The 72089-nt window shown below is 41.1% G+C and overlaps 2 protein-coding genes across 2 annotated transcripts; both read left to right on the forward strand.

Annotated features, from left to right (window-relative positions):
• The first annotated feature begins 9839 nt into the window (after window positions 1-9839).
• Window positions 9840-20543, forward strand: SRD5A3 (steroid 5 alpha-reductase 3). Its single transcript, XM_063459978.1, has 5 exons — window positions 9840-10145; window positions 12780-12928; window positions 15672-15863; window positions 19058-19186; window positions 20159-20543. The coding sequence occupies exons 1-5, from the start codon at window positions 9928-9930 to the stop codon at window positions 20416-20418; spliced, it is 948 nt and encodes a 315-aa protein (XP_063316048.1). The 5' UTR covers window positions 9840-9927; the 3' UTR covers window positions 20419-20543.
• A 19791-nt stretch (window positions 20544-40334) lies between these two features.
• TMEM165 (transmembrane protein 165) lies at window positions 40335-57645 on the forward strand. The gene is made up of 6 exons (XM_063458018.1): window positions 40335-40664; window positions 51287-51506; window positions 52251-52426; window positions 53596-53778; window positions 55933-56038; window positions 56455-57645. Exons 1-6 carry the CDS (start codon window positions 40533-40535, stop codon window positions 56529-56531), a joined length of 894 nt encoding a protein of 297 aa, XP_063314088.1. The 5' UTR covers window positions 40335-40532; the 3' UTR covers window positions 56532-57645.
• Window positions 57646-72089: the final 14444 nt, after the last annotated feature.

Here is a 72089-nt window from a genome sequence, read left to right on the forward strand (position 1 = left end):
CTCTGATCTTGAAATCCATGTGTTTTTAGATGTTCAACAATCCTATCCTTTAACATGGTTTCCATCACTTTCCCCACTACTGAAGTAAGGCTTACCGGCCTATAGTTGCCCGACTCCTCCCTATTACCTTTCTTGTGAATGGACACAACATTCGCCAATCTTCTGGGACTACTCCTGTTATCAATGATTGGTTAAATAAATCTGTTAATGGTTTTGCTAGTACACCACTAAGCTATTTTAATAGCTTTGGGTGTATTCCATCAGGTCCCATTGACTTATTTGTCTTTACTTTTGATAGCTGAAATAGAACCTCTTCCTCTGTAAACTCACGTGTAATAAATTACTCATTTATCCTTTTTCTTAACTGAGGTCCCTTTCCTTCATTTTCATCTGTAAATACCGAACAAAAATATTCATTGAGGCGGTCAGCTAGACCTTTATCCTCTTCTACATACCTTCCTTCTTTTGTTTTTAATCTAACTAATCCTTGTTTTACTTTTCTTTTCTCATTTATGGGCCATTTGCGTGGCTAGTTTGGTTTTAGGATTAGAACCAAAAGTTGAGACTGGCAATATTCAAACCCTACCTAGATGATGCCAACAGAAACTAGTAACTATAGGAATTATATATCTTTGTGGTCCATTTTCAGGTCTTATACTATGTTAGCTATTTCTAGTTAGTTATATTAAGCACCCAGTCACAATGTAGCTTTTATTTTAATATGCTACACCCTCATCTCTTTCAGTAGGTCTGATTATTTTTTTTCTCTAAAAAGCAGAGCTACTTGCAGCTGTATAATATATTTACCAGTTTAGTCCCATAAAACATCCATGTAGCATACTTTGCAAAGCTATGTCTAGGTGTGCTTTTTAATATTTTATAATATAAAACAAATCAAAATGTAAAATTCTCTATTTCTAATTAGCATCTGATAAATATTTATTCATGGACCAATGTATCACAAATTTGTGGCTGTCAATACAATGAAATGCTAATGCTCTGAAAGACAGCTCTTGTAGAGATACTCTAAGCACAATAATCACTACAGTCTGCTGCAGTGGTTATGGTGGCATGAGTCCACTGGCACCGTCCCACCATTAACCCCTTAGTGACCGGACTGTTTTTCAATCTTCTTACCGTTAAGGACCAGGGCTGTTTTTACATTTCTGCAGTGTTTGTGTTTAGCTTTAACTTTCCTTTTACTTATTTACTGTATCCACACATATTATATACAGTTTTTCTCGCCATTAAATTGTCTTTATTAAGATACCATTATTTTCATCATATCATATAAAACCACACCTTTTCTAACTTTGACCCCCAAAATCTGTTACGCATCTACAGCTGCCAAAAAACACCCGTGCTAAATAGTTTCTAAGTTTTGTCCTGAGTTTAGAAATACCCAATGTTAACATGTTCTTTGTCTCTTTTATAGGGCAATAAGTACAAGTAGGACATTGCTGTTTCAAAATATATATTTTATATATATATATATATATATATATATATATATATATATATATATATATATATATATTTAAACAACTTTAGCTTAATGAAGCAATTTTGGTGTAAAGATCATGCTCCTGAAGTCTACCTGCTCAAATCTCAGCCATTCTGGCATTAAATCACTTTGTTTATGCAGCCCTGCAGGTGACCTACACAGTCTTCCTACACACTTCACATACAGTGAAATCTAATGTTTAAACCTCATTTATTACACAGTTTGTTTAATTTAGAATGTTGTATCTCCTGTTCTGTTAAAAGCCAACTAGAGCTTACAGGAGCTTCCTATGTGTGCTCAAAATCACAGGCAGGGGAAGTAAAACTAGGGTTTCAAAAACAGAAACAAACATCATTTAACTCCTAAATGGTAGAGAATTGAGCAGTGAGACTGCAGGGGCATGATGTATACACCAAAACTGCTTCATTGAGCTAAAGTTGTTTTGGTGCTTTGAGTATCCCTTTGATGTAGAATTATTAAAAACCTGTATTGAACCTGTGTTGAATTTTTGCACTAACTCCATTTTAACCCACATTACCTGACAGATCCTCCATTTTAAACTACATTACATGACAGAATTTCCCAACAGCATTTAGTGTAATGAATAGAGACTGTATTTCCTATAAAGACATAGCTGACTCCGGAATTATTGAATCTCCTGTAACATGCAACAAAGTATAACCAAGGCCAGAGCCAAGGCCATGTGAAGCAGGCCTAATGAAATGTTCTATTCATAAAAGAACCCTGCACCTGACCACGAGTCTGACATCACTAACTGCCCAAAATGACGCTCAAGCCCCCCTTCCCACCGAGTAAGCCTCATGCTGGGAGAGATGGCGCTTGAGCCATCTGTCCACACCCGTGTCCAGAACAATACCACCTCCCGGTGGGAGGACACCTAGCTAACCACTTAGTTCTTGATCCAATTAATAATATTGATGGGTGGACACTGACATAGCCACTTAACATTTAATCCAATTAATGATGTTTATTCACTGATATCTCAATAATCAATGATGATGTAATTTTGCTCTTATAAGGGTCTGCGAGCCCACTTTTGCTCAGATGCCATTAAATTTTCTCGAAGTTATTTTAACCTGAACTCCGTGTGTCAGTGTGAATTTACTTCTGCGTATACGCAATTTAATCATCTCAGATTTGGACAGGAACAGATAGATTTTTAAACATATTTGTTTATTTCTAAATTAATCTACATCACCTTTAAGAGTCACACTGTGATCCAGACCCTTTTCAGAGTTTTAGCTAATACCAATATCTCTCTAGCAATGTCAATTCCTTCCATGTTTAGCTGAGGAACAGCCAAAATGAATGTTGCTAGGAACTTTTTCAATATTCAGTCCCCGGATTTCCAGTTAGGCAGGGCGTGCATCTGTCCACTATGGGGTTTCAGTACTGTTTTCAGTACTTTTACAATGCACCCTTTTGTAGCTTCAAGAACCACTCTATCTCCATAAAGCACATCAGTATCCAATTTTTACTGCACTTTATGAAAGTGCCTATTTCTTTCCTTCTCTTATGAGCAAGTGCACCCATGCGTCCATATGGCTTATAGTACCTCCATGCTCCCCTGGCACCTTCCTCTGCACCCTGGCTTTTGCATACTTGCATTCCACCTTGTAACGCGTGATGTGAGGAAGTAAGTGCTTGCGGCTGTAAATCAGACTTTTCAATGAGAAGCCTCTGATCATTTCCCCTTCAGAGTGCCAGGGAAAAAGGGGAGGGCTGTAGTAGTTATAGTACTTGGAGTGTTCTGTTGAAGAGAACCTGTCTTGACTGATTCACTTGAATTATTCTTAAAAGGAACCACTCTAAACCTTAATGCTTAGTGCTATTTTACAAAATGGTTTACAGTGCCATCTATTGGCAAAAATTATATATACATTCCTGCTAATTCCATGCAGCAATAAAAGAGGACTAAAATTCAGCATGGGGCTTATTCATTAATCAATGCATTATGGTGAATTAAAAAACAAATTTCAAAATGTAGATCCCGATGGCTCCTGCTACTTCTCCATTCTGAGTTTGTTCTGGTACTTAGAGTTCCCCTATAATGTCGTACGTGAAATTGAATATTTACATTGGCATTGTTTTGAACTACAAGATAAAAACTACCATCGTGAAAGGTCTACAGGAAAACTGTGAAAGGAGAGGATCTGGTTCTTTGTGCTTCAATCAAGCGAAAATCAAGTATGTGTTTTCAGATATGTCCCACAAAGGCTTGAGTGACAGAGATGTAACAACTGAAACTATGTGTCCCGGTAGATTGACACCTTCAGAAACAATGTCAGTAAATAATAAAAGAAGGCATGTACGGATCAATTGTACATTTACTCAGATTGCATCAGTAAACAGCTTACTGACAGATATCTGACTAATCCGTCCTCACTGGGATGAACAATTCTGAGACAGGAGCACAGACACAGAAAGCAAGATGAACAAAAGGTGTACTTGTTGTGATGCAATTATTACTCATTTATATATTTATTTTCTCTGCTATTAACGGTGATACGCAGTGTCTCTGCACCATCACTCTTATAGTTTTTTGGCAATTGTACACCACAGTGTTTCTCAGTGAGTATACCTGCGTACACAAGACAATAGCGATTAATTTTATACCATATTGTAAACTTGTTGTGTAGAAACATATTGATATATTTAAGGCTGGGCCTGTAGTTGTGGGAGCGGCTTGGGTCCCCTTTATAAGGGCATCCAATCCTCTCCCACTTTACCGTGGTTGGTCTGGCGAGTTGAACTTACCTGCATCCTCGTGGTCCGGTCTCCTGGCTTGCTGCCCGTTTTTTTTTCACGTTTGCCGACTGCTGAACTTCACCTCTCACGTGGTTTACCTGTACCATCACTTCACGGAGGTCTGATCGCTACACAGTGAGTTTGCCTAATGGGTACTTCTCTGCTTGCCATCTGGACCAGCGGCTCGGGTCCCTTCCGGCTCACCGGGTCCCTCCAGCACCCCGGCTGCGCCTGTCGCCAGCTGCTGAGACTTCCACACACTGGCGGTAAGTACCCACCGAGCCCGGGGCCGAGCATGGGAAGGTTGTGAGATCTGTATTTTATCAAAGAGTTCAAATCTTTTTGCTCGACTTCTAACTCAAAAAGCCTGCATAAGTTCAGTTCTTCCTAAGAGTGTTATCAAAATTAGCATCCTTTTCAGTCAGGTTGTGAGATCTGTATTTTTCAGTGTTTTTTTTTTTTTTTTTTTTTTAAACCAATAAAGAATTACGAATTTATAAAGCTGGTTAAAGCAGGGAACTCTTCAGAGAAAAATGATTACTACTTCTACCTGTTTGGCACTTATAGAAACTGAGAAAAAAGATACAACTAAAAATCCAGAAAACATACCCGAAATAGTTATATCTACTGTTCTTCAAATAACAGAGACAAGTGAAAAAAAAGAGAAAAGCACACAATGCTAATCAAATCTTCTTCTCAAACAAAGAAAACTAAAATATGATGATAGCTACTTGTCATTTGGATTAGGCATGTGCATGGGGAAAATTTTCGGTTCGGTTCGGCATTCCGAAATTTGGAATTTTCGCAATTCGGGAACTTCAGCAACTTCGGAACTTCGGCACTTCAGCAGTTCGACACTTCAGAAATTCGGCATCTTCGGAACTTCGGCACTTCAGCACTTTGGGACTTTGGCACTTCGGAACTTCAGCAACTTCGGCACTTCGACACTTCGGCATTTCGGAACTTTGGAATTTCGTGACTTCGGCACTTCTATTGCAGCCGCTTAGTAGATAACTCCCTAATTCCCACGGTATTAGGGAGTTATCTACCAAAAGGCTGAAAGACCTAAATTGGTCTTTCAGACAAATTTACTAATACTAAGTAAAAATGACTTAGTATTAGTAAATTTTGCCCCTACTCGCTATACCGCGAGTAAAAAATAGGCCCTAAAGTAAAACGATGGGGGGGGGGACCTATTGTCCTCCCCCCGGCTCCCACCCCTGAGCGGTGGGTGGGGGCCCTAAATACTAATAAGGGGGGGACCTAATGTCCTCCCCCTGGCCCCCACCCCTGTGCAGTGGGTGTGGGCCCTAAATACTAATAAGGGGGGGACCTAATGTCCTCCCCCCTGGCCCCCACCCCTGAGCGATGGGTGGGGGCCCTAAATACTAATAAGGGGGGGACCTAATGTCCTCCCCCCTGGCCCCCACCCCTGAGTGGTGGGTGGGGGCCCTAAATAGTAATAGGGGGGGGACCTAATGTCCTCCCCCCTGGCCTCCACCCCTGTGCAGTGGGTGGGGGCCCTACAGTAAAATAAGGGGGGGACCTAATGTCCTCCCCCTGGCCCCCACCCCTGAGCGGCGGGTGGGGGCCCTAAATACTAATAAGGGGGGACCTAATTATTATTATTTTATTATTTATATAGCGCCAACAAATTCCGTAGCGCTGTACAATGTCCTCCCCCCTGGCTCCCACCCCTGAGCGGCAGGTGGGGGCCCTAAATACCAATGGGGGGCCTATTGTCCTCCCCCCGCCCCTTAGAGGCAGGTGGGGGCCCTAAATACTAATAAAGGGGGTGGACCTAATGTCCTCCCCCCGGCCCCCACCCCTGAGCGGTGGGTGGGGGCCCTAAATACTAATAAAGGGGGGGACCTAATGTCCTCCCTTCTGGCCCCCACCCCTGAGCGGCGGGTGGGGGCCCTAAATACCAATAGGGGGGGACCTATTGTCCTCCCCCCAGCCCCCACCCCTGAGAGGCAGGTGGGGGCCCTTAAAAAATGAAGATTTTAGAAGAAAGAAAACATCAAATGGTAAGTTAATAATTTTTTTTTTTTTACAGGTTCTTAGTTAAATGTCCCCCCCTCATTATTTTTAGGGTGAGGGGGGTAGGTAGGGGGATATTTTTTTTTGGGGGGGTGGGGGTGACTAAGGGTTTGCGGACCCCTAGTCACCTGGGGGGGGGCATTTTTTTTTTTAGGGCCCCCACCCTCCGCTCAGGGGTGGGGGCCGGAGGGAGGACATTAGGCCCCCCCCCTTTATTGGTATATAGGGCCCCCACCCACCGCTCAGGGGTGGGGGCCAGGGGGGAGGACATTAGGTCCCCCCCCTTTATTAGTATTTAGGGCCCCCACCCGCCGCTCAGGGGTGGGGGCCAGGGGGGAGGACCTTAGGTCCCCCCACCCCTTTTTAGGATTTAGGGCTCCCACCCGCTGCTCAGGGATGGGGGCCAGGGGGGAGGACATTAGGTCCCCCCTTATTTTAATGTAGGGCCCACACCCACTGCTCAGGGTGGGGGCCAGGGGGGAGGACATTAGGTCCCCCCCTATTACTATTTAGGGCCCCCACCCGCCGCTCAGGGTTGGGGGCCAGGGGGGAGGACCTTAGGTCCCCCCCTTTTTAGTATTTAGGACATTAGGTCCCCCCCTTATTATAATTTAGGGCCCCCACCCACCGCTCAGGGGTGGGGACCAGGGGGGAGGACATTAGGTCCACCCCCTTTATTAGTATTTGGGCCCCCACTCGCCGCTCAGGTGAGGGGGCTCGGGAAGGGGACCTTTTTTTTTTTTTTACAATGAGCAGCCACAGGCTGCTCACTGTTTAATAGACATGCCCCTACTCGCGGTATAGCGAGTAGGGGCATAATTTACTAATACTAAGTAATGTTTACTTAGTATTAGTAAATTTGGCTGAAAGACCAATTTAGGTCTTTGAGCCTTTTAGTAGATAGCTCCCTAATACCATGGGAATTAGGGAGTTATCTACTTATTCATTCCTGTCATTACATGACTGGCCAAGTAACTTACATTTTATATGAATGTATGTTACTTGATTGTTGTAAGTGTTGCAAATGCTTACAGCTGAATCCTGGCTATGTTTGTATACTTTTTATTTAAAATTGTATACAATGTAACATTTTTCTTCTTTCACTGGGTAAGTATATTAGTACTTAGGCAAAACTGTGCTTCGGAACTTAGGCACTTCGGAACTTCAGCAATTCAGACATTCGGAAGTACCCGAATGTCCGAATTGCCCTAAATTCGTCCAAATTCATATTCGGACCGCTACGAATTGCACATGTCTAATTTGGATTCACAAGTGCCAGAAATAAAAAAAAATATACCTAAAGCACAATGCTTCGTTTGCAAGAAAATATTGCCAAACAGTTCATTAGCACCTGCTAAATTACGTTGTCATTTTAAACAAAACCACCCAGAGCACAAAGATAAAGACATTGCCTTTTTTAAGTGAAAGCTTCAGAAGTATCATAAGACTAAACAGTTTATGAGCAAAATATTTGAAAATAGTAATAAAAGAGCCACTTATTAAAAGGTTTGTGCTACGGCACAAATAGTTTTTCAGGGGGTTCCACGATGTTGGTATACTATGTCAAAGGGTTCCACGGGAAAAATTAATTGGGAACCCCTGCTCTAAGGCGTTTGATAAGTCATGCAGCCAAAGAAATTGTGAACACTTTAGTTCTGTGTGTGTGATATATTCCCATATGGTGTGTAATTGTTAATTCCCCCCATAGTTTGTTTTCTATTTTAATACATGGAGTGTGTATAAAACATTTAAAAAAAAAAAAAAACTTGTATTTTGCTCTTTCTAGTGACTCTCCATATGGTGTAATTGACTGTTCTAATTCTGCGTTGAGTTTTACTGTCTGGTGCGCACCTGCTTGCTCGTCTGGTGTATGCCTATCCCATTGGTATTTTTCAGCATTGAGGTTCGCTCTATTACGCCTCTAACGTACGTGCTGATATACTCTTGTTACTGGGTCTCTGTCCCTTGACCTGGATCGCTTCATGGTTCTGAACCTTTTTGTCTTTTTTGGGTTGGTCACGGTTTTGTACTTATTTTTGCCATGATCCTATACCCTCCTCGGTTTCCCTCCTCTATGGTTTAGGCCCAGGTTTTGCTTATCTGGGTGGCACGCTTCGTCCAACCGTTGTCCTGCAGGGGAGCTTGTCCTTCCTGGCAGCGTTTGCCTTTCTTGCCTCATGTCCTCGTAGGTCACTTTCACTTATTCCGGCCCGCGATCCGGTCCGAGCTGTAGCATATGTTCTCAGTCACCATTCCAAATGGATCCACTATCTGGCCACACAGAGGCATACGTTCTCAGACTCCATTCTACATGGGTCCACAATCTGGCTGGGTCCACGATCTGACCCACGCTTAGGTCCCCTATTAGCAGATAGTACTGGTTAAGGATCTAGGTGCCCACTATGGTAGGTTTCTGGCCCACAACAGGGTAATCCCTAAATCCTGGACTGTTAGGGGTACTTAAGGACTGGGTGGGGAACCCCTGATTTAGGCGATCAGCCATTCAAACATGGTAGAAGGGCACAACCCTAAACTAAAATGTAAAGCGCTGCGGAATTTGACGGCGCTCTATAAATATCATAATAATAATAATAATAATAACAGGGCAGTGGACTCAACCAGTTCTTATGCCCCACAATTTACAATTACTAGGCTGGCTAAACAAATAGAATGAGCACTCTGCTGGTCTTTAGATATATCAGGTTTGTAACAAGATCTCAACAGCAAACAAGCAATATTCTTAAATGTGTATCATGTGACATACAGTCAAAATTCATGGTTGGCCCATGTCCTCTTAGCAAGACTTGGTTTCAGCAAGTTCTGCTCTCTTCCTTTTGTTGTCTATCAGATTCTAAGAAACCTGCTGTAAAGCATGGTGTAATATAAAGTGATGAATGTGTGGGAATTTGGAAGCTCACTATGCAGTGTGCTAACTCTCACAGGACAAAATATATTGGCCCAATAAACAATATTATGTCTGAAATATTACCATCATTTATATAGTTATATCTACTTGGCCCTGAAACAGTTTTTATTTTAATGTATTTTGGCACAATTTTAATACCATATTTATATAAATCATTATTAAACTGGCAGTCATCTCCAATCTGCAATGTCCATTTTCTTGTTATTTTCCTAGTACAGGTCCCCCAGGCAAGATACCTTCGTTATTCCATCACACCCTGAATATATTCCAGTGTTGGTAGTTAAGGTTTCATTAATGTGCTCTGATTAATGTAACCACTAGCCATAGCAAACATGACCTGAAATATGATTAACGCATGTCATCAGCAATGCATTCAAACGCACGGGCAAACTATTTTGATTTAAAAAAAAAAAAAAAATTATAATAATTTACACAAACCCAGCGATCACAATGTTTCACGTGAGAACGTCTATGTAGCAGGCAAGGTTCTAGCGTTCTAAACACTAGAGGTACACACGGAGCTCTGCCTGGGAATTGTGTTCTCCAGTAAAATGTCCGCTGCCATTGTCTTGCATGCTTCCTATGGGTACACTAAGTCTGTTTGATCGTTAAATCGGTCCACCTGGCAGCCGTAATATCTGTCAGTGCTGGGGGTTATGTAACTTATTATTGTGTCATTGTAGCCATGTACTGGCTGGCTGATGGCAGTTGGCATTGGATTGCCGTGGTGTGGATAACTCTAGCTCTGATGTTTTTCCTGGCTTTGCTCCTACACAAGCTGGGCAGCCAGAGTACCACCAGGACTCTACTTTGTAACGTTTTCCAAGATGCTATCAGATACGGAAAGACAAAAACTGGCTTGCAGCGACCTGCCTGGCTACACTGGTTAGATGTTCCTAAAAGGTAAGTTGTGAGTTAACTCGTTGTTACTGTTTTTATGCACAATGTTATTCCACAACACTAAGGCTGTATGTATGTATGAATGTATGTGTATATATATATATATATATATATATATATATATATATATATATGCGCGCGCACACACACACACACACAGTGAGAGTGTGCGTGTGTGTCTTTGAGCTAGTGTGTGTGTGTGTGTGTTTAGGTGACTGGTTCCTCTCCAGTCAAATGGGTAAGGCGTTTTTACTCGCCTTTTTTTCCCCCACGCTTAGCTGGTGTCGCCGCAGCTGGCACTGCCTCCATGACTGCGATCTTCAATCTTGATGATCTCAGCCAATCCAATGCTTTCCTATAGGAAAGCTTTGGGAGGCTATTGCGTATGTGTGGCAAAACGCCATACTGCGCCAATCAGCATCTCCTCATAGAGCTGCATTGAATCGCGTGGAGACGCTAAACGTAGGTGTGCGTACAGTGCAGCACTGACTCAGGATGCACTCTAGAGGCCTTCTGAGTGACTTTCACTAGAAGTGTTAGTAGGCAACAATGTAAATACTGCCTTTTCTCAAAAAAGGCAGGGTTTACATTGAAAAGTGTGGAGGGACAGATTAAAGACACAAGAACAACTACATTAAGCTGTAGTGGTTTTGGTGACTTTAGTGTCCCTTTAAGAATTTTTTTTTTTTTACGTTGCAAAAACTGGCGTTTTTGTTTTTTGTGCATTTTATTATTTGACGTTTCGTTGAGGCTTATCCTCTATTGTAAACGGCTAGTCCCATAATGCTGAGCCACACATCTGTGCCTTAGACTTGCTGTGATGTTCAGTCAGACATGTTACAGGACCGATAGATAATGCAGTCCATCCATGAAACATGTCTAGTGCCACAACGTTGGCCTCCATGGTATATATGTACAGCTCATCCCTTTTCCAGGTGGGGATTTATACATCTGGACGCCTGTTTACTTTTACACTCATAACGTGAAGTCAGTAGGTTTATCCCCTTAAGGACCAAACTTCTGGAATAAAAGGGAATCATGACATGTCACACATGTCATGTGTCCTTAATGGGTTAAAGTTGTGATGCTTTTAAAGTTGTGATCTAGTTAAAGGGACACTCCAGCCATTGGGGTGGACTGGCTGCTAACTCCCACCACCCTTAACCATGCAAGTGTAATTATTGCAGTTTTTATAAACTGCAATAATGACCTTGCAGGGATAAGTCCTCCTCTAGTGGCTGTCTATCAGACAGCCACTGGTATAATGGGTGCATGCGGCCACTGTTGCGCATGCGCATTTGGTTTCCAGGAGGAGCGTGCACGGAGCCTGACCCCGCACCGAGGGAAATCGGCGCTGGATTCAAGTAAGTCACTTAAGGGTTTCAACCCCTTTAGCAACATGGGATTTGGGATGGGAGGGAGAGGGGCACTGGAGGGTCCTGCAGTGCCAGGAAAACAGATGTTTTCCTGGCACTGGAGAGTCCCTTTAATTCTTGGGGAAGTGGGGGCAGCCTAAAATTAAACAAGTTAAGGTAAAGGTGTATTTTAATAATGACTGTTAATAATAGAAGACTCTAAAGTACACTTTTACCAACCAGATAGTTGGCGATGAACAGTTAGCAGATGCTGCTATTACTGGGACTGACTTTGTTATACTCTCTGGCTTGGATGCCAGTGGTAAGCTGATCCTTATTTACCTGCCATAACATTATATACACTGCTTTATACAGACAAACCACCCAGCATTTGTATTGGTTTTATATCGTGTATCTATACTATATACTATTCTAAGTCATGTGAGTGTGACTTCACCCCTCACCCTCCACCTTTACATTTGTCAAATAATTATGCTGTTGGGAATATACAGTAGGACAGGGATATGTTGTAAGCCCACTCTGCTAATGGCTGAAACTGTGGAAAGCAGCAGACACTGTGTATTTCTAGTGAACACTGTGGATGCAAGTTTATAATTGAAACGTTATGCACTGTACACGATAAAGTTAATTTATCAATTTTACACAAAAATACACGTGATTTCATAAGTAGACAGGGCGTGTGGTGTTGAAATCTTGTGCGGTTCCATTACGAAATGCAACTGCGGTTAAGTAAAATAGCGGATTCGGATGTATTACTGTAATGATCTAATCGAGGCAGTTCCTTTGGCATTCCATCTTGATTGGTGAATTGAATTTATTCCTGGAGATCATGAATTGCTCTTGTCATGTCCTGCCCATCAAAATGAAGACATGTTTTGGTTGTAGATAGACTGGGTTTTGGGTGTCGGGAAAAGTCCTTGTTTCTTTTACATTTTCAACTTGCGCCAAAGTAAATTGATAGAATACGGATATCACCAAAAGCATTGTGTCTGAACAGTATATAGTCTTCAGCATAAAAGGAGTTTATTAGGATCATCATGGACTATTCAGCATACAATGTTTTGGCCAACAGACCGTAATCCTGTATAAAAGTGGTATGTCTGGGGAAAACATGCTGGATGGATCTGCAAAGTACTGTAATTTTTTTCTTTTTTTTTTTTTCTCCCCCAGCTGTAGTAACATCCTAGCAATCTAAACTATACCTCCATTTCTAATTCTTTGAACCGTTAACCTAATCATGGTGGTATTCTTTGTTCAATAGATGGTTTTATCATTTCTACATCGTTTCTATCTTCTGGAATGGTGTTCTGCTCTGGCTTCTCGTTCGGACTTGGCTGTTAGGCTTTGAAACTCCAGAATGGATTAAGTCCATACATTATTTAATCAGGGAAGATTCTCAACAGACATCCGGTGAGTAATTAATGTGTTGATAATAGCTCAAGTGTAAAAGTACCCCTCTCTGCTGCAGCACTAAAATAGAAACACATAATTATGCTAAAAAACTTTGCTGGGGGTCCACAGGACCTAATATTGTTAAAGGGGACTCACGGTAGGTCTTATTGTGATCAAAACAAGCCAGTGGGATTCTCAAGGAAAAGCTTAAAGCTATAGCTCTGCTCAAAGGAGTAGTTTTAGAGAATACAAAAAATTTCTATAATTGTCTGAAAGATAGATACTTCAAAATGGATTTTTCTAATGCATTTAAAGGGTTACTCCAACCAAAGAACAGTGTTTCCATAACATTGTGTTTGATTAGAGTAAACTTTGCTATCCTGCTCCTTCCCCTCAAAAAAAGAATATAAAATAATAAGGTTAAAACTTACCTCAGTTTCAGTGCCTGCAGCTAAATAATTATCCGCTAACCTAATTCACTGGAGGTTGATAGATGTCAAGGACTTAAGGCTGGCATTGGACATCCGTTTCAATCATTCAGATGTCCAATATGCACAGAATTCACATTAGACTGTCATAACTCTTGTTCTAGGATGACTGATGGCACTGACGGAGGTGGAGTTACATCCCGGCTGCAGAAGGGTAAAACTGTATGTGGTCTTGGTGCAGGGGACTATTTGCTCCATAACTGCCACAGTGAGCTGGTTATGGTACTTAGAGTGTCCTTCAAAATTTTGATACACCATGTTTAAAACACATATATAAAATCACATACCTTTTTTAGACTAGGCTGCTACATGTGGAACCCTCTCATACTCCAGTGGTTCTTATGGTTGATGGTACTATCATATATTGGTCCTAACCATCCACAAGTACAACATATTTAATCAACTCAAGATGTCTTTATTAAAATATTTACAGATATCTGGAAAAAAATATATAAAATACTATTTTGAAAATAAAGAGCTCTGTCACATGTTCTAGATATGTCTTTGTTTTAAATGCACATCTACTTATCGAGATCTGCATTGCTTTCAAGTATTGTTAGTGTAATGGCCTAAAAAGGACACTAGAGGGTGCAATCTCCTTTACAGCTTTCTGAACTTAATAACCTAACAGGCCTGGTTTGCTTTTTGGAAATCGCTTTTAAAATGATCGATTTCATATTTTTTAAAGTACGGTATTTTAATATTTTGAAACTTATTTTATATATCATATATTTTGATATTTTAATTTGAAAAAAATCATTTGATTAGGTATGTTTACACTTTCATGTATCTTACCTAGTTTTTTTTGTTTTGTTTTGTTTTTTTAAATAAAAATAGCATGCACACTTAATGATTAACCAATATAATCAATAAAAAGGACCAAAGAACCTCTAAATGTGTGGTTATATAGATATGTAGTCAGTGCACTGTGGCCTCGATTTTAAGATTTTTGGATAACATTTTCAAATGATTTAAGATTTTTGAATGAGCTTTTTAAATGTTTTTTTTTCCCCCCGAAATATTAAAATATCAAAAAATATATAATATCTAAAAAAAAAAGTATTAAAATATTTTTCATAAAATTAAATGATTTTAAAAGTTTATCCAAAAATATTAAACCACTTGAAAAGCTTACACAAAAGTATTATGTCAATAGGCCTGTTTGTTCATACTGTTTAAGTTTGCTTTGCAATAATTTGTATGTTTGTGTCATGATGTGCACATGTTTTGGTAAGGACTAGTGATTCTGTGGCAAAGAGATTTTCCCTGTCCGTTGAGACTTAGCAGTGTGAACACTGTCTTTGAGAAAAGGCAATGCTTACATGCTGTCTAACAATACCTGTAGTGACTGTCACTGTCACTGTGACAATTATGCATCTTTACACTAGGGGTATATCTAAAAACAGCTTGCAAAAGCTGCAAATCTCTTGTCTGAAGCCTTTGTTTCCAAGCCAGTTTTTTGTGAATAGTAAGTCACTGATTGGCTGAGAGCTTCAGCTGACCGCTCTCAACCATTCAGCAGCGCCTCTGCCTTACGGCACTACGCACTTCCATTACAGAAGCTGGATGCCACCTGGAGATTGCCACTGGAGGCAGCTTTGGGGTTAAACTGTTCGGGAATGGTTTAACCCTTTGAGGTAAGCGTGCAACTGGGGCCTCCTTGTGCCACAACATCTTCATTTAGATGAAGTTGTTATGGTGTCTTAAGGTGACTAAACTATCGCTTTAAGGGTATCCAGATACAGAATCATCTCCTCAGCTACTCCTCCAGCACATCATAAACAGGAGGAGGACAGAATTAATGGTAGTAGATGTTCCCATGGGTGTAACACCCACTAATCTGGGGTAGGCCATAGATATATGTGTCCTGTATTGCCTGTAAAGGAAGGGTTCGCACTGTCAGTCAGAACATGCTTTATGGTTTAATGTGCCCACCACAAGTTTTTTGGAAACCTGATATGACCACTAAATAACAGGCGGATAATTTAATAGATAATCTAATGCAAAAATAGTAAAAAATAAACTTTGAAATTACTGCATTAATTGCTCAGCCGTGTATACTGCAAAATTACTACTGCCTGTAGTCAAATTGAAACCTGTATCTGTTGGGTGACTACATGTCTAATAACATAGTATAACAGACAGGGGTTGACACAGATTTATGATCCAATAATCGCTGGTTCTATATTTCATTAACTTTGCTCTTGGGTGGAAACCTACAAGTAATCTCATGTGCAGGATTATGTGATTGTTTTTTCCTCTCTCAAGAACAGGTGAAGAACTATCAACGATGCTGGCTCTTTCTCTCATATGGCTTCACAGCGTTCAAAGATTAGTAGAGTGTCTCTTTGTGAGTGTGTTCTCCAGTGGCGTCATCCATTTGGCTCAGTATTGTTTTGGCCTGATCTATTACTTGCTAGTTGGAATAACTATACTTTCTTATTCACGGCTGGACACCAAAGCATGTAAGTGGTTTAATAATAATGATAAACTGTAACTCCATTGTTCCTTGTGCACTGTGTGTTTATGTTGAGTCAGGGCATTCCCACGCACACTATTTGAGGGAAAATAAGGCTTATAGATGCTGCTTATATGGGCCAAGAGATAAAGATTTGTCTAGCCCATTTTGAGCCAACTGTTACACATGGGAAGTAGTGGGAGTCCCGGGACGTCATGCTTATCATAAATGTCCCCTTCAAAAGCATTCAGGTGTGCTCCCCTTGTTAGATGGTCCTGAGAACACATGCTAGATATTGATTTCTCTTGGCATCCCTGCTGCATTTTTTGAGGACATAGGAAGGGATAGTGACCGCTTCCTGTATTTAAAGGTACATGGATACCATAGCTTATCTTTAATCCTTTAAGGAGTTTTAAAAGAGAACAGGGTGCTTCCTCTTCATTATTATCCCCGTACTACATCATTGGATAGGATGAATAGCAAGTGGGCCACTTTTTTTTTTTTAATTTTTACATTTTATCAGCATTTGTTTATATAGTATACAGCTTTTCCATTGTCTGGGAGATGCAAAAGGATAAAGAAACATTATGCTGGGTATGGGTAGGTACACCAAGCAACGCAGCCTGATTTGTAACATATCAGGTTGAGACATGTGGCAAAAGTACCGAACAGCCGCACGAACTGGAGACCACCCTGGAGCTTGTTAAGCTTAATTGATACATTGTTGCAATTTCTAAGTGTTCGTCTGGGTGGCCGCAATTTCTATGGACGACCACGAGGTGGCGGCCATCTTGTTCGCGTTGACCAAAACCGCGAATAGACTTTAGGGGGACTTAGCCATGAATGCCCTGGAACTATTTTTGGCATGAAAACTTTGCGGTTCCTGGTCGGTCCTCCAGCGGCATTTAGCCGTGATTCTATGGAACTAATTTCGGCTATGGGACCATGCCTGCGGTCGGTCAAATAAATGACTTCCAGGAAATTCGTGAACCCCATAACTGATCTGTGTGATTTGTGGGGTTCTATGTATTTTTAGGGTACGTTTGGGGTGTTTTAAAAAATAATGTTTTTTCTGTGCTTGGAGATAATTGGATTAGAATTAGTACAGTTACTGATCCAATTATCTCCCAGGCAGAGGGGAGGGATTGTGTGCTGTGTGTGGGAGTGTTGTGCCTTGTAACCTTATTGTTATTGGTCTGTGGAGTTGCAAATCAGTCCACCACATGCATTGGGGATTGTCATATAAGGCCAAGTGTGGCTCCCATTAAACTGAGATTCGTTTACCCCTTCATGAAGTCTTGGCTCATGTTTGAGGGATTGGAGAGCTACAATCACTCTGGGATTGCTATAATCACTATATTCCCCTGAGCATAATCACAAGCTCTTATAAGGGCTGTTCCTGCTATGCTCTCTGGACTAGGAGAGGTCTACCCACTGGAAGCTGGATTCTGTTCTTGGGTTCAGGGTGGGTGGAGGACAGCGAGACCCCCAACCAAGCTGCGGCGGTTCGTGTGGTTTACGGTGGTTATGGTGTTTCAGTACAGTGCTTATGGTGCTCGCAAGTATTAGGAAGCAGCGTTTCCGTCACAAGGTACCCGGTACCCGTCACAAGGTACCCCATTTGCAGGCGGTCCGTCACAAGACAAATGATCGATCAAACATGACTTTCACTGTTATGCACATTGAAAGCTCCTAACACTAGGAACAGCTACAGAAATACTTAGGTAAGCCTATACTGACTGAGAGACAGATTTGGGCTACGGTAAAAACTCTGGTTGCTTGGGAGAGTTCGGCCTACGGAGGCCTAGATGATATTCTGCGGATTGAGCTTTCACTTGGTCCCTTGCTGTATTTCGATCTGCTCCTTCCGTATCCGATAGCCTCTGGTTGCGCTGTAGCGTGTTTTGTTGGAGCCGCCTGTGGTCCCTCTGGGAGACTGAGATTGCGAAGGAGTGACTCTGCATCTTCAGCAGAAGTGAGTGTGTGCGATTTGTCACCGCTTGAGACCAGCAGAGATCCCTCTGCTCCCCACCGATATTTAACGAGTGTTCTCGCAGTCTCTTGGCGATCAGAGCCAGCTGCCTTTTTTCCGTTAAGACAGAGAATGGGAGGTCGTTATATAGAATGATCCAGTGCCCCTCCAGGATCACTGTGCCCATTTCTCAATGGCCGTTTTTGCCATTATGTCTCTTGTCACACCTATAACGTCTCTTGGTGCTGCCGCTGGGGCAGTAGCTGATTTCCACACACGGAACACCGAGGTTATGCAGGACGGTTCAGAACTCCCTATGAGGCCCATGGAGGCTACAACCTTTAGCACAAATTGGAGGACGTCCCCGTCGCCCACGGTTTCAGGTACCCCTCTCTAAATCTTATGTTTTGGAGGCGGTGCCGTGTTTCCAGAGTCACCACTGACCTTTTTAGCAGATTAGAGACCAACAACGCATTGAGACAAAAGTCAAATGGCAAGCCTTACACACCAGGTTAGAGGCCCCCCTCTCTTCCATTGCCTGCACCTTCTTATGGACAGTGCTGATTTCAGCTTGGGTCTTGAGGAGCTCCGTTTTCCAGACCTGCCACAGTTCAACTAGTAGTCTCTTGATATCTCCCTTCGTGGAAGGCGAGAAGTCATCCTCCGACTCTGAAGATTGTCACTCTGCGCCTGGGCAAGGAGAGGTAAGATATTCCCCCTCCTCATAGTCTTCTGAAGTCTCCAGGGTGTGCTGGGCCTCGGGCACCATTTTGGCTTGGGGTAGTGGTGCAAGCCTCTCGAAAAAGAGCCCGATGTCGGGGAGTCTGACTGGCTTTGGGTGTGGTGTCGCCTGTGTTTGTGTCCTATTTTGTCATCTGGGGAGTGCGTCAAGAGGGTTGTGTAGGGATTGCCGTAATTTGATTTAATTGACTCCTATTTGCGGGGTCGTATTGTAGCCCCACAAAATGCGTCTTGTCTGCTTCTTGGTCGGCCATGCCCCCTCGGCCACTCTCTTTTTGAATCTCATGACACATGCCCACTCTGTAAACAAAAACAGGGGGGGGGGAGGTGACATTTGTTTTGTATCACCTAGTTATAATCAGGTCCTGTGAATACATCACACAATTTTAATGCCTCTCTAACTAGGTACAAAGATTAAGGTCACGTAGCATCATTCACTGTAACCAGTAATTTTTGGTATAAACATGTACCTTTTCTGTTATTGACAGTCTCTGTGGGAGATCTTCTCATGCAAGGTCACTGGGGCCATGCCATTGGACTAATGCTTTATATCTGGGCCTCCATCCATCAGACCAGGTGTCATGTTATCCTTGCCAAACTCAGGAAAAATAAATCCGGTAAGACATTTTATTTTTGTTTTAACAACTATACCAAACAATAAGTTTCAAATGCTGCCCAATAAATGAAAATATTATGATGGTGCTATCACTGCAGTTGAACGTCTAAGCAAGTATTGATAAACTCTTAAACTGTCAACAAACCCCTAATATCCTGGCAGCATGTGGTACAGACTTGGTTCCTGATATTGTTGTCCAAGGTGATAATCTGTGCTGCAGACTGAGATACAGGTATCCAGTGGAACTGCACACCAGATGCTTACATGCATGTAAAACATTGTGTCTAGAAGGAAGGAAAGACCCTTTTAGAGGTTTGTTCCTGACAGTCTGTGCTCAAATGATATCCACAAAGAAACAACATTGTGATTTGATGAGACTAAATATTCAATTTTAAACTTTTAGCTTTTTTTTTTTCTTGTTACTTTTGGTTCCCTATCATTTTCTGGTTGCCTGTGTTAATTTTATCCAATTTTTGTCCATATGCCCACAAGCACAACCTGTCCTGAGTGCTCTCTACTCCTTGCAGGGTATTGTGTATGTGTGGACCTTAGCGCTGTTAATACCTGTGCATTGCACTGTGTGGTATATACTTAACAGGTCTGCTTGTAAATTGGTAGCAATTTATAGTTCTCGTCAATTTACAGCGCAGTTCCATTTATCCTACGACATGTAGAACTGCAGTTTGAGAAAAAGAAACATATGCCATAAACTCCTGCTGGACAGTTCTCTATGGGATAAGAAAAATTCTTGACTGGAACTAGTGTATCTATCTAGTGTAGGAGGGATCAGGTTGCAGAGAGATCCACTAACATAGGGAGTCAATTTTTCCAGGTTCATTTTCTAATTTAACTCCTCTATTTGTAATTCTTGAGTTCATGCTAATTATCTATGAGAAGTCCACCACTGTGCATAATAGATGGATACATTGTAATGGTCTGTGCTTATTTTTCTTCTTTGAAATCTGTATTTCAGGAAAAGTTATAAATATGAACCATGTGATACCCCACGGAGACTGGTTTGAGAACGTGTCCTGCCCACATTATTTTGCAGAGCTGTTGATATACGTGTCTATTAGCATTGTTTTTGGACTTGTGAACACTACGTGGTGGTTGGTGGTTCTATATGTTCTGTGTTGCCAAGCATTGACTGCTGCCCTATGTCATGAGTTTTACCATGAGAAGTTCAAATCCTATCCTGCTCACCGAAAAGCATTTATACCATTTCTATTTTAAATAAATGCTATTTATTTACTGTGTTCTTAGATATGGTTCCTAGTTATATGGGGGCATTATCTGTTTGTTTATGTACATGTATAAGTCCTATATCATGTTGATTAAATGTAAAAACTTTGAATTCTGTGTTGTTTTCGCATCAGAAATGATTTAAACTTGAGAAAGGGAGGTTCTCCCGAAAAACTAGTCATTCCAAAATATTGGTCCTCCAATAAAAAACATATTACATGATACAAATTTCATCTGTTATTTCACATCACTGGATTAATACGGCTACAATCTCTACTCTAACATGGTGATTATATCATATGTCCTATGATTTTTAAATGATCATATTGTTAGAGACATGCATCTACAGCTCAATACTTATCGTGCGTGGTAATAAACTTGCAGACTGAACTTGTTTCTTAGAAATAAATCTAGTTTGCAAAATATGTCCTGACTATAGAAGGGGTGCTGCAGGCTTTAAGGCAAAATGTAATGCAGTGGGTCTTTTTTCGTAATAGGACCCTGTATAACATAAATACAAAGCAGAGGAACCATAGTGTTACCTGTATACATAAATATAACAGTGGTACAATAAAAATGGAACACTCACACTTTACAGAGCCCTTAGAGAATGACTCTGAACTGGCGGTCCCTTCTTTAGCTCCGGCGGCGATCATCTGTGTGAGACTGTCCATAAACTCAAAATGCTCAAAAACTTTTTAAATGTGATTTTCTGATTTTTTTTTTTTTATCTTTTAAAAATTGTAGATTATAAAATGGTACTTATTTCAATGTCTATGTTAAGACCCTTTTGAATTAATGTCTGAAGTTCAAAAATCCATTTTATTTCTTGTCTACAAAGTTTGTATGCAATATTACCACCTCTCCAATGGATATTAACCTTTTCTATAGCATGAAACTCCAAAGATTTTGGATCCAATCCATGTTTTTCCAAGAAATTTTTGATACACTGTGATTAACTAAGCCATTGTTGATGTTTCTAATGTGTTCGCTAATCCTAGTGCTTAAACTCGTTGAGGTCTTTCCTACATACTGGTAGTCACAACTACAGTAGATATACAAAACTTTTAGTAGATATACAAACATTTTTAAGTGGCAAGTGATAGTAGACGCAAATTTATAACATTTTTGAGTATTGTTAGATTTAAAGGGATTCTATATTGCCAGGAAAACAAACCTGTTTTTCCTGGCACTATAGGCTCCTGGAGTGCCCCCCTCCATTGCACTCCCCCTCCCCCCCCCCCCCCCCCCCCCCCTGTGTCACGCAGGTTAAAACCCCTTCAGCCACTATCCTGAATCCAGTGCCAATGTCCCTCGGTGCAGAGCCAGGCTCTACCCACGCTCCTCCTTTGCCGGGGGGGAGACCTAATGCGCATGCGCGCGTGAATTAGACCTTCCCGTAGGAAAGCATTTCCAATGGGGAAAGTCTGATGCTGGAGGTCCCCATGCAGAGCGTGAGGACATCCAGCATCAGATAACGGACCAAAACGTTTGTTTGCATTCCGGAAGCCCTCTAGTGGCTGTCTGGTAGCCACAGAGGGCAGTCTTAGAGCGGAAATGTTTAACATTACAGCACCTAGACCACCTCAATGAGCTGAAGTGGTCTAGGTGTCTACAGTTTCCCTTTAAACCCTTAGAGACCAGACCGTTTTTCCATTTTCTTACCATTAAGGACCAGGGCTGTTTTTACATTTCTGCTGTGTTTGTGTTTAGCTGTAATTTTCCTCTTACTCATTTACTGTACCCACACATTATACAGTTTTTCTTGCCATTAAATGGTCTTTCTAAAGATACCTTTTATTTTCATCATATCATATAATTTGCTAAAAAAGAAATTATAAAATATGATAAACTTTTACCCCCAAAATCTGTTGCGCATCTACAACCACCAAAAATACCTGTGCTAAATAGTTTCTAAATTTTGTCCTGAGTTTAGAAATACCCAATGTTATTTCAAAACCATTTTGTTCCCTCAAAATTAACATTGATATCTGTCAGGAATCCCTGAATAACCCTTCACATGTATATATTTTTTTTTTTTAAAAGAAGACAACCTAAGGTATTAATCTTGGGCTATTTTGACTCTTTTCATGCAACCATTTTACCACCAATCTATGCGAAATTTAAAAAAACAAACAAACAAAATATAGACAGACACATTTAATACGTGTGTGTATATAAAATGTTTATTTATTTTTTCATTTATATTGTGTGTGTGTATGTGTATATATATATATATATATATATATATATATATATATATATAATTTTCAATGGAAATCCATTGAAAATAATGCCTCGGTATTACAAATTTTTTTCGCTATACAAACAAGTTTCGCCAGGATGCATTGCACCTGGGGGGTTTATAGCAACGCCCCCTGCATGCTGGAGCCTGTGGGTAGCACATAGCGTCGAGTGTGAAGGTGTTGGAGCGGCTTTTGCATAGAGTTTTGGAGCCATTCTGGAAATTGTTTTGCAGTTGTTTTGGTACTTTTTGGTGCATTTCTCAAGCTGTGGACAAAGGTAGGGAGTTGAGCTTCGTCGTTTGCATGCCTTTTATTGTTTGTTCTGCATTGTGGGTTGGTTTCCATGCCAGCTCATTTTGACTTTTTTTCTGACCTCCAGAACGGATTCATTGGTTTTCAATGCATTCCTACGGGAAACCGTGTTTCAGGTTTACACATTTTTCGCAATAAGAAACGTCCTGGAGAACGCATTAAATCCGTAAACCGAGGTCCCACTGTACACACACACTTTTATTTCCTATATTTGAATAACATATTATAAAATAATTAAAGCATTTTATAATATATGATTACATTATAAGTGTATTTTGAGATGTAAGGGAAAAAAAAGGATTGCCCAGACCAAAATATGCAAATAACAGAGCTTTTATTAGTTATAATTAAGAATAAATAACGGTGAGGAAGTGAGTAAAGAATTATACACACTCCCTTAAACAGGGATCTTAAAGGGTGCAATATAGGGCACTATATTGTCTACAGCAATTATGTTGCAATTTGACTCTTAAGGTAAAAAGTTGCTATTTCTAGCAGAGATTGAACAGTGTTCCTCTTATTCAGTTTACTGATGATGAGATTGTTTGGCAGAAACTGTTACAGTTGCAGTTCTTTGAAGGGTGCAGGATTAAGCACTAATATCTGTCTCTTGCAGCACAGATTATTGTTGCTGGGAATGCTTGATCACTGTTCTGAGTAAGCTTGGTCACTGTTAGGGGGGACCGTAAATGTAAGTCTCTCTCTATTGTTGCTGCTGACAGAGATTATTATCACAGCGGATCGCCAGTCCAGGAGTCACTTTAACAGCTTTTTTGTCCATGGTCGGGAAAGGGTTAAACATTTTTAATTTCTTATTTATTTTTATTCCGGTAATCCAAACACATATAGGATTCAGTTAATAATGCAATCAAACAGTAAATGGGCAGTATGCTTTGGTACAGTGGTTGCATATATTCTGTGCATTGTCATTGTTACATTTTGGTTATGCAGTTATATGTACATATTCAATACCTTCTGTAGATTGCGAGCCAGCTCAACCCATATGTTGTTAAGATACTATGTTGGTGGCTAGCCCCGCAGCCCACATAGAAACTTAGAATGTGACGGCAGATAAGAACCATTCGGCCCATCTAGTCTGCCCAATTTTCTAAATACTTTTATTAGTCCCTGGCCTTATCTTATAGTTAGGATAGCCTTATGCCTATCCCACGCATGCTTAACCCCTTAAGGACCAAACTTCTGGAATAAAAGGGAATCATGACATGTCACACGTCATGTGTCCTTAAGGGGTTAAACTCCTTTACTGTGTTAACCTCTACCACTTCAGCTGGAAGGCTATTCCATGCATCCACTACCCTCTCAGTAAAGTAATACTTCCTGATATTATTTTTAAACCTTCGTCCCTCTAATTTAAGACTATATCCTCTTGTTGTGGTAGTTTTTCTTCTTTTAAATATAGTCTCCTCCACATGCCGCTCTATGTAGGTATGATCTCTGAAGTACACAATAGAGTCCTGTTTGGGTGCTTTAACCCCCTGTGGTATGCCTGCCTGTGTGGACACTGTGTTTTTTCAGGAGATTCCAGCTCTGGGCTGGATGAGAGGGCTCCTATAGAGAGGAGAAAGAGAGAGGAAGCGAGAGGAGGGTTTATTAAAGACAGGTGTAGTGCCGCCGTGGGTCTTCTTGGTAAGGGTGAGGGAGGGTAGGTGATGTTGGTGAGTGTCCCTGTGGGTTCTGCTCTTTTCAAACTGTGTTGGTGAAGGGTTTCTAGTGTGGTTACAGTTTTTCCTTTGTTCAATGGTTGCTGTGCCCGGAGCCGCAGTACTTAGGCTCGCCCTCCCCTCCAGCCATTCGTTTCATTTGCCCCATGCAGCTAGGTTTTTGTTATGTCTATCAGAACTCTCATGAGCCATATTTTCGTACTGACCGTTGAGAGATACCTGTTGGATCACATCACCTATGGGGAGGGGGCTGTGGTGGATTTCCACCTCCTAGCTAAAAGCAAGTTTGCTGCTATCAATATGTGAAATGCCAGGGTCCCTTGTTGTTTTGAGAGGTGATCAGGGAACATGAACAGCAGGAAGAATTCCGCTGATTCCGGTATCGGTTTGTTTATAACTTCCCCAATTAGCTTGGCTATTCCCTCCCAGAAGGGTCTGATTATCGAGCATTCCCACCAGACATGTAACATTGTTCCTTTGTCAGTGGTGCATCTCCAACATTTGTCATAGGTGTTTGGGAACATATCTGCTAACCTCGTTGGTGTTAGGTACCATCTGGTGGCTATTTTCCTTATTAATTCTATGTGAGAGTTGCATCTTGTGTATTTTTTGTGTATCTTGAAGGCCCCAGACCAGGCAGCGTCATGTATCTCATGACCTAGGTCTTTCCCCAAGTCTATGGTATATTTAGGCATAGGGAGTCTGCCATCCCTCAGAATTACATCGTAACAAGTTGCTATTACCTTCTTTGGTATCAGTCCTGCGCACATTTTCTCTATGTTGGTCATGCTTTGTATCGTGGGCGGGTTGAGAGATCTTGCTTGGTTAATGGTTTTCAGTAGGGATTTTAGCTGTAAATATGGTAGGCAGCCTATCTGGGGTAAGCCCAGTGACTGGTTGAGTTGGGGAAAGGGGTCAAGCCTTCCCCACTCCATGTTTGGTGCAGAAACTGTATTCCCCTGCTTTCCCATTCCCTGCTGTCAAAGTTGCGAATGTAATATTTGAAGCATTTAAGTGGTGTAGCTAGCGATATCGGACTCCAGGAGGAAAACCTATCTTTTTTGCCATCCCATGTCCTTAGCATCAGGGCCGTGGTGGGCAGTATGTTGTGCATTTGTGGTCGTAGGGGCTTTGGTATCCAAAATAAGTAAGAGATCCCCTCTGCCAGGGACCAGTGAGACTCAATCTCCACCCATGGTGGTTGGTACTTTGTGTCTTGGGCTGTAAGGGTGTGACTGAGTAATGTGGCTGTGTAGTACTCTAGAATGTCTGGTCTCATTCTTAGAAATTGACCATTAGGTATATTGGTAAGCCATGGACGGTGATGGCAATTATCAATTTCAATATAACTGTTAACGTCCGCTAATTTGAAAAAGGTGCGTGTCATTAGGATATTGCTGGATACATAAATATCAAGGTCTAAAAAAATTAATGTAGGTTTTACTAGCATTTTTGGTTAGTCTAATGCCCCAATTATTTGTGTTTAAATTATCATAAAAAGTATTAAAATGGTCCATAGATCCCTTCCAAATAATTAAAATGTTGTCTATATACCTTCTATAGACGACTATAGACATATCTGTCATTATGGTAAAGTTCTTTTCCCAAAATGACATAAAAAGGTTTGTGTAATTAGGCGCAAACTTGGTCCCATAGTGGTACCCCTAATATGAACAAAAAAATCACCACCAAACCAAAAATAATTATTTGAAATCATATTTATACCCTCTAAAATAAATTGGATTTGTGTATCTCAAACGGTATGTGATTACTTAAGAAATAATTCAACAGCTTCACAGCCTTTTGTGTGTTCAATAATAGTGTAAAAGCTGTCACGTCACAAATAATTAAAATGTAGTATTCTACCCACTTAAAATTCTCTAAAATATTCAAAAGGCTCATAGAGTCTTGTAAAAAGAAAGAACACATTTTAACCAGTGGTTGTAAATGTGCATCAATATATTGGTGATAAAATATAATTAATCCCAGAAACTATAGGTCTACCTGGGGGATTAGTGGGATCTTTATAACTTTTTGGAAGGATGTATATTACAGGGATTCTAGGATAGTCTACAGTTAAACTTTTTTTGCCCTTATTTTAAGATCAATTCCTTTGTTTAAAAGCATTTGATACTTCTGTTTAATGTCACTAGTAGGATCTTTGTTTAGTTTAATATATGTATCATTTTCTTGTAGTTGTCTATTGATCTCCTGTATATAAACATCTGTATTTTGGATTACTACCCTTCCGCAGTTATCCGCAGGCTTTATGATAATTGAGGAATCTTTATTTCGTTTTTCCATAGCTTTCCTCTCTTTAAATTACAAGTTAAAATTATATTTAGATAGGGGTTTGATATTATAAATGTTTTTTTCTTTCTACATACAACTCTCCCTTCTTGTGTCCCTCTTCTGACCTTCTTAACCTTTTTTTGGGGTGTTTTCTACATAGTCGGCCGTCCTCCTTTTTGGTTCTCCATAGTCTGCCAGCCCTCTTCTTGGTTCTTAAAAGACTTCCTCATCCCTTCTGTCATTTCTCAGACTTTCAAATAGTTGTTTTTTTTAAACCCTATAATCACTTCTTTCCCATCTCTTGTTAGTAGTTTTGGGGCCTTTCCACGCATTTGTTGTTGAAGGAAATCTTTTTTTTTTCTCTGGGCTCTCTATTACTCTTTTCTCTATCTGGGGGTGTCTGTAGGTTTATGATATTGAGGTTTTCATACAATTCTTCAATTGACCCCTTTTAGCAACCGGTGATGGGAGGTGGGAGGGAGAGGGGACCTGCAGTGTCAGGAAAACAATTTGTCTTCCTGGCACTGGAGAGTCCCTTTAAAGATGTAATTATTGTGTAGTTTATGGTACAAAGAGGTTCCCTGTCTCTGTGCCCTTGCAAAACTTGCTGCTGCTCTAAAACTGCTTCATCATTCAAGGTACAGGACATAGCAATTTTGCCATTACAATAGGTGTATATGTTAAGTTTCAATTGCATTTAGGTGATCCCTGTCAAAATGCTGGCTCTAGGGGTGTTCTGTATACAAAATGTCACTTTGGCCCTTAATTGTGCCGATTTTGTGCAAGTGTGCCGTTTTACTTTTAAACCCGTTTTTCCACCTTTATACACTTAAGCCTTTTTTTTTTTTCTCTCGCTCTGTTTTCTGTAAACAGTGAAATAATCAGTCTTTCTGGCACTTTTTTTCTCCTTTTTTCCCTCTGATGATTTTACCAATGATTGCAGTCACAATAAAAGGATGATATTACTAGGGGGAAAAAAACATTCACAATTTAAAGGCCATTTTAGTCTATACAGAAAGGGAGAATATGAAAATCTGTCACACATGCAGTTGTGGAAAATTGTCTTGAAAAAAGGTGCACTTAAAGAAGCACTCCACTGCCCAGATTGTAACAAAAAGAAAAGTCACTATTTATTAGATATAGCTCCATTGAATACATGCATGAATTTTTCATGGAGATATATCTTAAAGCTTAGCAAGCCCTCCAATTTTTCCCTGGAAGCACAAGAACCGACTTGGAGCCCAAGTGCACATGCACACGGCGGGAGCTGAGGAGCTGGTCTGAGGTCTGTGAGAGTGCCCAAGTAGAGCGTGCATGTCACTTCCGTTAGCTCAGGGAATCTAACGGAAGTAGTAAGGAATCCTCCCTGGCTGTTTGATTGACAGCCAGTGGGGACTCCCTAATTAATTTCTAAAAGTGCTGATTTCTCAATAAAAAACTATTATAAATTGGGGTTAAACTAGGGTACTCCTAGTGCCCATAAAGCACCTCAGCAAGTTTTTTCCTTTTTATAAATTTGAAGCCACAACTTTGTGAACAAAATATATATATATATATATATATATATATATATATATATATATATATAAATCTATATATCTATGTATTAAGGCAATTTGGCTGGGATGTGTGGGAGGTGCTTGGTATCCACTCCTAGCCTACTTAAGGCACACCCCTTACCTTGCTCCTTACTGTTCAAGGTCAGCATTGAATGAGAATCCACTTCCGGGTTCTCTCAGACGCAATCTTGGTTTTCAGTATCCACGAGTTTTTCCGCAGCAAGCTGTGTCCAGGAATCCTGTTTCAGGCCTTTCCGTCCGTCCAGCTTCTTCTGACCCCAGTCTTCGTCGTAGATCGCGTCCCAGGGACTCCTAAACTGTAAGTTAGACCTGTCACGCCAGGATCGATTCCCACCGCGCATGGTACAGCACGGGTCCTCGCTTTACGGTTTTTCCCTGTTATTCTGCAAATTGAGCAAGCCGTTAGCGGCTTCATTTCGTACGGTTATTCGGCTAATCATATATTAGTTAAGTGATCATTTCGCATATAACTGTTCCCTTGCTACAGTGAAACAAGTTATCAGTTCGGTTGTTTTGCCGTTCGGCACTTAATTCATGATATGCTTAAACACGCTTGCTGTTCGCATAAAGTTCATACGTTTAAACTATTCGTCCCAGCTTCTGTTTCCCTTCACATTGGGTTTCGGTTTTCTTTCTATGTATTACGCATAAATCCTTTCGTGGATTACATTTCATCATTTCATGTATATACCATTCGGTTAACGATTTGCTTGATTAAATAGACAGATTATTTCCATTACTGTTTAAAGGTATCAGTATTTTATCAATGTCCATACAAAACCAGCTCACATATCTAATATACTAATCCAACCAATCATACGTCTTTTACAGTACAGATATATATGTATATATATATATATAACTTTACATCATTTTAAAGCATTGTGTTTTTTCCCTGCCACATTTATTATATAACATATATATGCTGTTTAAACATAGGCCACGGCCTCCCTCACCCCATCCTCTTATTCTACTTGACACCCATCATACATTCCCCACTGTTTTAGACAGAATTGTGCATTAAAGCCACAGCATCACTTTGCCTTGATAACACATTTTATATTCCCATGGTATATCACTACATTTAATTTAACAAGTAATACGCCAGCAAGCCCTTAAAAAACATCGCTGGTACAGGCTACACAATCTACATCTTTCCCACACAGTCCACACTCATTATACTACTCTCTTTTACCCGTTTCAAGCTGTCCAGGTTTAAATATATTTTCACCACACGTTTTTTTCCTGTGAGATATTCATACTACCAGGTACGTACACCTGCTCATATGGTATTCTGCCATACATTTCATTTCTCCCCCCTAGGTTGGAGTACTGGCAATAGGGTCATAGGCTTCCCAATAGGTATTTACCCCTTCTTGGCAATTGCCATCAGTTAGTGGTCCCGCGAGGCCAACACCCCGCCTCAACGTTTCAGAGGCAAACACCCATCGGGCCACACGTTAGCTAGCCGCCTCGCATGTTGCATAGAGAGGGCCTCACCTGTCACTCCTTTTCCCTGTTTTTCTGTGTTACAGTCACCGAGAGGCCTAAAATTCCTGCCACTACGACTGGTGGCCTCAAATCCCCTCGCGCCAACGCATAGAGCCTCTCAAGCCACTTGGCAACTAGTAGGGCCTCACCTGTCACCAAACAAGTGTAATGTTTCGCCATCCGGCTTAGTACGATTTGGTGGTTTTCATACACGAATTAATTGTTTTGTTTGTAGTATGTCTCAGGAAGGGGTAGAGGATTTCACTCCGGCTAGAGCTATCACTCCTACACAAGGAGGAGAGGTAACTAGCCCAGCATCGATCCGATCCTGGACGATCCCTCGTATAACTACGGAATTGAGGAGACGGCAAATCCCCTACCTCGCTACAGCAAGGAAAGCAGAACTTTTCAAACTGCTACGCACTTCAACAAACAACATGGATGCCGGGGAAGGACCTAGCCAGTCCAACCCAGGAGACATACATTCCATGTTGTCATCACTCATGGCGTTCATGAGCAAGGTCAACTTCAGGCTGGAGAAACTTGAGTTACTCTAGCAGGGCCACCTGCTGCTGCTTCACAAGCACCAGTCGACTTGCTTTTAGTTGCTCCAACCATCACCCTGGATGACCAGGAAGTTAGCCCTGCTCATATGATCCCTGAGCACATAAAAAGATATATCCTGGAAGGTAAAGACGTCAACCAGGCTTCCCTGCTGATTGCCTCCCAGGATATTGTGGAAAATAAGACTTATGCTTATGATGATGTGTCTGTTGTTGTCAGATCTAGGGACACCCGCCTAAACAGAAAACGGACTATCCCTGAGTTTGTACTGGCCTTTGGTATTTACCGGGATGTCATCTGTGCGGTCTATCCCAATAGAAGAGAGGAGTTTGATCTTTATATGCACAAGCTGGTAGACCGGGGCAACAAATATGGTGGTTCAGCCTTTTATGATTACCATAGGTCTTTTTCTGCAAAAGGGTCTGGACCCTTCTCCCAGTATGGAACAAGATCCAACTGGGGAAGGATTGATACCATCATATTTTGCAGACACTTTGCAGGTCTAAGAACACCGGCTTGTGCATACTGCTCCTCTACAGCCCATACAACAAATTTCTGTCCCAACACGGCGGACGAACATACCCCCACGCAAGGAGCTAGTTCCTCTGGTGTTCCAGAGAAATTGTCAAGAGACAAACTGGGACACCCAATCAAGTTTCTGGGCAAGTCCCAGATATGTAATAATTTCAATGTTGGGTCTTGTAATTATAGTGGTTGCAGATTATTGCATATCTGTTTAAAATGTTTTAGGGCACATGCAAAAACCATGTGTCCAAATAAAATGTACTCCAAGCCTTACCTAACGTCCATTAATATGCCGGTATTTACTGCATTTATGTCACATCGTTGAAAAAAATGGAAGAATGAGACAGCGCTTACTTAACTTATAGGCAGCAACCTTAAAAGGAATCCCTCAAACCCTTTAAAATAAGACAAGACAAACAATAAAAAAGGCTGCGCCACAATCAGTAATAAAAAGTCCAGTTAAAAGGCAAAAGTCCAAATATATTATCCTTACAAATGGTCTTTAGTGATGAGGTCTTCTACTATTGCAGTGGATCCACTTTATATGAAAGATAAAAAGAGAGAAGGACAACCAATGGTGCAGTATGTAAAATTCAAATATAGACGTAAAGGAGTAATAATATAAAACTCACATTTGCCAGAGCTAATAACCAGCTCTGGGGTGAAGCGCATACAGCGGTTTAATCCCCGCTTGTGGGATATAAATGGATTCCTCTCCGTCACTGTTGTCCAATTCTCGGATAAAAAGAGACAACCAATAGTGATCACTGTATGGTAATATTGATAAAAGAATAAAAGAATGTACTTACAAGACAAGAGCAGACCAACTGCTCTGTGATGACAGCGTGGGTGGATTTATCCCCACCTAAGGATTTCTTTAGGTACAGGAAACTTCCAAAGATGTATTTCAGAGGTTTTACATAAAACCAATAAAAGGTGAATAAGATAATACTAAAAAGCCAGGGTAAAATAGATTATGTGTCTATAAAAAAGGTAATTGGCACAATAAAATGACCAAAAATACTTTAATATATATAAAAGAACACAATATTAGATATCCATAACGCGTTTCATCAAAAAGACTTTTTCAAATGGAATAACACTTTGAAAAAGTCTTTTTGACGAAACGCGTTATGGATATCGAATAGTGTGTTCTTTTATATATATATTAAAGTATTTTTGGTCATTTTATTGTGCCAATTACCTTTTTTATAGACACATAATCTATTTTACCCTGGCTTTTTAGTATTATCTTATTCACCTTTTATTGGTTTTATGTAAAACCTCTGAAATACATCTTTGGAAGTTTCCTGTACCTAAAGAAATCCTTAGGTGGGGATAAATCCACCCACGCTGTCATCACAGAGCAGTTGGTCTGCTCTTGTCTTGTAAGTACATTCTTTTATTCTTTTATCAATATTACCATACAGTGAGCACTATTGGTTGTCTCTTTTTATCCGAGAATTGGACAACAGTGACGGAGAGGGATCCATTTATATCCCACAAGCGGGGATTAAACCGCTGTATGCGCTTCACCCCAGAGCTGGTTATTAGCTCTGGCAAATGTGAGTTTTATATTATTACTCCTTTACGTCTATATTTGAATTTTACATACTGCACCATTGGTTGTCCTTCTCGCTTTTTATCTTTCATATAAAGTGGATCCACTGCAATAGTAGAAGACCTCATCACTAAAGACCATTTGTAAGGATAATATATTTGGACTTTTGCCTTTTAACTGGACTTTTTATTACTGATTGTGGCGCAGCCTTTTTTATTATTTATGTCACATCACCCGTCTAAACACTTGGTGGACTTTCTTATCTCTGGTTTAACAGAAGGCTTCCACACGGGTATTCTACACATACCATCCGGGACTCTGGAATGCCCTAATCTACAATCTGCACAACACAACCCCACAGCGGTTGACACTCTCATAGCCCAAGAAGTGGCTGAGGGTTTCATATTGGGGCCTTTCAAATCTCCTCTATTCATAGAATGGCGCACTAACCCCCTTGGTATTGTCACAGGGAAATCTTCCCTTAAACAGAGACTCATCATTGACTTGTCGGCACCACACTCATCGGCCAACCCCAGTCTTAACTCCCTCATACCCTCCGAGGAATTCTCCCTGCAATACACCACCATAGATCACGCCATTACAGCTATCATACAAGCAGGGGTCGGAGCCTGGCTTAGTAAGACCGATATTACTAATGCCTTTAAATTGCTGCCAATCCACCCCACACTATGGCATCAAGTGGGCCGGTGACTACTATTTTTTCTCCCGTTTAACTTTTGGGTCCAAAAGTAGCCCAGCTATTTTCGACACATTTGCTGAAGCATTGTGCTGGTTACTATTGAACATAGGCAGATGCCCTACGGTATTACATTACCTGGACAATTTCTTACTGATCGAGGAAAATACTTCCCCTCCTAGTAGCCTCAAAGCTTACCACCAAGCTATTTGAGCAACTAGATGTACCAATCTCCCCTAAGAAAACAGAGGGGCCAGACACGATTATCACTTTCCTGGGTATTCAATTAGACTCAACCGCAAGCAAGCCTACCACACGACAAGGTAGAGAACATTCTTACCTACATCAACCGCTACCTTCAGCTCGGTACTTGCAACCGCAAAGAGCTACAGTCCCTGCTGGGATCACTAAATTTTGCCATGCGTATCATACCTCAAGGCCGCTCCTTCATATCCCGACTCTTGTATCTTTTTCCACACTTCCTACATGACACACACAGGTTGTCCTTAGATACCCAAGTTACGGCAGACCTACGCATGTGGAAGAGATTTTTAACCACTTGGAATGGTAAAAGTATGTTCCTCCCTCAATTGACTGACTCATCTCCGACAAGCCCACAGCCACCACCACTCCAACATTTCAACATCTAATACTGGACTAGACACCATCATGCATCATAGCAGGACACTGTCCCAATTGGCACTATCAAAAAATACACACAAAACATACGACACGGCTTTTACACTATTCAAAAGATTCCTTTTGGAACATAACATCATGCATCCATTTGTTTTTTGGGGGTTTTGCTTCTTTTTGCCACCTTAAACTCAAAATGTCATATAACACCATCAAACTTTATCTCACAGGCATTCAACACCATATGCTAATCTTACAACCAAACAACACTAGTTTCATGGCCTCTCACCAGATTAAGACTATACTCAGAGGCATTCAGAAATCTGAACCCACATGTACATCACAGAGGCTACCCATAGATAACCATATCTTCGAAGCATTGTCTAACCTGCTTGATTTAAAACCTTTTGACACCACTACAAATTCTGTAATCAAAGCAGCAATATACATAGCTTTCTACGGATTCCTAAGACCTAGAGAGTTCACTACAACCAACACAACCTACTCCTATTCTCCTCTATTCCCACTTAACAAAACACATGGATCATAACATCCTGACTCTACCTCACTCCAAAACCAGTCAGCACATACCAGTAAACATTCCATACTATCCCACGCACAACAGGTGGTGCCCCGTCAGGGTTCTTGATGCATACATACAGCATCATAATTTACTACCATCACAACCATTACTACTATTACAAGGTTCGGTACTCACCACTACAACCTTCATGACCTACGTCAGGTCTTTGCTCACTCAACTGGGCCTCAACGCAGCTAACTACTCAGGGCACTCCTTCCGCATAGGAGCAGCATCCACAGCCTCCAGTGTCAACATTCCAATTCATGTTATAAAAACACTGGGGCGCTGGAAGTCATCCGCTTACTCACGATACATACCGAACCCAGTACAAGAATTAAGGGATGCTTTCAAAAACATGTCTGGTTGATATATGTATCTGTATTGGTTGTCTGTAATAAATTTGATTATTTAATTTTTGCCCTCTTCTTTCTCAGGCCTACCTCATCGTTAGTTCTGGCACACCACAACCGACTTTCCCTTTTTACTATCCTACATTTAATTATGGTATTTCACTCTGTACTATCATAAGCACCTAACACAAGTATTAAGGCAATTTGGCCTGGATTTGTGGGAGGTGCTTGGGATCCACTCCTAGCCTACTTAAGGCACACCCCTTACCTTGCTCCTTACCGTTCGAGGTCAGCGTTGAATGACCCTCCCACCACACCACATTTTAACATTTATTTCCTTTCTATTTCTTTTTCCTGGGTCGGCCCTCTTCTTTCTCAGGCCTACCTCATCGTCGGTTCCGGCACACCACAACCGACTTGCCCTTTTTACTATCCTACATTTAATTATGGTATTTCACTCTGTACTATCATAAGCACCTAACACATTTATATATATAATCAGATTAAAACAAAAGGAAGCGGCACTCTCATCTTAATGTCACTCAGTGTGATTATGGATGACCGAGATATGTGATATAGACCGAAACGGTCTCCTTAAAGGAACTCTATAGACACCCAGAGCACTACATCTCATTGAAGTGATCTGGGTACAGTGTCCCTGCCCCCCTTAGCCCTGCAATATAAAACATTGTAGTTTCATTATATTCCCTTTAGTGTTATGAATATGGTTTTGTATTCCGAACACTATAGTATTCCTTTCAAAAGAAACAAGTTTGCCCCTCCCCCCCCGCACCTCCTTAAAAACTTTTTAATGGGCGCTCTAACCACTACAGCCCTCAGTTGTTATGGTGCCTGAAGCCCTTTGGGGCCATAGACTCCTGGCACCATAACAACTGAGGGGTTAACGGTCACCAGCTTCATATCAAGCTCAGACATTATTGGCTATAACGCAACACCAAAGTACTCATGGCACCATAACCACTGTCGCATTGTAGTGGCCATCCTGAATATCACTCCAGTCCCGTTAAGGACATTAGCCATTCATTATATCGGATAATCCCGCCCTTCGCCCATCTGAGGAGAATGGATTTCTTGGTAAATCCTAGTCCCCAGTTTGGTTGTATCTACACTCCATACTGATGAAAGAAAATAACTAGTTCCCAAGGAATGGGATCTCTAGAGTGTGTTAACCCTCAAATAATAAGCTTGTAGAAAAAGTAGCCTGTGGGCCAGAGCCCAGAGGACACTAGGAAGTCCCTGTAAGTCTGTATGATCTAAAATTTCCATTTATTTATTTAGTATCTCTAAAAATAGAATGATAACAGAAATAATAAACGTAAATAATGTATTTACACAAACATATCCAACATAAACTCATGAACGAGAGGATACAATGAAAATGAACCATATAGCCCTCAATGGGTGTAGATAGTAAAGGCAGGCTACTAGAATCAGATTAAATAAATGCATCATGTAGCTTCAGAAATAGCATCCACTATTCAAACCCATTAGATATGAATGGAGAGCAGTAAGTCAATATAATGTAAGATCTGGCACCCACTCTTATTGTTAAGCCCAATTGCATGAGTTACTATAATTGGGTACCTGAGCTTAAGTATCAACTTAAGGAGCGTTTTATATAAAGTGACCTATGAATCCATCACTTGCATATAGTCTCGTCCTGCTTTTTTTTTTTTTTTTTTAATTCTTTATTTTTGTAGTGCATGGTTTAGTTAACAAGCTCACAGTGACATTTTCAAGTGAAAAAAAAAATTCAATACAATGAGGTTGAGATCAAGTTTGTCGTGAAATGTCAGCAGTACAGCACTTTTTTTTTTTATAACATGAAAGAACAATGATGGAAACTATACAGTGCGTATGAGTGATAATAAAACCAGTTTCGTTATAGCGATTACATATCGTAGGCACTGATACTGATTTGCGACCAATAATAACAAGCTTAGTCAAATACATATATGGTGAGGTGAAGTGACCCCTAGGTCTCATAGCAGTGCTTTTTTCTGCATCGCTTTTGTTTGGGGTTAAAGGTACTTGCATGTCTGAGCCTTGGGTTGTAGGTAGCTTGGTAGTGGGAAGAGGTGTCTAAACATTTACATCAGCTAATATTCCTAAGAGAATATAGCGTTAGTCTGGCATATAGGAGTTGCTAGCTTTTACAGAAAGGATAGCTATTGCATAGTGGAGCGGGGAATCGCACCGCCAAACGATAGGATCGTGCTAAAACAGGTGTGGATATCATGTTAATTGCTGGCACATATCAATCATAGGGTCATATTAATTATGGGCACCTATTAGTCATTGGCACATATCTAATCTGGGTACATATTAATCAACCATTGGTACATGTCTAACTGGAGGTTGCTCTCTGCATTTTAGTTTGAGTTGTCCTGATTGTCTCTGGACTCTGCTCGCATTGCGAGCGGCTGCTCTCAGCGCCATTCAGCCGATCCCTCTTGCGGGCCATGCAGGGGGTGTCTCCGCGTGGCAACCTCTGTGCAGTGCAAGTGTCAGTTGTGGATTATCAGGTCCCCTCGTCCCGTTTAGTGTGGGATCACTGCCCAGTGTCCCTGTGCTGCTCCTCCATGCTTGGTTGGACTGTGTGCCTTCTGGAACTCCGTTTTCTTGGAGCCCCTCCTGGTGTGTGGACGATGGGACTGATTGTGGTCCTGTCGGGCTCCCTGTCCTGAAGGAGGTTTGTTGCTCCGGGCAGTTGCTTGAGACTGCTTTTTGCTGCGCAGGGTTGGGCGGCAGCGTTGGTCCTGTGTGCGCTGGGGCTGGTTCGCAGCGGCCATTTTATGACCTCCTCATGGGTGCTTTGAGGAGCAGCTGCCTTGTTGCTTCTCAGCATTTTGTTGTATGCGCCGTTCAAGCTTGTGCCATAAGGCTTCAAAGATCGCTTCTAGCTTTGCTGAGTAATCCGCTTGTTCAGAGTGGTCATCGGCTGGTTTCTCCGCCCTCTCCTCGGGTTGCTTGGTTTCAGCTCTGACGGCAGTCCCAGGGGTACTGCGAGTCTGTTGTGTTGCAGGCTGTGTTGTGGGGGTAATCGTCCCCAGCAGGGCTATGCTGAATTCTTGTGGGTGAGCATGTCTCACGCCGGGGGATCGTCCGCCTCCCCCAGACGCTAGGCCCTGCTCCAGGTTAGGCCACATGGCCGGCCCAGACACTCTCGTGAGGTACCGAGTCAAGACAGGCATCCTCCCATTTCTCGATCGGTCCTGCATCGCACCCTGGGCACCGTGAGCCGCTGTCGGTAATAGTTTGGTCGGAAAAAGCTTAATTGTGCCTGCTGGTGCTGGAGCTCTCACTAAGACCATCTTGGCTGTCAGGCCCCGCCCCCAGTCTCGTCCTGCTTATCAAGTTAGTCCAAATGTTAAAGAGTCACTCCATAAAATGTCTCCCCATACCGAAGGCAGATGTGGAGATTGTAGTGGTTTAGCTAATCCACCCCATACATATATGGACAGCTTGAATTGTCTAAGTCTTTCAAATGGCTATAATAACTGGAAGCTTGGAAGAACGAAGTGTTGATAAATAAAACTGAAACTCTCTAGGCTGTGTGACTAGCTCAAATCATGGATCATGGCTTTAAGAGAAACTAAGTTGATATATGTTTTCAGAGAAGCTGTTACCATCTGATACAATTGACTTAGTATAAACAGAAGCTGCACAGGGCTCAAAGAAACATTGTAGCAAACCACTTTTTATCTGTATGCCATCTGCCTAATGGTTCAACTGTTAGAGGGTTACTCCTCCTAAGATACCCAAAGTAATCCTCCCACCATAGTGCATGTGCAAAACCAAAATAACTGTGCTGTGATTTTTAAAAAATCTTTTAGAAAGATTCTGCCTGACGCGCGTTAGCAGCGCCAAAATGTGCGTCAGGTAGAATCTTTCTATAAGATTTTTTAAAATCCAAGCTTCCAGTTATTATAGCCATCTGAAAGGCTTAGACAATTCAAGCTGTCCATATATGTATGGGGTGGATTATCTCAACCACTACAATCTCCACATCTGCCTTCTGTATGGGGAGACATTTTATGGAGTGACTCTTTGATTTAACATTTGGACTAACTTGATAAGCAGGACGAGACTATATAGAAGTGATGGATTGATAGGTCACTTTATATAAAAAGCTCCTTAAATTGATACTTAAAGGATCACTATAGGGTCAGGAACACAAACGTGTATTCCTGACCCTATAGTGTTAACACCACCATCTAGCCCCCCTGGGCCCCTCATGCCTCCATAAATATAGTACAAATCTTACTGTATCCAAGCCTGAAGCTGTAAATCTGCATGCTGTTAGACTCAGAAAAACAAGCAGTCTGCTGACATGTGGTAGCCTGATCCAATCACAGTGGCTGAGACTGACAAAGAGGCAGATCAGGGGCAGAGCCAGCATGATTTAACCCCTTAAGAACCAAACTTCTGGAATAAAAGGGAATCATGACATGTCTCACATGTCATGTGTCCTTAAGGGGTTAAACACAGCCCTGGCCAATCAGCATCTCCTGATAGAGATGAATTGAATTAATGAATCTCTATGAGGAAAGTTCAGTGTCTGCATGCAGAGGGAGGATATACTGAATCACAGGATGCTGTGCACAGTGCTGCCCTTTGCTCTGATGACAGCAGATCTGAGTGGATGCCTCCATCAACTGAAAGTCCCTCTGGTTCACTCTGAGTGACTGCAACTGGAGGTGTTCCTAGCTTTCAATGTAAACACTGTATTTTCTCAGAAAATACAGTGTTTACATGAGAGAGGCTGCAGGGAGCTATAGTTCTCACCTGAAAAACCTCATTAAGCTGAAGTTGTTCCGGTGACTATAGTGTCCCTTTAAAGCTCAGGTACCCAATTATAGTAACTCATGCAATTGGGCTTAACAATAAGAGTGGGTGCCAGCTCTTATATTACATTGACTTACTGCTCTCCATTCATATCTAACGGGTTGGAATAGTGGATGCTATTTCTGAAGCTACATGATGCATTTATTTAATCTGATTCTAGTAGCCTGCCTTTACTATCTACACCCATTGAGGGCTATATGGTTCATTTTCATTGTATCCTCTCGTTCATGAGTTTATGTTGGATATGTTTGTGTAAATACATTATTTACGTTTATTATTTCTGTTATCATTCTATTTTTTAGAGATACTAAATAAATAAATGGAAATTTTAGATCATACAGACTTACAGGGACTTCCTAGTGTCCTCTGGGCTCTGGCCCACAGTTCTACTCTTTTCTACACTCCGTGCTGGCGACACATAGCAACCGGCTCGCTTGTCACCGACTCTAGTGTTTAACACGCAGTGCTTTGCGTCACTTCCTGATTGGCGAGCGGTCGCTGGCAGAGCCAATCAGCTCGCCGCGTGCTGCTGACGTCACCCGTTGTGGCCTGGCGGGGCAGGAGATGGCCGGGAAGTGGTGACGGGGCTGACGGAGAGGCGGTTGTACGCGGCGCTGTCTGTCGGCTCACTCCCACCGCCCGGCGCTGTCCCCCCGGTAGCCGCTGTCACCCGGTAGCCCCCCCAGGCGGTGAGCTGTGTCCGGGCCCAGTGTCACCATGAAGCCGGCCGCCGCGCTCGCTGTGTGTCTGCTCTGCCTGGCCGGCCTGGCTCTGGCCATTCAGGAGGAGGACGGCAACCACCGGGAGCCCCCACTGCCGCAGAAACCCGAGCCAGCCGTGCGAGCAGAGGTGAGAGCAGCCCTGGCTGTAATGGGAGTCAGGGGAGGATAATGGAGGACAGAGGGAGAAAGAGGAAATGGGAGTCAGCAGTCTGTGTACGTACACTGCGAGACCAGGTCACATGTAAAGGGGATCTGACACTCACTGAATGCACATTGCAGGAAGGAAACATGGCACACCTTGCACTTGGTAGACAAAGATGTATAAATGTTTGTGACTGGCATGGGGATCACCCACTGACTGGCATGGGGATCACCCACTGACTGGCATGGGGATCACCCACTGACTGGCATGGGGATCACCCACTGACTGGCATGGGGATCACCCACTGACTGGCATGGGGATCACCCACTGACTGGCATGGGGATCACCCTCTGACTGGCATGGGGATCACCTACTGATGGGCAGGGGGTGGCGGGCAGGGGATCACACACTGACTGGCAGGGGGTGGCGGTGTGACAGACAGTGCAGTAGAGGACCCCAGATATCAGTGCTGCATCATGACATACACATGTCCTGGTTATAGACTGGTGAGTAAAACACCTTGACAGTAGGTGCCATAAAGAAACTTCTCTCCCTTCATTGATAAAAACAGAACAAGAAAATAGGTAGCGGGTAACAGACCAGATAGCACCAGATGGAACAGTCACTAGCCCTGAACCAAATGGGACAGTCACAGTCTGGCCCCGCTTATCCTATTGTACCGCAAGGAGACTCCAGGGGTCTCCAGGGGCTTAACCCCTAAACTATATGAATGCAGAAACAGACAGAAACAAATGCTCAAGGTCTCAAACTAGAAGAAGTAATGAGACCCTAGGCATACCTGGATATACGTATAGTAGTGGAAAAATAATAAAAGATATATATATATATACACAAATACTGATAGCTGGATCCCCCCAGCCAGGGAGGAGTGCTACAAAAGTAGTGAATAAATAAATCAAATTAAATAAAGTATGTACAACTCTACTGTCTGATGGATCTGGGATAAAGCCAAAATGCAGTGGGCTATTAAGGGATAGAGGGAAAAAATAAAATAAAAAATCCTTTAATGTTAGTAATCAATAGATATATCCATATCCCTGCCCCTAATGCTTACCCAGCCATATATATATAAGACCATTGCCTGCTGCAAGCTGGGGCTTAGACCTAATTCGTAGTAGTATAGTATAGGTCCTCAGCTCTCCGGCAAAAATACAGTTAAATCAAACAAAAAGTCAATGATAAAAGATTGAACTGTATCCCAAAGGTAATGCAAGCAGGAAATAAAGCGATATAGGGAGAGAGAAATGTAGAATAGATTAAGAGGTCAGTGCTAAATGTACTGACAAATGTTTTATAAAGCCTCTCTCCCTTTTCAGCTAACTAGACAGACCTAGTAGAGAACGAGAAAAAACAAATCAAAGGTGGTGATTTAGAGCATAATGTTCCACACCCAGAGTGTTAGTCAGTGCCCATGTGAGAAACAAAGAAAAGTTAATGCTAAGAAACGCCCAACGCGCGTTTCGGTGCCTATGTCATGCACCTTCGTCAGGGACCAAAAAGGCAATGCAGGCAATGGTCTTTTATATATATGGCTGGGTAAGCATTAGGGGCAGGGATATGGATATATCTATTGATTACTAACATTAAAGGATTTTTTATTTTATTTTTTCCCTCTATCCCTTAATAGCCCACTGCATTTTGGCTTTATCCCAGATCCATCAGACAGTAGAGTTGTACATACTTTATTTAATTTGATTTATTTATTCACTACTTTTGTAACACTTTCCTCCCTGGCTGGGGGGATCCAGCTATCAGTATTTGTGTATATATATCTTTTATTATTTTTCCACTACTATACGTATATCCAGGTATGCCTAGGGTCTCATTACTTCTTCTAGTTTGAGACCTTGAGCATTTGTTTCTGTCTGTTTCTCCCTTCATTGATAAGCCAGGAGAGGTGCTGAGGTGATACAATCACTTTGTCTCCCAAGCATCTCTCTTGACATGTTAATAATGGGTGAGAGGCTGAATTCAGAATATGTGCTGCCCCAGGTTGTAACTCACTCTTACAGGCTGTTCTCCTCATTAACCTAATGCTTCTAGCACTGGCTACAGTAGTATAGAAGCAGTGTGACTGATGCCACTCTGTACTGGCAGAGACGCCAACGTGTCGGTGTCACTGAGACGTTTACCCTGCTGGAAGACGTGTTCCTGGGCAGAGCATATCAAATTAGAGTGCAGACCCATTTCCATTGTAGGGACACTCTTACCCTAATAGTTTCAGCCCTTAGGTTATTCTTGAGAAAAATGGTACAAGAGGAATTGAGTAAGCAGAGGTGTTGGCACTTAACCCTTAAAGGTAAGGTGGCTCCCGTATACTCCTGCCGCCATAAAAACTTCACTGAGCTGAAGTTGTTACGGATGTGGGATTATTCCTTGAAAGTGAACTGGGTAGGAAATAAAAAATATATATATATATCTGTACAAACAGCAGGGAAGGGCTAAGGACCACCTGCCAGGACTACATTTCCATGTTACAGTTGGCTACTTGAAATTCTGAGCCTTGCTTAATGTAACATGACCACTACAGTTCATATGTAGCCAAGGCTCTACGAGATTGGTTTGACGAAACCTGTGGCACTTCACCTCAGCTGCACTGTAATGTGGAATTTACACTGCTGTACAATGCTTTCATCAATAGAGTGAGGGTGATTGGAAAGCAATACAGGAAAACTGGTTACACCTGTAAAAAACCAAGTATGTGTGTAAATATTTCACATTAAAGGAACTCTATAGTGTTATGCACAGCTGTATTCCAAACACTATAGTGTCCCTCCCCCATAGCAGTTAAAGGGTTAACAAAAAAAACCCTTCTAAATACTCTCCTCTTTCTAGCACCAAAGTCTATTGGCGCTGGCTCCACATACTCAATTGCCAGCATCTAGGGGGATCCTAATGCGCATTCGTGGTGAGTTCCGCATTGAATCAATGCTTTCCTATTGGTGATTTGAAGACACTGGATGATGTCTTCATGCAAAACATGAGTATGTCTTGTATGATTTTACAGAGTTAAAGAACATAAACGTCTATAGTGGCTGTCTGATAGACCGTCACTAGTGGCAGTCTTAACCCTGCAATACCCATACTCGTCACTTACTGACCGGGTTCTGTTCTTACGACCCTGTCGTGAAACAAATTGGTCAGTAAGGATGCGTGCAGGTCTATCTTCGGTGAAATTTCCCTGAACATAGACAAGCGCAACAGAGCAGGAAATCTCTTAAATCTACCGTATATACTCGAATATAAGCCGACCCGAATATAAGCCGAGGCCCCTAATTTTACCCCCAAAAACTGGGAAAACGTATTGACTCGAGTATAAGACTAGGGTGGGAAATGCAGCAGCTACTGGTAAATTTCTAAATAAAATTAGATCCTAAAAAAATTATATTAATTGAATATTTATTTACTGTGTGTGAGTGCAGTGTGTGTGTGTGTGTGTGTGTGAGTGCAGTGTGTGTGTGTGAGTGCAGTGTGTGTGTGTGAGTGCAGTGTGTGTGTGTGAGTGCAGTGTGTGTGTGTGAGTGCAGTGTGTGTGTGTGAGTGCAGTGTGTGTGTGTGAGTGCAGTGTGAGTGCAGTGTGTGTGTGTGAGTGCAGTGTGTGTGTGTGAGTGCAGTGTGTGTGTGTGAGTGCAGTGTGTGTGTGTGAGTGCAGTGTGTGTGTGTGAGTGCAGTGTGTGTGTGTGTGTGAGTGCAGTGTGTGTGTGTGAGTGCAGTGTGTGTGTGTGTGTGTGTGTGTGAGTGCAGTGCGTGTGTGTGAGTGCAGTGCGTGTGTGTGAGTGCAGTGCGTGTGTGTGAGTGCAGTGCGTGTGTGTGAGTGCAGTGCGTGTGTGTGAGTGCAGTGCGTGTGTGTGAGTGCAGTGCGTGTGTGTGAGTGCAGTGCGTGTGTGTGTGAGTGCAGTGCGTGTGAGTGCAGTGCGTGTGTGTGTGAGTGCAGTGCGTGTGTGTGTGAGTGCAGTGCGTGTGTGTGTGAGTGCAGTGCGTGTGTGTGTGAGTGCAGTGCGTGTGTGTGTGAGTGCAGTGCGTGTGTGTGTGAGTGCAGTGCGTGTGTGTGTGAGTGCAGTGTGTGTGTGTGAGTGCAGTGTGTGTGTGTGAGTGCAGTGTGTGTGTGTGAGTGCAGTGTGTGTGTGTGAGTGCAGTGTGTGAGTGCAGTGTGTGTGTGTGAGTGCAGTGTGTGTGTGAGTGCAGTGTGTGTGTGTGAGTGCAGTGTGTGTGTGAGTGCAGTGTGTGTGTGAGTGCAGTGTGTGTGTGAGTGCAGTGTGTGTGTGAGTGCAGTGTGTGTGTGTGAGTGCAGTGTGTGTGTGAGTGCGTGTGTGTGCAGTGTGTGTGTGTGAGTGCGTGTGTGAGTGCAGTGTGTGTGTGTGAGTGCAGTGTGTGTGTGTGAGTGCAGTGTGTGTGTGTGAGTGCAGTGTGTGTGTGTGAGTGCAGTGTGTGTGTGTGAGTGCAGTGTGTGTGTGTGAGTGCAGTGTGTGTGTGTGAGTGCAGTGTGTGTGAGTGCAGTGTGTGTGAGTGCAGTGTGTGTGAGTGCAGTGTGTGTGAGTGCAGTGTGTGTGAGTGCAGTGTGTGTGAGTGCAGTGTGTGTGAGTGCAGTGTGTGTGTGTGTGTGAGTGCAGTGTGTGTGAGTGCAGTGTGTGTGAGTGCAGTGTGTGTGTGTGTGTGAGTGCAGTGTGTGTGTGCAGTGTGTGTGTGTGTGAGTGCAGTGTGTGTGTGTGTGTGTGAGTGCAGTGTGTGTGTGTGTGTGTGAGTGCAGTGTGTGTGTGTGTGTGTGAGTGCAGTGTGTGTGTGTGAGTGCAGTGTGTGTGTGTGTGTGTGAGTGCAGTGTGTGTGTGTGTGTGTGAGTGCAGTGTGTGTGTGTGAGTGCAGTGTGTGTGTGTGAGTGCAGTGTGTGTGTGTGAGTGCAGTGTGTGTGTGTGAGTGCAGTGTGTGTGAGTGCAGTGTGTGTGTGTGTGTGAGTGCAGTGTGTGTGTGTGTGTGAGTGCAGTGTGTGTGTGTGTGTGGTGTGTGTGTGTGCAGTGTGTGTGTGCAGTGTGTGTGTGTGTGTGTGTGTGTGTGTGTGTGTGTGTGTGTGAGTGCAGTGTGTGTGTGTGTGTGAGTGCAGTGTGTGTGTGTGTGTGAGTGCAGTGTGTGTGTGTGTGTGTGTGAGTGCAGTGTGTGTGTGTGTGTGTGTGAGTGCAGTGTGTGTGTGTGTGTGTGTGAGTGCAGTGTGTGTGTGTGTGTGAGTGCGGTGTGTGTGGGGGGTGTGTGGGGGGAGTGTGCACACAGTGTGTGTGCTGTGTGCAGCGTGTATGTGTGATGCAGAGCATTGGTGGGGGGTGGGCATTTTTTTATTATTTAGTTATTATTTTTATTTTATTATAATTTTTTGATTTTTTTTTTTTTGTCCCCCCTCCCAGCTTGTTAGTGAGGGCTCTCACTCCCTGGTGGTCCAGTGGATGGGCTGTAGGAGGGGGGCTGGCAGAGAACTCTTACTTACCTTCACAGCAGCTCCTGTCAGCTCCCTTCTCTCTCCTCCGGTCCGTGCAGCTCCCAGGTCAGCTCCCTCTGCAAGTCTCGTGGCCGCGCGGAGCGTTGCCATGGTAACCAGTGGCAACGCTCTGACCCCACGGCTCTCGCGAGACTTGCAGAGGGAGCTGACCTGGGAGCTGCACGGACCGGAGGAGAGAGAAGGGAGCTGACAGGAGCTGCAGGAAAGGTAAGTTACAGCTCTCTGCCAGCCCCTGGTCCTTGTCTGTATTATGGCAATGTAAATTGCCATAATACAGACAATTGACTCGAGTATAAGACGAGTGGGGTTTTTTCAGCACAAAAAATGTGCTGAAAAACTCGTCTTATACTCGAGTATATTCGGTATGTTTGAGGAGCATTCCATGAACATGAATTAGATGGATTCCCCGCTCTGGTGTGTTTTTCTATGTTAATGGAAATTTTAAATACCTCTAATCTATGGGGAAAATTCCCCGAACAATGACCAGCTCTCTAACGTGGGGAATCCCTTGAATCCCCACGTTAGAGAACTGGTCGTAAGTGCGAGCTGTCGTAAAACAGGTAGGTCATAAAGTGAGGACCACCTGTATAAACATTTGTAGTTAAGGGGATGGGGGCATTAAGACCACTTCAATGAGATTCAGTGGTCTGGGTGCCTATGGTGTCACTTTTCAAATGGCAAGCCTCTTCTTGGTCAAGGAAGGATTTGCCGTTTCGTTTAGTTCAATTAAATTGTGGGTCACTTCCAGCTTGTTTTTAACTTAAATATTATTATGCCTTTGCCATAGTTATTAAAGCCTGCTGAGCCTGTTCTGGCTGCAAGATTAAAATACGAGTCTGCATTTGACTCTTATAATATTAGTTTTAATTACAGTTGTTTGCTTTTCTACATTCCTAATAAAAGTCAGTTGTTTGCATGTTGTTAAGAGCTTTTGTTAATCTTTGGCTTGGGTTCTACACAGAACTGGGAAATTTCCAAAAGTTTATATACCTTTTTATATTTTTACAAAATCCCATTTTATATTTTAAAGTGGTCCTGTTAATTTTAACTTTATGAAAAGTTATTTTTGGATGTGTTGGGATTTCTGTGAATTTCCAACGCAATTAAAAGCTATACATGAGACAACATAGGGATCAATTTTTTGCCAGTACCCAAACCAGGCATTGTGACGGACCGCCTGCACCCCGACCGGGTACCTCCGTCAATCGTGGCTTCCTAGTACTTGTGAGTACCATAAGCGATGATTTATGGGGTATTCTTGGGATGAAAGTGATAGGGCCATATTGTTAGTACTTATAGGCCATCACAACCTCTTTTAATTCCACCAGATAGTGGACTCGCCCCTTAAAGTTAAAAGTAAAAATATACGTACCTATATGGCAGGTTGAAGATTTGCTGTGTCACATAAGTAACAGTCAAAAGCAAGCCAGGAACACTAGATTTTAAAATTTCCTGGCAAAAAAAAAGGCTGCAGTTAGCTGTTTTAACCAGTACAAAGCTCAATGCAGGCCAGATCTCCCCAATGGAAGCTTTGTAGTTGGCATGTTCAGAAGGCCAGAGGAAGTAAAACCCTAGTTGGGAATAGCGGCTGCCACCTTGGAAACCGTCATAGAGGTTCCAGGGAAGAGAAGACTTTAGGAGAGTGTTTGGAGGCTTCATAAACTAAGGATCGACCGATTATTGATTTTTTTTTTAGAGCCGATACTGATAATCTGCGAACATTCAGGCCGATAGGCGATAATTTACTGATAACGAAATTCTGTACATTTACCATTTAAAAAAAAAAACAACAAAACTATTTCTACACAAATCTGTCTATGCTTATTATTTATTTAGGCAATTAAAAAAAAAAAATATATTATTATTGTTATTATTATTATTAAGGTAAATGCACAAAATATACATGCCAGTCAGAATGTTTTCAAGAATATATGTGTGTAGTGGATGCAGTGAGAGTATTTGATTAGTGAATGTAGTGTGTGTGTGTGTGTGTTTATGTAGTGGATGCAGTGTGTATAGTAAATGCAGTCTGTTTGTGTAGTGGATGTGGTGTGTATAGTGAATGCAGTGTGTGTTTTTGTAGTGTGCGTATAGTGAATGCAGTGTGTGTTTTTGTAGTGTGCGTATAGTGAATGCAGTGTGTGTTTTTGTAGTGTGCGTATAGTGAATGCAGTGTGTGTTTTTGTAGTGTGCGTATAGTGAATGCAGTGTGTGTTTTTGTAGTGTGCGTATAGTGAATGCAGTGTGTGTAGTGAATGCAGTGTGTGTTTGTGTAGTGTGTGTATATAGTGAATGCAGTGTGTGTTTGTGTAGTGCGTGTATATAGTGAATGCAGTGTGTGTTTGTGTAGTGCGTGTATATAGTGAATGCAGTGTGTGTTTGTGTAGTGTGCGTATAGTGAATGCAGTGTGTGTTTGTGTAGTGTGCGTATAGTGAATGCAGTGTGTGTTTGTGTAGTGTGCGTATAGTGAATGCAGTGTGTGTTTGTGTAGTGTGTGCGTATAGTGAATGCAGTGTGTTTGTGTAGTGTGTGCGTATAGTGAATGCAGTGTGTGCGTATAGTGAATGCAGTGTGTGTTTGTGTAGTGTGTGCGTATAGTGAATGCAGTGTGTTTGTATAGTGTGTGCGTATAGTGAATGCAGTGTGTTTGTATAGTGAATGCAGTGTGTTTGTGTAGTGTGTGTATAGTGAATGCAGTGTGTTTGTGTAGTGTGTGTATAGTGAATGCAGTGTGTTTGTGTAGTGTGTGTGTATAGTGAACGCAGTGTGTGTTTGTGTAGTGTGTGTGTGTATAGTGAATGCAGTGTGTGTTTGTGTAGTGTGTGTGTGTATAGTGAATGCAGTGTGTGTTTGTGTAGTGTGTGTGTGTATAGTGAATGCAGTGTGTGTTTGTGTAGTGTGTGTGTGTGTATAGTGAATGCAGTGTGTGTTTGTGTAGTGTGTGTGTGTATAGTGAATGCAGTGTGTGTTTGTATAGTGAATGCAGTGTGTGTTTGTGTAGTGTGTGTGTGTATAGTGAATGCAGTGTGTGTTTGTGTGTAGTGTGTGTGTGTGTGTATAGTGAATGCAGTGTGTTTGTGTAGTGTGTGTAGTGAATGCAGTGTGTGTTTGTGTAGTGTGTGCGTATAGTGAATGCAGTGTGTGTTTGTGTAGTGTGTGCGTATAGTGAATGCAGTGTGTGTTTGTGTAGTGTGTGCGTATAGTGAATGCAGTGTGTTTGTGTAGTGTGTGCGTATAGTGAATGCAGTGTGTTTGTAGTGTGTGTGTATAGTGAATGCAGTGTGTTTGTGTAGTGAATGCAGTGTGTTTGTGTAGTGAATGCAGTGTGTGTTTGTGTAGTGAATGCAGTGTGTGTGTGTGTAGTGAATGCAGTGTGTGTGTGTGTAGTGTGTGTGTGTGTGTGTGTGTGTATAGTGAATGCAGTGTGTGTTTGTGTAGGTATGTAATGTGTGTAAAATGGGGGGGGGGCTTCTTTAACTTTTTTATATATATATATATATATATATATATATATATATATATATATTATTTACATTTTGTTTTAGTTCCCCCTTCTTACCTGGCCAGGGAGGAGGGATATGGCATTCCCTGGGTGGCCTGCAGCGGTCCTGGGGGGCCCAGCACACTCTTACTAACCTTCCCAGCAGCTTCCTTCAGCTCCCCTGTCTAACAACGCTGTGTCAGCCTCGGAACTCGTGAGAGTTAGACAGGGGGCTGCTGGGAATGTAAGTAAGAGTGTGCTGGGATCCCTATGACCCTGATGGCGGCCCTGGTATGCATTATCGGCATCTTTATTGGATGATACCGATATTGCTGAAAATACAGAATATCTGCCAGACCGATGATCGATCCCTATCATAAACAAAATAATAGGCTTAAATGCAACATCAGAGAGCATCAGAAAATAGCAGAGAAGATGGATGGCTTCCCACACTTCCCCTTACTTCAGAGGATAAACTGAAACTCTGAGTCCATGCTGCTAAAAGTCACTATTCATAGAGAATTCCCACGTTAATATATATTAAGAAACTCAAACCAGTTAATGCTGCCACTGCAGGTTCTTTACTGATTTCTTCAGGGGGAGAGAGGCTGAACTCCCCATGGGAGACCCATGTTTAACATGGTAGCATGCCCAGAAAATAAAAATATAACAGGACCTGAAACATCCCTGCCTGTCATCTAGGGCAGGAAAAGATTGGGGAGTTCAGATGATAGAGGGTTTTATTAACTATACTTTGTTGTTTAACCATGTCTGTCCTGATAGCTGGCAGGAGCTAACCCATAAGTGATGTTGCCATGTTTAGCGATGAAAGAAGGCTTTTCAGTATAATTCTTGGACACCGGGTAGGAATAACTTCTATATACTTTTCATTGTTTATTGGGTTTCATATCCAGTTGCCATGCTAGATAACGTCAATATTTGGTTAATATTTGACAGTTTCTCTGGACTCTTTTTTTACCGGTCGTAAGTGATTTGATTAATGAAGGAAATGAGCCTTGAACAATTGTCGACATATGTGCTTGAAACCCTATTAACAGCAAATGTATAGGCTCACGTGTAGTTATCACATGCATACTAAATGTAAATCTATCCACGGTGCTTACCAAATATGCAGTTGGCATAGAGAGACTCTGTTATAAAGACTGTAGTCGCTGTGTATTTCAGTGTGTTCCCACAATGCCTAGTGTGTTGTTATTGGTATTTATATAGCGCCAACTTATTTCGCAGCACTTTATAATATTATGAAAGGGAAATTTAACACAATAGGAGACATTTACAAAATGCTACAGAAACAATAGGTAGATGAGGACCCTGCTCAAATGTCACCAAATTTTACAATGGAGGGCACCTGGTTGGCGTGTAAACATTTTTGAATCCAGAATTTGATGTTTGCCAAGTATGTGCATGTTTTATTAAAACATCTTTTTATGTCAGTGGCATGTTGCTACAATATGTGCTTTTCTCTGGAATGTGTTTATTTATTTTTTTATTTAATCATTAGAAATGTCTTATTTTTATAAAATGGGTAGTGAAATGCTTTTGTCAGTGCATGTTGATTTGTCACAGTGCATTAAGCTGTTATTTATTTTTAAATCCCACAGAAGATGCCTACTCCTGCAATACAAGCTGTCAATGATGAGGTTTCCATGGCTGGTAACTTGGGATTCATCCATGCATTCGTGGCAGCTATATCTGTGATCATCGTTTCAGAGTTGGGAGATAAGACCTTTTTTATTGCTGCCATAATGGCTATGAGATATAACCGCCTCACCGTACTTGCAGGAGCTATGCTTGCCTTGGGTCTAATGACCTGTTTATCAGGTGATTAGTCATTTTATTTTTAACGCTATGAGTGTAAACCAGTTTGAATAACACTGGTCCAATTTTTTTTTTTTCCCCTTTCTCTTCTCGTTTACTGAATTTGCCTTGTTTAAGACTGATAGATTGTTGCAGTAAAGGGCCTTAATGTGTGTGTATATATTGTATACTGGCCATTTAATGGCTGCTTGAATAGCCGTCTCATTGATTGTACAAGACCAGAACATTGCATGATACATCCATGAAGCATGTGAGCAAATGTAATTTGTTTTTCTTGGTCTCTCTACATGCACCTTAAGCTCTTCTCAGACTTTCTTTTAATATAGCATTACAGTACATTGGCATTCTAATTGTCCCCTTTATTCTTATGTAAGTAAACACACCCAAACTTGTTTTTCATACTGAACTGCGTGACAAATCAAACCACGCATCCTCAGGAGAGCAATAGTACAAATAAATGTGCCCATATGGCTTTGCTAACCATTTTTGTGAAAATGATCATTTCTAAATTATTACATAAGGGGCTATTGTACATGAATATGTTTTGTTTGGTTTGCTTAAAGCATTGTATCTATGAAGTAGTAGTGCTGTGTGTTACTCAGTGCTATGGCTTTTAGCTACTGAATTCATTAAAATGTTTCACTCTCTGTAATTTAGATTTGATGCAGTGACTGATCTATTTATTGAACATCATCAAACTAAATTTCTTCCCAGTTACAACGTAATATTTTATGTTTCTTCTTTCAGTTTTGTTTGGGTATGCAACAACTGTCATTCCAAGGGTCTATACATATTATGTGTCTACTGCGCTTTTTGCAATATTTGGTATTCGAATGCTGCGGGAGGGCTTAAAGATGAGTCCTGATGAAGGCCAGGAAGAACTTGAGGAGGTTCAAGCAGAAATCAAAAGAAAAGATGAAGAAGTAAGTTTTAAAGTATTGGTTGCTTGTATGAGGTTCTAGTGCACTTGGACAGTGCATGTGATAAAATATCTCTGTTGTTTTTTGCAAATATTACTAAATGGCCCAGTCATTACATGCTCTGCTGTAATTAACAGTGGGACTGTCACTTCACTGAATTGTTCATACTAAGTTTACTTGTCACCTATGTTTAACTAATGTGTTTGTGAGAAAATGAAATGTAGAAATCCCATCTTGGCTCCCTGTTATAAGCACTGTGCTTTGCACCTTTCAGTCAACATAAAGAAAGCATACAGAGACGAGAAGAATTGAACCCATGTATGCCGTGGTTGAACTACATTGTGATATTTAGTTTTTTTTTGTTTTTTAAATAAAATGGAGAATAACATAACGTTAACACAAGTTAGACGTGCTTTTCAATGTTTTGTTTTTTTTCAAAGAAGTGATGGTTCGCCACATATATATTTCATATTTTCAGTTACTTTATTTATTTTTAAACTGTTTTATGCTAGTGACAAATGTATAGCCAGAAGAAAATCCATCCGCCTGGCTGTTCTTTGCTCATATAATGCAAAATGAACACTCAAGGCAGGATTTACTTTCATGTTTTATCACATGTTCCATTAATGACAAGCTTGTTTAGTGCTCCAGAACTAGAGGCAATCAGTTCTGTTTTTTACAATGTCACACAGTAAGGAACATGTGTTTGCTTTGTCTCATTACTTTGCAGCTGGCTTTAATTTATATTAAAGTCAATGTTGTTATATGGATTTGATTGCAGTTCCAGTAGTGCAAGGTGCTTTATATATGTCGCTTGGTAACTGCAAGGCTGACTGCCAGGTTCTGTGATTAGTGACATATTTGGAAAGTTTTTTAGCATAGGCTTCATGTTAGATTAGTAGCTAGTTGGTACAGAAACATTTAAAGTCTTATTACATTTCTCATTTTGTTTACTTTGGCTTAGCTTGTGTTTTTGGTTATACTCAACCTTGTGATAACACTGGTAGCAGATAAACAATACTGATGAACTAACTCTCTCGTCCACTCCTTTGTCTTGAATTGTCTAAATCAAAAGTTCAAAAGTTTGTGGGCTGAAAAGCTGTGCTTATGACTGTAGCATAGTCTTTGTTTTATCTTTTCAACTTCTATAATTTTCTTGTGTTTGTCTTAAGCTTCAGAGATCTAAACTACTCAATGGACCTGGGGACTTAGAAGCTGGTGGAGGGCCTGCAACACCTAAGAAGAGATGGATGCAGTTCATATCGCCAATATTTGTTCAGGCTTTCACATTAACATTCTTAGCAGAGTGGGGTGATCGCTCTCAACTCACAACAATTGTTCTGGCAGCAAGAGAGGTGAGTGCTAAAAGATTTTTACAAACCTTATTAACGCTGTACATCACAATATGAACATTACTGCATTTGCTTATTCCTTTCATAATTTCATATCCGCAACTTAATATCAGTAACGTTTATAGAATTAATGGTTTCATGATTCTTTGTGTGCACAAAGAGCTATGTATCGCGTGCCCTTTGTGTCACAACTGTCTTCATATTTATGAAAACCTTTAATTATTCATATATTTCAACTAGTAAATAAAGCCAGTGAAAAATTTACATATGAAAGGGCATATAATTGTAGATGCAGGTTGTCCTTTAGATCTTGTTCCTGTATGCTGTAAAATGCTTAATCCTTAATATGGTCGAGTATTTGTATCCCTTGTATATACACCTTTAAAGCAGTTAACCCAGTGGTTCCCAAACTTTTTAAGTTCAAGGCGCCCTGAAGATTTCAATATTTTTCCAAGGCGCCCCAAGTCAAAAATGTTTCTAGGTTGTATATATGTACAGCGCTGCGACATATACTGGGCCCCTGTTCGGCAGAAATGCTTGCCGTTCAGGCGCAGATCCAGAACCTAATCTTGGGAGGGGCACTGGTATATTATTTAAAGAAATAATCCAGACACAATAACCACTACATCACTTGGTAGTGGTAATGGTGCCAGTAGTGCCATAGTGCTCTCCCAGGGTAAGTAGTAAAACTGTTTAAGAACAGTTTGACAACTTACCTGGGATCTGCCGTGTGTGTACAGGGGTGCATTGTGCTTGTGAAGGATGTAGTTTGTGGGGTGGGGGGGGGGGGCAGGTTGTGTGAGGGGTGTAGTGTGGGGGTAAGGGGGGCAAATTCATAAATATATAAATAATAATTTTCATATCCCCCCTCCCTGCTTACCTTTTCCTGGGAGGGGGGACAGTACAAGGCAATCCCTGGTGATCCGGAGGAGAAATCCTGGTGGTCAAAGTTGTGAGAGTGAACTCTAGCAGCCTCATGAGCTGCTAGAGTTCACTCTTGCGAGATTCGGAGTGTTGCCGTGGTAACTGCGGCGACGCTCCGAGCTCCCGAGAGGAGAACCCGGTGGAGCTGCAGGTTAGAGCTCCCCTGGGTCCTCCGTCACCAGCCTGCTACCAGCATTATTACACTGCTAGCGAACCGGTGAGGAAGATTTCTGATCTCCCCTCCGGTCCTGCAGAGCTGGCAGGGGAGAGTGAGGCACGGGTCCTGATGCTATGATTATAGCACCGGGGAAATATCTTGCGGCGCCACTCTGTGCCCTGGCGCGCCACGGCACACAGTTTGGGAACCGCTGATAACCTATAGAAAACTGAGCAGTGGATCTTAAAGGAATAAAGGCTCAAAGTTACAGTTTTATGCAAAATATAGATAATGCAAAAAAGTAACAAACTATTTTTTCCTCGAGCAACAGCAGGTAAGTGCAGATGGAACTATCCTCCCTCACGAGGAAGAGGCTCAACCAATCAGGAGCCTTCCATTCTGGACTATGGAGTTCATTATCACATAAAACTCTTGTCTAGTAAAGGTTTTTAAAATATGTAGTTTATCCAGTTTTACTTATCACAGGGAATGAGTGAACCTGCTTTGTAAGATTTTTGCAATTATAACATGGCTGTCGGTTTATACACAGACCAATTCACAGTTTTGTAGATTGGGCTGTATGCAGCAGTCTCCAAAGCCATTGACTTGAGCACTCTTGGGAGGAGAGCGGATGTGCGCAAGTGGATCTGAGATTGCAGAGGAGCAATTGAAATGTTCTTATTTGAGATCACTGCTTAAGAGGAGGCAGGCTCTAGATGCAGTGGTTGTTGCAATTAGAAACGGTTATAAGCCACCTTGTGATAAGGTACTGGGTGCAGCATATTCTATGATAATAGCTCCCTACCCACTCCTCAAGGTGCGTCAACAGTCTACGATTTAGGTACTTCCCATTTAAAGCTTGGACTGTAGGTATGCTTTGGATTGCATTGGGACGCACTCCTCCACACCATAATCTTTAAGATGAAGATTTGTGCCCAGAGTGGCCTTTTTAAGGGCTGTAACTTGCTTGATGTATCATTCTATACCTGTAATGTTCAAACTTCATGCACATGTGTAGCAGCCAGTTTACCTCATGTATGGTGATTCTGAAGTTCTTTACCTTTCTCGATCTGTAGGATCCATTTGGAGTTGCTGTTGGGGGTACGATCGGACATTGCCTTTGTACTGGTTTAGCAGTTATTGGAGGAAGAATGATAGCCCAAAAAATTTCAGTTAGAACAGGTAAATATATGAGTAAAACAGAATGTAGAACTGTCAGAAATGGTATCTTTATTTGCATGCAAATCATCATTTTCGATATTAGATATTGCATTGATCAGAAGAAACCAGTTTATCGATCATATCCGGTTTTGTTTTTTCTGATTTTTATTGCTAGTGATGAAAACTTCTTTTAGGAGATGCCAGTTGAACGTGTTAGATATAGGGCCGTTCTTGAATAAACTAATGTACATAAATAGTTTAATGTTAATGTGAAATTAAAGGACACAGTTTATCTATGACAAAGGTCATTTATGTTCTCAAATGTAGAAAGTGTGGATAACTGTGACTGAGATTTTTGTGTGTGCTCGCAAGGACCGATTTTATGTATTGGATGATTGTATTGCATCTGAGTAATAACCTTTTTTTGTGTTTTTCAGTGACAATCATCGGCGGTATTGTGTTTCTGGCGTTTGCTTTTTCAGCTTTATTTATAAGCCCGGATTCTGGCTTTTAGCACTTTTTCTGGAATGCTAATTCAGTCTGGATAAGGCCTGTTTTGTACTGTATTGCTGTATATATTGTACAAATTGTAGTTAACATCGAGAGATTCGCTGTATAGAACCATTCACCGGTAATGACTATTTTTTTTTAGTCTGAGTGTATGTGATCTACTTTGCTTAAGTATTAACTGCTGGGAGATGTGGAAGGATTTTTTTTTTTCTTCTTCAATGTACAACTTTACAGTCTGAAACTGTAGTTTATCATGCATCTCCACTATATTTGCTATTACTGCGCATTAATAGCGCACAGTAATTAGTCAGTAATTGTCAATATTTGACATGGAAGATATTCTGGCATTGGGATGCTGCAGACGGTGTATTTAAATCAGAACATCTAATACTCCTGAAGAACACCTGTAAGGCATGATTTTATAGTGTACATTGCAAATCCATAAGATTTAAAGACCTTGGAATTCTCCGATCATTACTTGTAGTTGCCTACCTGTAGTTACTAGTTTATTTTAGGGAAACCCTTACTCTGTGGCTGTGCATATCATGCTTTGGGGTGTTTATCTCTGGACCTTTAGAAACATGGGCTAAAGTTCTGTCTAAGCCATTTTGTTTGTTTTTATCCCCTCCCCCCCCCCCACCAATTCATTGGGATTCTCGAATGTCTATTTTGTTTTTTGTATTTGGTTGAACTTTCTGTTTTTCTTAGAATGCATGATCTGCAGGTCCCTCTGATCCCATATAAGCATTTATTTAGTATCAGTGATGAACCATTTGTTCATCAGCAAGTATAATGGATCAAAACTGTGTATAATGTTACATGCTGCATTATAACTCCTAGATTCTATTGCACTTGAATAGTGTTTTGTGCCACAAAGTGGAATGTAGGTGACACCAGGACTTTCAGGTGTCTTCTGTGTCACATATGGTGGTTGACCTACATTGGTTGATGGTGATTATGGTACATTGTGACATTATTTCACTTTCTAGTTTGCCATAATGTCAAATTCTAAACCCGAATTAAATGAATACACTGCTACCTGCCCATTGTAAAAGTAGGTACATACCCTGCTTTTTATTGCATATACTCTGGCAGCTCATCTGGTTATTAAAATTAAACGTATTGCCTTACTACTTTGTGGAGCAATTGTGTTTCAAAATATTGAAAAAGATACCTCAGAATTTTCCTAGAAGTTTATATTGATAATCGTGTTCCTTTTCAGGTAACGTTGCCATTAGACTGAAGCAGTGTACTGTAATATTGCACAGATTTGTTTCAGTCAGTAATTTTATTAACATTTATACGTGGAGTCATTAGTGTTTTGTAATAATGATGTTACAGGCTGCTGTGCACATCGTTATGTATTTTAATTTTATAATGCACCAAAACCAGGACCTAGTACTAAGTAAATTGTTTTCATTTGCTTGATTTCCAAAGGCACTGTTAATCATTGGGGGATTCCGCTTGTTTGAATGTGATAAAAAAATATTGTGAGCTGTACACTATTAAAACAGTTTTAAAGAATGTTGTTTCTGCGCTTCTTTGAGATCTATGTAGTGTGATTGTTTCCGAGGTTGGCCCTATGAACTGTTCTAGTTAGAATATACCAAGCTAAGGCTACAGGTCTGGTGTGGCACCGTAATTTGCTGATCGACTAGACAGGTTCAATATCACCTATCCAAACAGCTTGAAATAAAAAATAAAAATTGTCACAGTATATTCTCTCAAACATTTAAGGGGCACTGTACTAACTTAAGACTCACCCATAGGGGAACGTGTTCCAGCACTCCAGCCAGTTTTCTCATAAGGGGAAAAAAATAAAATAACGTACAAATGATTTGATTTGCTAAACACCAAACTGTAGTGAATTAAAAACAGGACGGTTTAGGCTAAATGTGCTGAAGTATCTTGATAATTGATATAAAATTATACAAATTCAAGTGAACTGTAACTTGGTTGCACACGTTTTCCAAATCGCCTAGGCTGTGTCCGTAATTTGATATTCCCACTTTAGTATATACCCCTGTCTTTTCGCATTTTTCACATTCTTAGAACTGGATCCTTTTCAACACCCACTTGTCCTTAAGTCTGTCTGTCTTTTTTTTTTTTTTTAAACTCATCCATTATTTCTACAGCTATAGATTTGTTCCAATTAAATCTGTCTTGCTGTATTTATGATTAAGATTGTCCCCTTCCGGTTACAGTTCTACCATCCCTAATTTGTCGAGTTAATATTTAGTCAGTTACTCAGTAAGTTAACTGTCCCTTAATGCAGTTTCCTTAAGCCGTGCTTGCACCTGAGCAGGTCTTCATTTGTGTTATCTGTAGTCCCATTAAAACAGCGGTGTCAACCTTATTTATTCTGGAGGGACAGATTGTCCACTAAATAGGTATGGAAGGCCAAATGCATCAGATTTATATATAGCATGAGGAAATTAAATAGAAACCATGTTTATATTTGCCCTCTACATAGATATGTTTATATCTGAGCATTTCATAGGTAAAAATATAGAGACCAAAGCAGCATATATTGGGCAATGCAGAGGTAAAATGTCAGACTGTTTGCTATTTTCTGAAATGTATCAAACCTCTCAAAATAGCATTCCATCTGATCTCTAGTACCCCTATAAGAGCCTACTCAGGAAGAAATTCTTGAATTCATAAAGTTTTAACAAAAAACAAAACACTCCAAATAGTCTTCACATTGACTTTCCTTATTTTATTTCCCCCATAAACATGTAGAGCAGGTGCAATGAATGTACATACTGCAGTATTCCTGTGATTAATGGCACCTGGATTGTTTTAATACATTTAGTTTCTTCCGATTAGGAAAAATAACCCATTAGCCATTTAGCAAGTTGCTCTGCTTGACAATCTAGTTAAGCAGTTGTAATTGTCCTACAGCCTTTTTTGCTTCTGGTGACCCTATCGACCCCACATTACTATGTGCCTGTTCAACCCAACCTTTTTGTTTAGTTTAGCTGGGACACACCTTTTGTCACTAACATGACCTGGATGGTTTTATTTTTTTTTTCTTTGTAATTGCCATTGGGGCAGGTGGCGAGGAAAAAGGATGGAGAACCCCATGATAAGCTGGAAAGACCCAGATACAGCAGCAGAACTACTTTAGGTGCATCTTCACTGGGACACGCAAGGTGAGGGGGCTCATTGATGGACATGTGTCATCAGGGGCCAGGTCATACTCTGCAGTGCTTTAACAGCGCGGCTGGGCACCTGTAATATTGCAGCACTGGGTGGAAGTGAGAGTCTAACTCCCAACAAATCTAGCCATCAGAAGCCACCATCCTTTACCCCAAAAGTTAGGAAACTGGAGGGCGGCTTACATTTTGACCTGCATGTGTCTCTTTATGCATATCGTGGTTTGTATCTGTGTGACTCGCTCTTTTCTCCCCGTCAAGATGTTGCAAGGTGAAAAGATCTTCCAACTGCACATGTGTAAATGTGTCTGGCATGCCTAATATACTTTTCCAGCATTCCCAAGGATGGGACATTTAATTGGTTAGATCAGTTTCCTCCCTGAGTGGGTGTGGAAAGCATAAGAAAGAATACATCGGTAAATATAAAAAGAAAACATATTTATCCGCTTTTTTCAGACTGCAAAGTAAGGCAACTGTGTCTTTTAAAACTAAAGCTTTTGAATGAGACACTTGTCTCAAAGTGATACATGTCCTTTTAAGACAAAATAGCCAAGTTAGAAAAGCCTATTCAGCTATCCCCGTCTTCGAGTAACAACCAATATTTAGCATTTCAATTAACAATTTACCATTAAATGAATGCTATTTATATATATTTTTTTGTTGTGGGTTCAAAATGTGTGATTATAGATAAGTCTACAAGAAGTCAATGATTTGTAGCTAAATAAAAAGCAAACGCATTACAAAATTAAAACATTTAATTCTCTAACAAATGTGACACCAACGTATAATGAATAATAACCAAACAAATTTAACGAATGTACAATTTGGTCGTTCTAAGTTTATCAGCTGGGCCTATTAGAATAGAAGTCTGGTTCTTCACACTCTGCATCAACATGCCCATTAATATACTTTAATTCTGCGAGATTATGGAACAAAAATACCTGCTTTTTATAAGACACTCAAGGATGATCACTCGGCTCCAGATACACTGTTTTCACTTATGATTGTTTGTAAAATGACAGAACCTTTCAATATTGAGATAACCGAAAGCACACAGTAGCTAAAAAAGTCTCCTAATAACCAAACGTTTTAAAATTTTCATGAGGGCTACATTTTAGGACAATTGAACTGAAGAGAATTGTATGAGACTGCAAAGGACAAACAATAGTTAATTTCAAACTTTTAATTGTATGCTTTAAACCACCAAACGTTATTTTAATAAAATCGCAACCTGAATAACATATACATAAAACAGGGAGTGCACAAGTAGTGCCTCTGATACCATAGATTGTAACTGGAAATTACTAGATTGCAAAAATGTGTTGCCAGATGTTTCCCCTCGCAACGAATAGCATAAACTCATTTCTTACTGTGCTTAGTCTTACTCTGTCCCTGGTCACCATGTATCTGATTTAAATAGGAACTTTCTCCAAACCTAACCACAGTGACAAAACCAACACAAATGTAGAACACGAATGTAGATGCTACATCTGATAACTCTGATAAAATCAGCTTGGTAAAAATTGGCAACATTCACAGAACCTTTTTTTTTTTTTTTAACTATTTCTTAATATGTTTTATAACCTTAAAATACATTAAACAGTATAGCATCAGTAATACAAACCTGTATTCCTAAACTATAATGCCCTAATTCCTATTTGGATTAGAGGCCTCCCCATCGGTAATAAAAAGTGTAAAAAAACAAACAAAAAAAAAAAACCTCAAATAAAAGATATACATTTATTTTAAACTTACCTTGAGTCTCCCTCTGTGCTGCTGCTCACTCAGACTCCTGACACTCTTTCGGCGATAGACCAATACAATGCTGTACGTAGAGGAGTATTGAGAACATGATGCCCAAGCACAGCGAGTGCTGTAAGTACATCCAAATAATTTTCATAGAAAAGCTTTGAATGCAATGCTTTCCTATGAGCTGCTTTTAAAGACATTTGAAGTCCTCATGGATGTTAAATATCACATGACCAAATTCACTCATTTGTTTCAGAGGAAGCAACTCTAGTGGTCGTCTTGAAGACAGATGGTAGGTGACATTAACATCTCAAGGTAAAATATATTGGTTAATGTGAATTTGCTTAAACTACAGGGCTACTGCATCCAGACCACTTCATTCTAGGGAAGAGAAAAAAAAAAGCTTGTATAAAAAATAAATCTCATTGATTTAAAATTCAAATAAATTAGATTATTCACTAAACTTGGAATTGATCAGGGAAAAGGAAATTTTAGGTTTTTAGAGTTGGAGAATATTTCCAATTTGTCTATTTTGACCTAAAACTTAAAATTCCTCTAAATTTATAACTTTTCAGTTTAGTAAATTAACTGCAAAACATTGTATTAAACAGACTCAATTCTGTTTGTAAACTAACTTATTCTAAACTAGATTAATAATCATGTGATTGTTAATCTCAACATAATTGAACATGTTCTTAATGGTTTTCCGAACTTAATGTAAACCCTTGCCGAGTTGTTGCAGAGAAATTTCGATTAGTCATTCACGGCTGCTGAAAACAGGTTGCTCCATAAATCTTTAAAAAAAAAATAAGAGCAAATGCTTTTCACAAACTGGCTATTCTATATTAAACGCATTAAAAACCACTAAGCATAATTCCTTTAATAATAAGCGAATGGTCTAAAAGCTTTTCTGTACATATGTAGCTGAACTACTCTGACAGACTGTGGCCGAGTTGGATATCTTTGCGGCACAATTGGCCGTTCAACTGATTGGATAAACAGGGCAATGAAATAATTGGTTTGATTTCAAAAGCTGTTATGTTAAGCTTAAAGGACCACTCTAGGCACCCAGACCACTTCAGCTTAATGAGGTGGTCTGGGTGCCAGGTCCCTCTAGGATTAACCTTTTTTTTTTTTATAAACATATACTGAGGGTTAATCCACTGAGGGTTATATACTGAGGGTTAATCCAGCCTCCAAAACCTCTAGTGGCTGTCTCATTGACAGCCGCTAGAGGCGCTTGCGTGCTTCTCACTGTGAAAATCACAGTGAGAGCACGCAAGCGTCCATAGGAAAGCATTGTAAATGCTTTCCTATGCGACTGGCTGAATGCGAGCGCGGCTCCTGCCGCGCATGCGCATTCAGCCAATGACGTCGTAAGGAAGAAGGAGAGGAGGAGGAAAGCTCCCCGCCCGGCGCTGGAGAAAGAGGTAAGTTTAACCCCTTCCTCCCCCCAGAGCCCGGCGGGAGTGGGTCCCTGAGGGTGGGAGCACCCTCAGGGCACTCTAGTGCCAGGAAAACATACTTGTTTTCCTGGCACTAGAGTGGTCCTTTAATATACAAAGCAAACTTTTTTATATATATATGTATTAAGGCCTTTTGGCCTGTAATTGTGGGAGGGGTGTATGACACACCTCTTCCCTACTTAAGGGACACCCCTTACTTGGCTCCATATCGTTCGAGGTCAGCGCTGCATCATTTCCACTTCCGGGTCATCCAGACGCCATTTTACCTGATTACTCCATGAGGTTTTTTAAGCAGAGCTGTGTCAGGAATCCAGCCACAGGCTTTTCCGGCCTACCACCTTCTTTCTTCAATCCATCGCCGTGGATGGTGTCCAAGTGACTCACAAACTGTAAGTCAACCTACCCGTTATGCCAGGCATCAGTCCCACGGCACCATGCACGGGTCAGGTCCTCACTTTACGGCTGCATTTTGTCTAAGTCTGTTCTAAAACCATTGCATATTCATGCATATCATTCGTTTAAACCCCCTACCGGTCTTTGGGTGTACTACAGGCTTCTTAGACATTATCGCATTTCATGTACAAACCAACGAACCACTGCATTTTCGCCTACACACTGACCCCTACCGGTTATTCGGTGTACTACAGGCTTCTCAGACATTATTGCATTTTATGTACAAACCATCGAACCACTGCATTTTCGCCTACACACTGACCCCTACCGGTCATTCAGTGTACTACAGGCTTCTCAGACATTATTGCATTTCATGTAAAAACCAACCTTGCTTCATTTAAACGATTGTCATTTCGGTTTGTGTTGTCTGGTCGGCACTTATTCATAGTATATTCTATGCACGATTGCTGTTCGCATTAAAATGCATACGGTTAAGCTATTCATGCTAACTTCTGTTTCCCTTCATACTATCTTTTTCGTGAGTTACATTTCATCATTTCATGTATTTACATTTGGTTAAAAAGTTGCCTGGTTAAATAGACAGACCATTTTCATGCTATTTTTAAGGTATCACTTATTACATCAAGGGTATGAAACCAGCTAACATTTCTGTATAGACATTGGACTCCCACGCTTACTGGAGTTTTTTTTATAATTATCCATTTCATTACAATTAAATCAGCCTACGTTACAGGCCTCATTTCTTTGTTGTTAACCATGACACAAGGATTTAATTCCTTTTCATGCATACTCGGGTTGAATCACACGTACTGATCCATCCAATCATACGTTTCCTGCACAGTAATCGGTTAAACTTTCAAATACTTCTTTTACACGATCTTAGGTTGTCTATTTTGTTTCAGTTTGCTTATTATATAATATATATATATATATGGTTTTAATAATAAGTTATTTTATTTTACAATGCAGATATTACATGTATATTACAGTTATGGTTAGCCTACATTACGGCTCCTTTTTCTGTCATGCTCGTACGACATACCACGAGTTCAAGGACACGGTCCTATTTTAAAGAGTATAATGGAGATATGATGTTATTACAACCATGTACATTACGATTACATGGCACTAACTATTCAGGCCATTTCTTATCATACTCATACGATATACCACGAGTATATAAGAACACGGTCCTACCTTCCACAGAGGGTTTCGGGTTGAATCACATGGATTGGTTCAACCACTCATACGTCACGTTACATTTTCTGCATAGATTGTCATTTCACATAATTTCACATGGCATTTACAAACTCAGGCCTTTTCTTGACACACTCAGACGACGTAACACGAGTATTCAAGAACACGGCATATACGTCTCACAAGACTTTCGGTTTTTGAATCACACGTTCTGGTTCATACATTCATACGTCACTTTACAGCAACATTTATGATTCTGCATATTGTCACTTCACATTAAAAAGTCCCTTGCATTCCCAGATCAGTTTAGTGACATGCATATCATCTGATCACCTTCCATATATACACATTACACTGCCAATCCCCTGCTGCCAGGTATCGGACTCAGCGTAACGCTTGTCACCAGGCATGGGCAGTCATGTCACTATCATACTCATAGATTTTACACCTCCCACACATACTGCTAGAAGCCCTAATCCCAGCCTATACAGATTACACAGGTCTCACAGGATCCATTCTCACTCTATCCCTTTTTAGGTTTATCCAGGTTTTCATACCTGTCGAATCTCAAAACTTCATACATACTACCAGGTACGTAAGCCTGCTCACGTTGTAGTTCACATACGCTTCATTCTTCTAGGCCATAGAGTACTGGCAAGATAGGGGTATAGGCCCAAATAGGTACCTCCCTTCTTGGCATTTCTGCCTATCGTTTAGTGGTCCGCGAGGCCAACACCATCGGGCCACACGTGAGTTAGCCGCCTCGCAATATTATAGAGAGGGCCTCACCTGTCACTCCCTCCCCCTGTTTTCTTTTACTATCACCGAGAGGCCTACGATTCCTGCCACTACGACGGGTGGCCTCAATAACCCCTCGCGCCAACTCATAGACAGAGCCTCTCATAGCCACTTGGCAACTAGCAGGGCCTCACCTGTCACAAAACTAGATTAATTTTTCACCTTTAAGGCCTAGTTAGCCTGCCAGTATCACCCCTGGGGAATCGGTCACTACACCCCTTACCATGGCTGGGTCGGCCACTGCGACCCCTCCAGCACTGGTTGAGTTGCAATCACTTTCTCCAGCCATCTGTTTCAGGGCACATGCTAAATCTGTGTCCAAATAAAATGTATCCCAAAACTATACTTAACATCAATAAACATTTCTGTACTTACGACATTACTGCCACATCATCCATCTAGACATTTGGTGGAATTCATTATCTCGGGTCTATCAGAAGGATTCACACAGGCCTCATACACATGCCTTCCGGAATCCTGGAATGTCCTAATTTACAATCCGCACAACAAACCCTACAGCGGTGGAGACACTCATAGCCAGGAAGTGGCAGAGGACTTCCTATGGGGGCCCTTCCAGTCCCCCTCCGTTCACCACATGGCGGACAAACCCCATCGGTATTGTCACAGGGAAATCTTCTCACAAACAGAGACTTATCATTGATCTATCAACACCTCTGCCACTCCTAGTCTGAACTCCCTCATACCCTCTGAGGAATTTTCACTGCAATATTCCACCATAGATCACGCCATTACGGCTATCATGCAGGCAGGGGCCGGAGCATGGCTCAGTAAGACTGATATCACAATGCTTTCAAGTTACTGCCTATCCACCCTACACTGTGTCACCTGCATGGTATCAAGTGGGCAGGGAACTACTATTTTGCTCACGTTTAACATTTAGGTTCCAAAGTAGTCCGGCCATTTTCGACGTATTCGCCGAAACCCTATGCTGGTTTTATTAAATATAGCCAGATGCCCTACAGTTATACATTATCTGGATGATTTCTTACTGGTCGAGGAGAATATTTCCCCTCCCAGTAGCCTAAAAGAAACCATCAGTCTATTCGAACAGGTGGGTGTCCCAGTCTCCTCCACCAAGACTGAAGGACCAGATACCTTCATCACATTCCTGGGTATCATACTAGACTCAGCCACCATGCAAGCTAGCCTGCCACGCCCAAGGTAGAAAACATTCTGATCAACATAATCTCTACATACAACTCGGTACTTGCAACCGCAAGAATTACAGTCTCTGCTTGGGTCACTGAATTTTGCCATTCGCATCATACCTCAAGGCCGGGCTTTCATCTCACAACTCCTTTACATGTTTCCCACTTTTAGACATGATGGACACAGGTCACCCCTGGATACCCAAGCCACGGCAGGCGTAATTATGTGGAGAAAATTTTTAACCACCTTGAATGGTAAAAGCATGTTCCTTCCAAAATTGTCTGACTCCTCACCTACCATTTGGTCAGACGCGGCGTCTACCACAGGTTTTGCAGCAATTTTTCAGGAACGAATGGCTTTGGGGCAGCTGGCCTTCAGAAGTTCAGGACCTGGAGGGTTTTTCCACTACCTCAGCTCTGTTTGAGATATATCCCATCGTGACGGTTGCCGTGGCATGGGTGCATTTATGGGCAGGTTCGTCTGTACGTTGCTACTCAGACAACCAAGTAACTTGTCACATTATAAACAAGGCCGATCCAAATCACTGACTATTATGAGATTCTTGAGGAAACTCACTTGGCTGGCTGCATGTCATAATTTTCTCTTGTTTTGTATTCATGTTCCAGGTGTATGTAACACTGCTGCTGACAATTTGTCTCGCTTTAATTTCCAGGCTTTTCGTCAAATACTCCTGTCAGCCGCACTCACAGCCACGAACACCCCACTATTCCACCATCTAGTAATGGACTAGATGCTATTATGCAACATAGCAGAACATTGTCCCAATTAGCACTGTCTACTAATACCCGGGAAACTTACAATGGAGCTTTCATCTGATTTAAAGATTCCTTTCTGAACACAGCATCTTACAACCTTTCATCCTGACATCCTGGTTGGGCTTTGCTTCTTTTTGCCACCTCAAACTCAAACTATCATACAACACAATCAAACCATATCTGACAGGCATCCAACATCACATGCTAACTTTACAACCAGACAAATCAAGTGTCCTCCTACCAATTAAGAACATCCTTAGGGGTATTCAGAGATCCGAACCCCCACGTACGGCCCAGAGGCTACCCATAGATTTCCATATTTTTAAAGACTTATACAATTCACTAGATTTAAACCCTTTGCCAACAACACAAACCTCATCGTTAAAACCGCCATATACGTAGCCTTGTTTATGGTTTCTTGAGACCAAGATAATTTACCGCCATCAGCACAACACAGTCCACTCACATCCTACTTCATTCACACTTAACAAAACACATGGACTATTATATCTTGACTCTGCCTCACTCCAAAACCAGTCAACATGCACTTTCAGTAGAGGTTAAGTACTATCCTACTCACAACAGGTGGAGCCCCGTCAAACTACTGGACTCATATACCCAGCATAACAACGAACCACCATCTCAACCACTTTCAGTCTACAAGGTTCGGTACTCACTACCACCACCTTTACTTACACAGCTGGGCCTCAAATCAGCTAACTATTCGGGCCACTCCTTCCGCATAGGAGCGGCCTCCACAGCATCCAGTGCAAACATTCCAGTTCATGTTATCAAGTCACTAGGGCGCTGGAAATCATACATACCTAACCCGGTACAAGAAGTAAGAAATGCCTTTCAAGACATGTCTGGTTAAAGTATGTATATTGCTGGTATGTAATAAATTTGATTTTCTACTTTTGCCCTCTTTATTTACAGGCCTACCTCATCGTCGGTTCCGGCACACCACAACCGACTTGCTCTTTTAATACCATCCTACACTTATCAGTGTTTGTATCTTCTGTACTATCATGAGCCCTTAACACAAGTATTAAGACCTTTTGGCCTGTAATTGTGGGAGGGGCGTATGACACACCTCTTCCCTACTTAAGGGACACCCCTTACCTGGCTCCATATCGTTCGAGGTCAGCGCTGCATCACCCTCCCACCCACTCCTCATTATTAACTCCTTTTCTCTTTACATTTCTTCTTGGTGGGCCCTCTTTATTTACAGGCCTACCTCATCGTCGGTTCCGGCACACCACAACCGACTTGCTCTTTTAATACCATCCTACACTTATTAGTGTTTGTATCTTCTGTACTATCATGAGCCCTTAACACAAATATATATATATATATATACGGTTTAGAACATTTAAACTTCAGCAATGAAGTTATTAAAGTTTGTCTGCTTTATACATACTCCACAAACATTTGTTATACAAGCATATTTACAGCTGGTGTGTTTGTATTTTTTGCTTTTCCATAGACCGGGTTTGAAATTAATATTGCATTAGAATGATTCCAAATGGAAAACTTTGGTATAAACCGCTACAGCCAGATGGAACCATCAATAACATTTTGATCTTATGTGTCCCACCTCAATGGCAGACTGGAAGTGCTTCTAAATACCCAAATTGTGAGCGCAAATTAATAGCATGAATAGTATAGGTTTCTTGGGTTCAGATTTATCAATAGACCGGCTTTTCTCACTCCCACAGGCCACGACAGCAAACATTACACACCCTTACAGGTAAATAGAAGTACAACTACATCTAGTGGTCAATACAAGAAATTACACTTGGTCCCCACTAAACATTGCACACCCACTACACTCCTCGCCATAGTCCATGCATGCCTATATCAGACCTAAATATTTACAGGAGATTTATTTATTTTGTGTTCTCTGCAATCACCTTAGTTGATGAACAGCAGCATGAATAAGGTTGAATCTATTCAAGAATACAGAGGAGGTAGATCACTTAAGTGCAGGGTGCTTCTGCAACACACAGCTCATCCATAGACCTGGGGAACAACTGAAGACCATCAAACATCCCAGAAGAAGCTGTGGATATGGTTCTTGTACAGTGCATTCCCCTGCATTTTCAAAATTCACTCCAGTCCTATTCATTCAAGGGGCACTATTTTATTATAGTAGTTATGACACAAAAAGTCTGAGCAGTCAGGGTTGTACATGATAAAATACTTAACATTCTCTGCAATTTCCTGCAGGGGGCTTGGCAACATGTCTCTCCCTCCTGTTGCTAATCCAAATAGGGACCTCCATCAGGAAATGTCCAATTTCAGCTGATTTCCCATTAAAATATAATTGCTAATATCACATCAATCTGCTAGATAGTTTATAAAGGATTAGCTGTGGTCCCAGTAACCATTAATAAATGTAGCAAACCTAGATATTTTCCAAGGGGGCATTGGTGGCAACATAGGATTATTTAATCTCTTTATTTTAATATTCCTATATAGACTCAACTCAGTGGTCATGCCCGGTGCTTGCAACATTGCCCAACAGCTAAGTCAACACTGATTTCATTCTGTAAGGAACACTATAGGGTCCGGAACAAAAACATGTATTCCTGACCCTATACTGTTAAAAACATAATGTGGCCCCTCCCAGCCCCCCAAAATATAGTACAAATCTTATGCGTTTCGTCCTAAGATGGGACTTCCTCAGGACGAAACGCGTAGGACTCCCAGTGGTGATATGCTTATTGTTTTTAACTTATATGTAAGTTATTAAATTTCTTTTTTACTTCACTCTGGAACTGCACTTTATTTCTCCATATATTTTCTCTTTTGAGTAAATATTCCAATTCACTGATGGGAGTATGAAGATGAACATAGAAAATATTGAAGAAAAGGATTTCACTCGAAGCTGTTTTACATCTAACAATTTGTGAGTGGCCAATTGTATATCATACATCTTCATTTACTCTCACACAGTTAAACGCTATGTTTTTCCATTTGATCTGTATTTAGCAGACTATCCCCTACTCTATTTTGTATTTATGCTGAAGACAAGAGGAAGTCTTTGGGGACCTTTTCTGGATACTTCACCTAACACAGGGAAGTTCCGGTTTGTTTTCAATTATCACTATTTTCACTGGGGTTGTGTTCACACATTTTGTTTGTATATATTTCTCCCCCTTATCTGCCTGCTTGGCTGACATAATCAGAAGTGGTGATTAGGGAAGCATTGGATTGGCTGAGATTGTCATGGAGGCAGAGCCAGCACAAGCCAAACACAATGCATCTCTATGAGGAGAGTGTCTCCATGCAGAGGGTGGAGACACTGAATGGCAGTGCTGCACACAATACAGCACTGCCACAGGAAGTACCTCTAGTTGCCATAAAACGAGTGGCCAGTGGAGGTATCCCTAGGCTATAATGTAAACACTGCATTTTCTCTTAAAATAAAGTGTTTACTGCAAAAGTCCTGAAGGGATTGATTCTACTCACCAGAACAAATACAATAAGCTGTAGTTGTTCTGGTGACTATAGTGTCCCTTTAATAATTCACTTTGAATTCTCACTTTAGTAAATAACGGTTAGTGTTCTTTCAATTACATTCTATCCTCCTAATCTAGGACATTCTTTGGTCTGTTTTGCAAAACTTTCAGGGTTCATTTTTCTTTAACATCACCATGTGCCCTGGTAAGGTACAACTGTTAATCACTACTTCTCAACAGGGTATAATGAGCAGTTTACACAAAAGTGTACATCCAATGAACATATAGTTACCCAAATTAACATGTAAAGGCACTGTAAAGATTTATTTGTTCCATTTTGCAGAACAGCCCCCATTTTTTTTTTTTTTTTAATACAAATCAAAAGGGCTTCATTTCAACGAGAAACTGAGGGGGAGAAAAACCATAACAAAACATTCTTTCAATCTAACAGTACATATATAAGCGGCAAAAATATATTAGACATGTACACAATTTTGTGCAAATCACTCCTAGAACGGAACGTCCAATATGTTGTATTTTTCCTTTAAAAGATTTTTGTTTAAAATATTTACATAAATAGACAAAATAGCTTTGACAGGTAAAATTTTAAAAGTTTAAAACCATCTGCAAAAAGTGCAAATTCCTACTCCTAAAACAACGACAATGATGCAGGTGGGAAATAGATTCAAATGACTAAAGTAAAAAATAAATATTACACATTTTAATGGCAGCAGCATTTTAAAACTGCTTTGACAAAGCTGCTAGATACCCAATATGAGGTATATGGATGTATGTTTTACTTAGTACTTGGAGAAAATAAAAGCTTTTTTTTTTTAATACAAGAAATAAATGTAGGTCACTGTTCCATGATGCTTTTGTGTGCCAATCTCTTTTTTCCTCCAGAGATAATTTCATTCAGACAGTTGGAATCAGCCAGGACAATATGTACTACCATAAGCAAATGTTTAAAATTGCTTTGGTGCTAAGGCAATATGATCATAATGCATCAGATTCAAAAGCATTATAGTTCTTTAATAAGAAATGCTTGGGAATCATTGGCATCTACTTGCATTGTGAAACCCTACAACAGCTTTTTCTTACTTTATCTACAAAAGCAAGGACCCAATCTGCTCTCATTTTCTCCAAGTGCAAACTAAATGTTGTACAAAATGCTTTATAACTCAGACTGGGAATGTAATAAACTTTTTAAACGCACAAAAAAATTGGAGGTTTTGAAATGGCCATTAAAATAGCAATAACGTTTTAACTTTACTCTCTCCCTTTAAAAACAAAAAAAACCTATAACAGTTGGATGGATTTTTAAAGTCTCAAATAATTATATATTCACAAAATTACACTCCCATGAAATA

Source organism: Pelobates fuscus, chromosome 6 (genome assembly GCF_036172605.1).
Source record: "Pelobates fuscus isolate aPelFus1 chromosome 6, aPelFus1.pri, whole genome shotgun sequence".
NCBI classification, from domain to species: domain Eukaryota; kingdom Metazoa; phylum Chordata; class Amphibia; order Anura; family Pelobatidae; genus Pelobates; species Pelobates fuscus.

Coding starts and splice junctions, on each gene's coding strand:
- SRD5A3 (XM_063459978.1), top strand. CDS start 9,928: ATGTACTGGCTGGCTGATGGCAGTTGGCATTGGATTGCCGTGGTGTGG. Junction 12,929..15,671: donor AGATTCTCAACAGACATCCG/GTGAGTAATTAA, acceptor TCTCAAGAACAG/GTGAAGAACTATCAACGATG. Junction 19,187..20,158: donor ACTCAGGAAAAATAAATCCG/GTAAGACATTTT, acceptor TCTGTATTTCAG/GAAAAGTTATAAATATGAAC.
- TMEM165 (XM_063458018.1), top strand. CDS start 40,533: ATGAAGCCGGCCGCCGCGCTCGCTGTGTGTCTGCTCTGCCTGGCCGGC. Junction 52,427..53,595: donor TCAAAAGAAAAGATGAAGAA/GTAAGTTTTAAA, acceptor GTTTGTCTTAAG/CTTCAGAGATCTAAACTACT. Junction 56,039..56,454: donor AAAAATTTCAGTTAGAACAG/GTAAATATATGA, acceptor TGTGTTTTTCAG/TGACAATCATCGGCGGTATT.